This window comes from Ipomoea nil, unplaced genomic scaffold (assembly GCF_001879475.1).
Source record: "Ipomoea nil cultivar Tokyo-kokei standard unplaced genomic scaffold, Asagao_1.1 scaffold2833, whole genome shotgun sequence".
NCBI classification, from domain to species: domain Eukaryota; kingdom Viridiplantae; phylum Streptophyta; class Magnoliopsida; order Solanales; family Convolvulaceae; genus Ipomoea; species Ipomoea nil.
The window spans coordinates 2,263,156-2,335,244 of NW_017619261.1; the positions used below are offsets into that span (position 1 = coordinate 2,263,156).

The 72,089-nt window shown below is 37.2% G+C and overlaps 1 pseudogene; it reads left to right on the forward strand.

Moving 5' to 3' along the window:
- Window positions 1–19,992: 19,992 nt before the first annotated feature.
- LOC109159555 lies at window positions 19,993–46,591 on the forward strand (annotated as a pseudogene).
- Window positions 46,592–72,089: the final 25,498 nt, after the last annotated feature.

Here is a 72,089-nt window from a genome sequence, read left to right on the forward strand (position 1 = left end):
TAATTCGATGTATATAATAACAATGCTTTTCAACATTCATATTTAATTGGCGGCCCGGGGGATGCCGGGCGTCCCACATTCGCATACCCCAAAAGCACAATAAGGGTCTTTGCTTCCACAAAAGCCCACACAGTCTTTCCAACTCTTGCAAGCAAGATCAACATTGATTGACTCAGTTCCAAGATTGCCTTCCTTCACAACATTCAAACGGGAAGCTTCACAACTTAAAATACCTATGGATTAAAAAGATATGGTTATATTTATATCTCATATACATAAAAATTTGAGAAAAAAATTTATTTACAATCTTCGATTATATCATTCTAGTCATTTTCGGGATAAGGGAAATCCAAAGCCACTATCCAAAGGTGTCCACCGGTAAACTCTGTCTTCTGACCCTAACCGGCAAAGGATTGAGATTTGAGAATCACGATTTTGTTGTTTGAAAGACCAAATGACAACTTTTGTGTAAAGATGAAAGTGTATTTGGCAATTTTTAAAAGATGACCGATTAAAACTATATGATTAAGAAGTTAGAAAACTTTTTTCATAAAAAATTTACAAGAAATACGGAATTTGAATTACAACATAATTATTTAAAAAAAAAAAAAGAATTACAACATAATTAAGGGGAAAGAAGAAATAGAATCTCACTTGAACAAATGAGGAGGATGATAATACCGAAAAAAACATTCTTTTGTGTTTTTTCCATCTTTTTCTAAACAATGTCTAGAGCTTGCATTTGATTTGTGATTTTCCTTGGATTATATATAATAATAAAAAGTGATTGCAATAAATGTTTACCATATAAGTCTATATAATAAATATTTTATACTAAAAATGCATGATTTATATCTTTTACGAGTTTACCGAAATGAGTTAATTTCATTTTTGGTTCTAGATTTATAGGTGACAAATCACTTTTAGCCTTTTTTTTTTTTTTTGTATTATTAGAACATATTCTTTTGATCCTAGTATTATTGTGACATGACCCATTTTGGTCCTTTATAAAAAAAAATCGTTGAAATTTCGTTAAATACAAATGCATTTTGCTCTTCAATTATGATTTTTTACAAAAATAAAAAAATAAACATAAAAAATATAACGGGTCAACACATTTTGTATTAAAAATATCAAAATATCTTTTTATTTAACAAAATTTCAGCGACTTTAATTTGTTGGTAGATGACCAAAATTGATCATGTCACAATAATACTAGGTCCAAAAGGGGATGTTTTGATTTAAAAAAAAAAAAAAAAAAAAAAAAAAAAAAAAAAAGAAGACTAAACGTGAACTGTCGCCTATAAATCTAGGATAAGAAATATAATTAACTCTTCGAATTATTAATTGATTAATTTATTTTCCATATAATAGTGATTTCCGTTTAATATGGAATGCCAGAATGAAAATTAAAATATGTGGTCCTTATCTAAGTCTATATAATACAGCTTTTTATACCAAAATTGCATGATTATAACTTTTATTACTAGTTTAATTTACTGAAATTATTAATTGATTAATTTATTTTCCATATAATAGTGATTTCCTTTTTATATTCCACTATACCAGAATGAAAATTAAAATATATGATCTGTTATAAATATATCATAAGTGGACATTATTTCTATAACGGATGTAACGGTCATTATTAATACCATCATTATGGCTTTTGTATTATATATGTATTATCATATATTGTATGCTTGAAGCAGAAAACAGATGAATGAAATGATCCTGACCTTTCCCCTCTTCACCCTGTCTTTCTCTGTTTAACATGATCCATATTTTAGATTGATATATAATTATTTAAATTAGAACATCAAATATATAAGTGCAATTGAAGATATGATTTTTATCGTTTATGTGTTTTTATGTTATCATTGATTGAATTTGAGTAAATAATTGTTCAAATTAATAGCTAATGTGTAGATGTAAGCATGCAGTGCTGTAACTTTTGAGATTTTATTTATCCTTGTATAGTATTTTTTTTTTTTATAAATTAGGCAAATGCCCTCGTTTTCTAGCTACTCAGATATAGGAATGAATTGCTATCTTAATTCATTTGTATGGAAGATATATATATTTTTGTCTAGATATATAGAAATTTTGTCATTTAAAAAATAATAATATCAACGATTGTATTTACACATTATTGAGACCTATTTGTAGACGACATTGATAGTAGTAACACAATCTTGTACATTATCGTCTATAGCTAACACCTTTAGTCCATCACGATGGTTGACTCGGGTTAAAATATATAATGATAGAGTATTAGTCAATTAGCGATCCTTTTATATTTTAAGTCAATTAGTAATATCAAATTCATTTTTAGTCAATTTTTTTTTTTTAATTTTAGTCCACTAGAATATCATGTGCAGTGATATTTTTACTTAATATCCGTTCTATTTTTAATTGATGATGTATAATATTATTATTGAAATATTTCCTTTTTATTTTTAATTTACTTTTAATATTATTTAAAATATGCATTTACTATTTATGGTGTAGAATATTATTATTCAAATATTTCCGCCCAATTTTAGTTTTCGTTCCATTTTTAATTAAAATGCAATGATCTAACCATTTATTTTTTCATATTAGTCAAGTATGGATCATTTTTTATTTGCAGTCAACTATTTATATTAATTTCTTTTTATATTTTCAGTCAATTAGTATTATTATATTCATTTTCAGCCAATTATTTACATAACCTCACCAAAATAAAAAAATAAAAAATCAGCCAATTATTCTCTTTTATTTTCAATCAATTAGTCAATTAAAATATCAGATGCAATGATATTTTAATCCAAATTTTGTTCCATTTTTAATTAATGATGTAGAATATTATTACTGAAATATTTCTGTTTCATTTTTAATTTTCATTGCATTTCTAGTTTAACTTTAGTATTTTTTAAATTATTCATTTACTATTGATGATGTAGAAAATTATTATTGAAATATTTCAATTTCCTTTTTTAATTTACCTTTGCTTGATGATGTAGAATATTATTATTGAAATATTCCAATTTTATTTTTAATTTATGTTTCATTATTTAAAATTCTGAAAGATTTATGACATAATTGAGATTTGATGTATTATACTGTGTAATATTATTGTGAAAATTTAAAATGCAATGATCTGACCATTTCCTTTTCCATTTTAGTCAATTATGGATCATTTTTTATTTTCAGTCAATTATTAATATTCATTTTCTTTTCTAATTAACCAAATTGTTCTCTCTTTTTTTTTTCATTTTATAATTTTCAGTCAATTATTAATATTCATTTCTTTTTCCAATTTACCTAATTTCCATTGCATTTTAATTAATGATGTAGAACGTTATTGTGATATATTCATGGTTCTTTTTTTTTTATTCCTTTTTTAATTTACCTTTACTGTTTAGTATTTACTATTGTTTGGACGGGAAATCAAGTAAATAGGATTTTGTTTTTATTATAGTATATACTAGATGAGATCATGAGATCTCATGAAATCCATTGATTCATTTTTCATGAATGGTTGAGATTATAAGAGATTGTGAAAGTAATTAAGGATATATTGAAATCAAAATGATTAAATAGTAATTGTAGATATATGTTTAATTATAGATATAATTCAATTGGAATCTTAAACATTATATTATGGAGATTATGAATGAAAATTGATATTTTATAATTATTAGGGACCCTATCAATGGTAATAATTAATTATATTTTGTACATTTGAAATTTTAAATTTTAAATTTTGGGGAATTTTACGGTGGTGTGTGCGTGGGTTTGGAATGGTGTGTGCGTTTTAAAGTTTGCCATGGTGTACACCTCCTGTTACAAAAAACCGCACACGCCATTCCACACTGGCGCACACACCATCGTAAAATTCCCCACAATTTAAACACAAAACAAAAAAACACAACTAGCCCAATACTATATCTACTACGCACTGATTATCTACTCGGAATTCAAACGCCGATACCCAAATTAGATTCGTATATTTTTGTTTTCTTTTGGATAAGTTTCGCACACACCCGAACTAGTAACACACAAACCAAAATGTACATGCATGTATCCCGAAACGCACATACCAAAACGCATAATTTTATGAAAAAAAAAAAACCAGAACGACAGGGTGTACGAGCCCTGTTAAAGTAAAACGCACACACCATTCCACGCACACACCACTGTAAAATTCCCCCATAATTTAAAATTACAAATGTACAAAATATAATTAAATATCCACGGCTCACATGCCAAAAGTCTAACTAAAACAATCATAAGGAGCTACACTAACTAACGAACTGCTAGCGCGCTCTCCAAGATGCTACTCAAAACCTGTAAAGCAGCATAAAGATAGGGGATGACACCCTGCCAGCGAACATTGCTGGTAACCCATCAATACACGTTAAGTATCATAATATACATAGATATAATCAAAACCATTTGAGACTGGGAATACAGTATATATCATTTCAAAAGCCATAGAGAGAAGTCAACTTCAAAGACTCATTCACACTCTCAAAGGAAAAGGAAAATCAACATCCCCACAACAACAACAAGACAAGAATACCAATAGTAAACAATACCACTCGAGATGTATTCTACTTATCCCAAAGTATAATACATCAAGACATGCTCATTAGCAAAGATCACACATTCACACATTGGCAACTACATGTCATAGTGACAACTACATGTCACAAGTTTCACAATTCCAACCTTATGCCCTATTCCAACCTTATGGCTACCCCCGGCCTTATTTCAGTTCAAACCATTACCTCTGAGTGCCACCCTGTACTTCTAAGTCCAACCTTTTGCCTCCGAGGGCCGTCGCCTCCCCGCCGACACCGCCAACATTTCCACCGATCTCTCAGTACACGAGGGTACCATTCAATATCATAACACAAAACCGCCAATATCATGAGCAAAGCTCAAATAACAAACCACCAATCTCAATCATGGCCACACGAGGACCGCATCAGTACCAAGAAGACTAAGGCCCCATAAACCTTAATCATGCATCAAGGTACAACGATTACATACATTCACATCATAGGAATCAATCAATAGATCACAACAAAGATATGAAACCATACTCAACAACGAAGGATCACAATCCGATACGCAGCGATGGTCAACACAAGTTGCCAATCTCAATAGGTAGGAACAAACCGCACACACTAGCATTTCAACGTCAAACTAGCATGCTTATCAAACGGGTAAACCAAAAGTAGTTCCATAGAATATACAAGACTCAACATTAATCCAACGAATCACAAAGTTGGACCACAAGCACGATTCAAGACACCAAATCTTACATGGATTCCTAACATACTGGTCTAGACGTACGAAACATCAAGAAGACTCACAAATAGCCCAATAAAACAACATCGGGAGGTCAAAACATCAATACCGAGTCAAAAGAATCACGGGGAACAAACCCCCGCACAACCCTTACATGTTACCCGCGGGTGGGGCCACGGGTGGACAACCGCCCGCGGGTACGTCAACCCACAAGCCTTGTTCCCTGCGGGTGGGGCGGCGGGTAGGCCTCTGCCCGCGGGTACACCTGTACTCCAAAAATAATCCCTTCGGGGATTTTCAACAACAAGTCCAAATTCAAGTCGAAAACACCCAAAATCTCACACAAAACAACAATAGGACTTGAACCCAAGAAATAGCCAAGCAATGGCATACAAGAACCCTAAGAACAAGCTCTAAACATGCATTACCAAAAGACAATGCATCAAATCTCACATTTCAACACAAGAATCACAAGTAGAAACCAAGAAATCATCATATAAGTAAGAACATAGGTTTTGTAAAGAAAGGGTTACCTTTGTAGCCTAACACTTCACTTTCTCCCCCTAAGAAGCTTCTCCTAAAGCTCTTCTTCTACACCAACTTCATAAACATACCAAAAGACAACAAAGATTCTATTTTTAGAAAAAGACATCTAAAAGGATGCTAAAAACACCAAGAGATCAAGGATCTTACCCTCCCCTATGCTCAAGATTAGGAAAGTATGAATCTTGGAAGACAACTTGTAGGATTTCGGATGCCTAAATTTTAGCTTGGAGAAGAAGCTACCAAATTCTTAGAGAGAAGGTAGAGGTTTTGTGTTTAGAGTGTTGGTGGATGAAATGAAGAGGTGTTGCTAGGTTAGCTTGAAGCACAAACTTTAGGTAGAAAGTCACCTTTGCCCTTACTAAACTTAGAAGAATAAGGGAACAAGGGAACAACCCACTAAGCATAAGGTACAACCTTTTGACCTTGGTTGACTAGTCAAATTCTAGTCCTCTGACTATTGAATTTTTAGGATTTTAGGAATAAATTAACAAGAAGACTAGGATTAGTTCTCTAATTAATCCTTAACTAGAGTTTGGATATAAGGGGTGTCACATACACTGCACCAGTGCATACAACATCAGAAAATCCGACAGCTTCGTCTTCCCCTTCCCCAGCTCTCTGTTCTCCAGCACCACCGCCTCTTTACAGATCCAATGTGTGTGCGGCTTTAAAATTGTGAAATTGAACTTGTTCCGTAGTCAATTTTTGAGAAATATTAGTAGTTCTCAATTCTCTGTTAGTGACAGCGTGATTTTGAGATGTCTAAAGTTTGAGGATATGCATTGAGATTTGATGAGGATATGCACTGAGGTTTCCGTAGTCAATTAATGAGATTTGCCAACAATAGTTCTAAATATCTTTCGAAAGATAGCAATTGTAAAGTGGATCGGTGAATTTAACCGGCAGTCGACCGATCGTTGCAGCGAAGGAGGAAGGAGAATGAAGAGTTTGAAATGACCGTTTTGCCCTCATTAATAAACAATTTAAAAACATTTACATTTTTCCGACAACATTTGACCGGTGATTTGAAAAGAGTACCAAATGTGTTAAAAATTGCATAGTCACAGGACTACATTGTTATACTCAAATCCAACCTATTTGACACAACCAAATAATCTAAGATGGAAACTCTGCCCTATTCAGATTAATATATATATATATATATATATATATATATATATATATATTTGACACTACTTAGAGTGACGGAGATAAGTGAGCATGATATAGGAATCTAGAAAATGTTTTACACATAAAAATTTCAGAATACATTTTTTGCCAAAAAGAATTTTTTCCCTTTGACAAATATTTTTCAATTGACTTACCTTTTTTCTAAATTATTAAATATTTAAAAATCTATATATATATATATATATATATATATATATATATATATATAAAATCATTTTTTTTGTCTTTTCAAAGTTAGCTTAGTTGAATGAGTAAAAAAAAAAAAAAAAATTAATTATCAACTTTATCATAGATTAGTCAAAATTGTTGGAAGGAATTATTTGAGAATATGTCATGCCATTACTCTGTAGGTTACGTTTAATGAGTGAATAATTTATACTATTTTATATTTTTATATGACACTTTGTAGGACATATTATTATCTTTGCGGATTATTCTACCATGCTATTCATGCGTTTGCAACTATTAAAATTATTCCACAATTGCAGATAAACATTAATAACGTTGCATTGCATTTTTTTTAAAAGAATTTTATTAAAGCTTCAATAACCAGTCAAAGATAATTAAAATGCATAAACTAATTCGATGTATATAATAACAATGCTTTTCAACATTCATATTTAATTGGCGGCCCGGGGGATGCCGGGGGTCCCACATTCGCATACCCCAAAAGCACAATAAGGGTCTTTGCTTCCACAAAAGCCCACACAGTCTTTCCAACTCTTGCAAGCAAGATCAACATTGATTGACTCAGTTCCAAGATTGCCTTCCTTCACAACATTCAAACGGGAAGCTTCACAACTTAAAATACCTATGGATTAAAAAGATAGGGTTATATTTATATCTCATATATATAAAAATTTGAGAAAAAAATTTATTTACAATCTTCAATTATATCATTCTAGTCATTTTCGGGATAAGGGAAATCCAAAGCCACTATCCAAAGGTGTCCACCGGTAAACTCTACCTTCTGACCTAACCGGCAAAGGATTGAGATTTGAGAATCACGATTTTGTTGTTTGAACGACCAAATGACAACTTTTGTGTAAAGATGAAAGTGTATTTGGCAATTTTTAAAAGATGACCGATTAAAACTATATGATTAAGAAGTTAGAAAACTTTTTTCATAAAGAATTTACAAGAAATACGGAATTTGAATTACAACATAATTATTTAAAAAAAAAAAAGAATTACAACATAATTAAGGGGAAAGAAGAAATAGAATCTCACATGAACAAATGAGGAGGATGATAATACCGAAAAGAACATTCTTTTGTGTTTTTTCCATCTTTTTCTAAACAATGTCTAGAGCTTGCATTTGATTTGTGATTTTCCTTGGACTATATATAATAATAAAAAGTGATTGCAATAAATGTTTACCATATAAGTCTATATAACAAATATTTTATACTAAAAATGCATGATTTATATCTTTTACGAGTTTACCGAAATGAGTTAATTTCATTTTTGGTTCTAGATTTATAGGTGACAAATCACTTTTAGTCTTTTTTTTTTTTTTTTTTTTTTTTTTTTTTTTTTTTTTTTGTATTATTAGAACATATTCTTTTGATCCTAGTATTATTGTGACATGACCCATTTTGGTCCTTTATAAAAAAAAATCGTTGAAATTTCGTTAAATACAAATGCATTTTGCTCTTCAATTATGATTTTTTACAAAAATAAAAAATAAACATAAAAACTATAACGGACAACACATTTTGTATTAAAATATTAAATATCTTTTTATTTAACAAAATTTCAGCAACTTTAATTTGTTGGTAGATGACCAAAATTGATCATGTCACAATAATATTAGGACCAAAAGGAGATGTTTTGATAAAAAAAAAAAAAAAAAAAAAAAAAAAAAAAGACTAAACGTGAACTATCGCCTATAAATCTAGAATAAGAAATATAATTAACTCTTACCGGAATTATTAATTGATTAATTTTTTTTTTTGAAAGTATTAATTGATTGATTAATTTATTTTCCATATAATAGTGATTTCCGTTTAATATGGAATGCCAGGACTGAAATTAAAATATGTGGTCCATATCCAAGTCTATATAATACAGCTTTTTATACCAAAAATGCATGATTATAACTTTTATTACTAGTTTAATTTACTGAAATTATTAATTGATTAATTTATTTTCCATATAATAGTGATTTCCTTTTTATATTCCACTATACCTTATTAAGATTCATTTTCAGTCAATTTTTTTTTATTAATTTTAGTCAATTAGAATATCATATGCAGTGATATTTTTACTTAATTTTCATTCTATTTTTAATTGATGATGTATAATATTATTATTGAAATATTTCCTTTTCCTTTTTAATTTACTTTTAATATTATTTAAAATATGCATTTACTATTTATGCTGTGGAATATTATTATTCAAATATTTCTGCCCAATTGTAGTTTCCGTTCCATTTTTAATTAAAATGCAATGATCTAACCATTTATTTTTTCAGATTAGTCAAGTATGGATCATTTTTTATTTGCAGTCAACTATTTATATTAATTTTCTTTTATATTTTCAGTCAATTAGTACTATTATATTCTTTTTCAGCCAATTATTTACATAATCTCACCAAAAAAAAAAAAAATCAGCCAATTATTCTCTTTTATTTTCAATCAATTAGTGAATTAAAATAACAGATGCAGTGATATTTTAATCCAAATTTTGTTCCATTTTTAATTGATGATGTAGAATATTATTACTGAAATAATTCTGTTTCAATTTTAATTTTCATTGCATTTCTAATTTACCTTTAGTATTTTTTAAATTATTCATTTTCTATTGATGATGTAGAATATTATTATTGAAATATTTCCATTTTTTTTAATTTACCTTTGCTTCATGATGTAGAATATTATTATTGAAATATTCCCGTTTTATTTTTAATTTATGTTCCATTGTTTAAAATTGTGAAAGATTTATGACATAATTGTGATTTGATGTATTATACTGTGTAATATTATTGTGAAAAATTAAAATGCAATGTCTGATCATTTCCTTTTCCATTTTAGTCAATTATGGATCATTTTTTATTTTCAGTCAATTATTAATATTCATTTTCTTTTCCAATTAACCAAATTGTTCTTCTTTTTTTTTTTCATTTTTAATTTTCAGTCAATTATTAATATTCATATCTTTTACCAATTTACCTAACTTCCATTGCATTTTTAATTAATGATGTAGAACATTATTGTAAAATATTCATGTCCCTTTTTTTCATTCCTTTTTTAATTTACCTTTATTGTTTAGTATTTGCTATTGTTTGGACGGGAAATCAAGTAAATAGTATTTTGTTTTTATTATTGTATAGATTATATATATATATATATATATATATATATATATATATATATATATATATATATATATATATATATATATATATATATTGGCTTCGAATCTTGTGCAGTCGGCCGGTCGCTGCAACGAAGGAGGAAGGAGAATGAAGAGTTTGAAATGACCGCTTTGCCAACATTAATAAACAATTTAAAAACATTTACATTTTTCCGGCAACATTTGACCGGTGATTTGGCCAGAGGACCAAATGTGTTAAAAATTGCATAGTTACAGGACTAAATTTTTAGATATTTACCAGGACTATGAGGTCTAATGGTACCCGGGTTGGACTTTCATTTGGAAGATTATGAGTTTGAGCCTCAGTGGAGGCGTTATTGGTTCTATGTGTTTCAGTAGGTTGAGAAAGTATATGAACAGATACTACAATGTAATAAAGCCAGTAACTTTCAAAAAATTGTTACAGCACCCCAATAGTCACAGGACTAAAAGTATAATTTTCTCATATAAATATTATCCGAATAGAATTATTTATATATTATTACATATTTTACTAAAAACATATATATATATATATATATATATATATATATATATATATATATATATATATATATATATATATTATATATATATATATATATATATATATATATATATATATATATTTGACACTACTTAGAGTGAGGGAGATAAGTGAGCATGATATAGGAATCTAAAAAATGTTTTACACATAAAAAGCTCAGAATACATTTTTTGCCAAAAAGATTTTTTTCCCTTTAACAAATATTTTTCAATTGACTTACCTTTTTTCTAAATTGTTAAATATTAAAAAATCTATATATATATATATATATATATATATATATATATATATATATAATTAATTAATAATCATTTTTTTGACTTTTCAAAGTTAGCTTAGTTGAATGAGTAAAAAAAAAATAATTTAATTATCAACTTTATCATAGATTAGTCAAAATTGTTGGAAGGAATTATTTGAGAATATGTCATGCTATTACTCTGTAGGTTACGTTTAATGAGTGAATAATTTATACTATTTTATATTTTTATATGATACTTTGTAGGACATATTCTTATCTTTACGGATTATTCTACCATGCTATTCGTGCGTTTGCAACTATTAAAATTATTCCACAATTGCAGATAAACATTAATAACGTTGTGTTGCATTTTTTTTAAAAGAATTTTATTAAAGCTTCAATAACCGGTCAAAGATAATTAAAATGCATAAACTAATTTGATGTATATAATAACAATGCTTTTCAACATTCATATTTAATTGGCGGCCCGGGGGATGCCGGGGGTCCCACATTCGCATACCCCAAAAGCACAATAAGGGTCTTTGCTTCCACAAAAGCCCACACAGTCTTTCCAACTCTTGCAAGCAAGATCAACATTGATTGACTCAGTTCCAAGATTGCCTTCCTTCACAACATTCAAACGGGAAGCTTCACAACTTAAAATACCTGTGGATTAAAAAGATAGGGTTATATTTATATCTCATATACATAAAAATTTGAGAAAAAATTTATTTACAATCTTCAATTATATCATTCTAGTCATTTTCGGGATAAGGGAAATCCAAAGCCACTACCCAAAGGTGTCCACCGGTAAACTCTGCCTTCTGACCTTAGCCGACAAAGGATTGAGATTTGAGAATCACGATTTTGTTGTTTGAAAGACCAAATGACAACTTTTGTGTAAAGATGAAAGTGTATTTGGCAATTTTTAAAAGATGACCGATTAAAACTATATGATTAAGAAGTTAGAAAACTTTTTTCATAAAAAGTTTACAAGAAATACGGAATTTGAATTACAACCTAATTATTAAAAAAAAAAAAAGAATTACAACATAATTAAGGGGAAAGAAGAAATAGAATCTCACCTGAACAAATGAGGAGGATGATAATACCGAAAAGAACATTCTTTTGTGCTTTTTCCATCTTTTTCTAAACAATGTCTAGAGCTTGCATTTGATTTGTGATTTTCCTTGGACTATATATAATAATAAAAAGTGATTGCAATAAATGTTTACCATATAAGTCTATATAATAAATATTTTATACTAAAAATGCATGATTATATCTTTTACGAGTTTACCGAAATGAGTTAATTTCATTTTTGTTTCTAGATTTATAGGTGACAAATCACTTTTAGTCTTTTTTTTTAATTTTATTATTATTATTAGAACATACCCTTTTGATACTAGTATTATTGTGACATGACCCTTTTTGGTCCTTTATAAAAAAATCGTTGAAATTTCGTTAAATACAAATGCATTTTGCTCTTCAATTATGATTTTTTACAAAAATAAAAACTAAACATAAAAAATATAACGGTCAACATATTTTGTATTAAAAATATCAAAATATCTTTTTATTTAACAAAATTTCAACGACTTTAATTTGTTTGTAGATGACCAAAATTGATCAAGTCACAATAATATTAGGACCAAAAGGAGATGTTTTGATAAAAAAAAAAAAAGGGAAAATGACACTTTTTTCCCCTGAGTTATATACCTATAGCATTTTTTCCCCTAAATTATTGAAGTGGCTGTTTTTTCCCCTGAAATTTTAAATGGACATATTTACCCTTAAACTAAATATTTAATTTATTTTTTTTTCCAACAAATTATGACCATAATTTGGTTCAAACAAAACAAACACTATAGCAACCAAACCGAAATATTCCTATTACAATTTAGAATCGAAATTCGATATTTAGAGTTTATTAAAATCGTGAACCGGAACGGACGGTTCATGTTCCGAACTGAAAAAATAAAATACATTTATTGTTGAATTTAGACTATTTTAAAATAAAAAATAAAATTTTAAAATAAAGACGGTTCAAAATCGCGAATTAGATCCGGAACCGCCGGTTCACGGTTCAAGATTCAATTTTTTTGATACATAATTTTAATAAATTGACATTTAAATATTGAGTTCTAGATCTGAATTATAAGCGTAAACTATTAATTCGATTGCTTTAGTATCCGGTTCAATTCAAACCGAACCGTGGTCATCCCTACGTATACGCAATAATTTGTTGGAGTAATAAAATAAATAAAATGTTTACTTTAAGAGTATAAATGTCAATTTAATATATTAGGGGGAAAAGGCACCACTTTTAGAATAATTGAGGGGGCTAATGTGCTTACCTAAATAATTGAGGGGGAAAAAGTGCTATAAGTATATAACTCAGGGGTAAAAAGTGTCATTTTCCCAAAAAAAAAAAAGACTAAACGTGAACTGTTGCCTATAAATCTAGGATAAGAAATATAATTAACTCTTACCGGAATTATTAATTGATTAATTTATTTTCCATACAATAGTGATTTCCGTTTAATATGGAATGCCAGAATGGAAATTAAAATATGTGGTCCATATCTAAGTCTATATAATACAGCTTTTTATACCAAAAATGCATGATTATAACTTTTATTACTAGTTTGATTTACTGAATTATTAATTGATTAATTTATTTTCCATATAATAGTGATTTCCTTTTTATATTCCACTATGCCAGAATGGAAATTAAAATATATGATCCATATTATACTAGATTACTGAAATTATTATTTGATTAATTAGTATTTTCGCCCGTGCGATGCACAGAATGGATTTATTGTAATACATTAAGAATATTTAGATCGATATATAATTATTTAAATTAGAACATCAAATATATAAGTGCAATTGAAGATATGATTTTTATCGTTTATGTGTTTTTCTATTATCATTGATTGAATTTGAGCAAATAATTGCTCAAATTAATAGCTAATGTGTAGATGTACGCATGTGGTGCTGTAACTTTGGAGATTTTATTTATCATTGTTTAGTATTTTTTTTTTTTTTATAAATTAGGCAAATGCGTTCGTTCTCTAGCAAGTCAGTTATAGGAATGAATTGCTATCCTAATTCATTTGTATGAAAGATATATATATATATATATATATATATATATATATATATATATATATATATATATATATATATATATATATATATATATATATATATATATTTGTCTAGATATATAGAAATTCTGTCAATATCAATGATTGTATTTACACATTATTGAGACCTACCCTATTTGTAGACGACATTGATAGTAGCAACACAATCTTGTACATTATCATCTAGAGCTAACACCTTTAGCCCATCACGATGGTTGACTCGGCTGAAAATATATAATGATAGAGTATTAGTCAATTAGCGATCCTTTTATATTTTAAGTCAATTAGTAATATCAGATTCATTTTCACTCAAATTTTTTTATTTATTTTAGTCAATTAAAATATCATATGCAGTAATATTTTTACTTAATTTCCGGTCTATTTTTAATTGATGATGTATAATATTATTGTTGAAATATTTCCTTTTCATTTTTAATTTACTTTTAATATTATTTAAAATATGCATTTACTATTTATGCTGTATAATATTATTATTCAAATATTTCCGCCCAATTTTAATTTCCGTTCCATTTTTAATTAAAATACAATGATCTAACCATTTATTTTTTCATATTAGTCAAGTATGGATCATTTTTTATTTGCAGTCAACTATTTATATTAATTTCCTTTTATATTTTCTATCAATTAGTACTATTATATTCATTTTCAGCCAATTATTTACATAATCTCACCAAAAAAATAAAAAATACGGCAATTATTCTCTTTTATTTTCAATCAATTAGGCAATTAAAATATCAGATGTAGTGATATTTTAATCCAAATTTTTTTCCATTTTTAATTGATGATGTAGAATATTATTACTGAAATATTTCTGTTTCATTTTTAATTTTCATTGCATTTCTAATTTACCTTTAGTATTTTTTAAATTATTCATTTACTATTGATGATGTAGAATATTATTATTGAATTATTTCCATTTCCTTTTTTAATTTACCTTTTTAAAATTATTCATTTACTATTGATGATGTAGAATATTATTATTGAAATATTCCCGTTTTATTTTTAATGTATGTTCCATTGTGATTTGATGTATTATACTGTGTAATATTATTGTGAAAAATTAAAATGCAATGATCTGACCATTTCCTTTTACATTTTAGTCAATTATGGATCATTTTTTATTTTCAGTCAATTATTAATATTCATTTTCTTTTCCAATTAATCAAATTGTTCTTTTTTTCATTTTTAATTTTCAGTGAATTATTAATATTCATTTCTTTTTCCAATTTACCTAATTTCCATTGCATTTTTAATTGATGGTGTAGAATATTATTTACTATTTTTAATTCCTTTTTTAATTCCTTTTTTTTAATTTACCTTTACTGTTTAGTATATATATATATATATATATATATATATACACACACACACACACACACACACACACACACACACACATCAATATATATGTAAAAGAAGTCAAATATAATACAATAATTATTTCTAACCTCAACATAAGATTTTTTTAATTCAGATGCAGATTTCTCAAATAACTCAGTGCATTCACGACCCCATAACAGTAACGGTGTAAAAGAAGTTTAATATAGTACAATAATTATTTCTAACTTCCACATAAGATTTTTTAAATTTAAATGCAGATTTCCCAAATAACTCAGTGCATTCACGATCCCATTATGGTAATTTTATGTTTAAAGGTACCATTGGCCCAATACGTATTGCAATTTTCAATAGCCACAATCTTGGTTAACTCTCAAAAGTTTCTGACCTATATGTTTACAATTTCAAATAATTAAATAGTAATGGGAGAAGAAATATTGATGATTTAAAATTACATTTGTGTTGACAATTCTAGTATAGAATAGCCTATTAAAATTACATTTGTGTTGAATTCGTAACATTATTTTAAGCAATCAAAATATTTTAGTTCACGATATTTGAAAATGAGATTTCGCAAATTATCTCAATATTTTTCATATAAATGATTTTTTAAATATTTTCTTATTCTATTCATATAATTTGAATCTGTAATCTTATTTTAAGAAATTAATATTCTTCTCCCAAAAGGTTTGAATCCCAAAAAATTAATATTCTAATTCACATATTTGAACATGAGATATCGTGAATTTTCTCAATATTTGCAGCTATAAATGAAAAATTCTAACCTTGTTTGAAGGAATCAATATTCTAATTCACGATATTTGCAGATGAGATTATGCAAATTTTGTACTAAAAGTATTACTTTGAATTTATAAGTAAGTTATAATATTGTTAAACTGAAATAATAAAAACTAATGTGTCAAAATAAAGATTTTATAATTAACTATTATTAAATCGAAATTATTTAAAATATATAGATTCACATTAAGAAAAATCTTATTAATTTTGGGGATATTAAAACTATATATTTATACTTCAAATAAAATTATACATTTATATTAAAGGAGAAGTTATAAATAATTAAGTTTCAATAAGTGTAGTGCTAGTTTAGTGGTAAGGTGAGTGGTTGTTTTCCTTTAAAAAAAAGTTCCAATAAGTTTAGTTATTTCCTAAGTTATCTATGGTTAATAATGAATATTTTCCTATGTTAGATTATGCTTTTATATATATATATATATATATATATATATATATATATATATATATATATATGGCTTACCCATATTAACCATCACTATATTAGATTATTATATAATTCTTTTAATATAATATTATTATTAAATATAATCACATGGTTAATATTTATTCAATATTAATACAAAAGTATTACAATTATAAATTTACAATTATAAAGCTTCTTCTTTTTTTGAGTACTACTGACTCAGTTAGAATTATAGCTTTGTATATGAAAATCATAAAAACTTGAATAGCTTAAATCAAAATTATTAAAAATAATATGTCTACAGTACAAAATAAATTATACTTGCTTTAATAATTAATTATTAATATAATTGACAAATATAAGTTTACAATTATTAATAATTATTTATGATAATTATTAGGCATTAAAAAATACAAATAAAAAGAAGAGGAAAACAGAAGAGGAAAGCATATATAGCTGTCGTACAATATCTTACATAAGGCAAATTGATATAAAATTTAATAATTACTTTGAAATCAAATACAAGAAATATTGTACAAAACATTGCGATATTACAATTAAAAAAAACATACTATTACTTTATTGATTTCTAAAAACATTGCCGGCCAAATCACTCATTTCTTCAGGTTGGCGGTGGCGGCGTCCTCTTCAAAGGCAAAAACGGGATAGGAGCGAGAGAGTCCAGCCACAGTCGAGAAGGTGATTTTATCGGTGTCCGAATTAAGAATAGAAATATGGGTGAGCGTGACCCAAAGGACCAACTACTTACTTTTGACGTCGGTGACGTGCTTCAGCCGGTGGTCCTTCACGATAGCGGTGACCTCGTGCATATTACATGTCAATTATAAAGTTGTAATATGATTTTTTAACAAGCAGTGGAAGAAAGAAATGAGAGAGTCACCTAAAAGGGAAAAGAGGGATGCAATGTAAAATGAAGACTTATAATTTTTTTAGTCATCAACTCATTGTATTTATAGGTGAAAAATATGAGAACTATAAATTTTTAAGATTTTTCAAAAAGGAAAGTGTATTTATTTATTTTAGGTATTGCCCTAATCATTTTTTTTTTTTAAAGTTACTGGCTCTGTTACATTGTAGTATCTGTTCATATACTTATGCTCGAATTCATAATCTTCCAAATGAAAGTCCAACTTGGGTACCATTAGACCACATAGTCCTGGTTGATATTCCTAATCAATTTATTATATTAATAGTCCTAATTAATGTTATTCCTAATTAATTCATAATATTGATATTACTAATTTTCCATTTGCTTACCAAATAAGCTTTATTAATTATTTGACCAATAAAATATAAAATATTTAATTAATTTGACTACAAAAGTTTGAGCGGGAAAATGAAATAGGAGGATTTTACTTTATATATATATATATATATATATATATATATATATATATATATATATATATATATATATATATATATATATATATATAGATATAGATATAGATATAGATTTATTTCCTAAGTTACAGTGATTTCCATTTTTATAATCATGTTATACAAACTCTAAAAAAGAAAATCCACTACGAAAAGATGAAGAGATGGAACTAGGAGATTCAATTCAAGCACATTCCAAGGGAGCAGAACAAGGTTGCGGACTTGTTATCCAACCAGGCGCTTGTAGGTTCTTCTGATTATTAGGACACTATGTATTTGAGTTTGATTATGATTCCCTATCCCAGTCTCGCTGAGACTTCCTTCTTATATATACCTGTAATCTGTACATTGTATTATAATATGAATACACAACTCTATTAGCTCTCATCTGGTATCAGCTAAGCTAGGGTTTTTTCTTTCCAATGGCTGACGGATCTGTTAATTCCTATGAACGGACCGTCTCTAATGCTCCTATCTCTTTCGCTGCATCGGTGATTAATTCTTTATCCACCGCTCACCACTTCATAAGCATTAAGTTGAACTACAAAAACTACCTGTTTTGGAGAGCTCAGGCTGTTCTGTTTCTTGATGGTTACGATCTTCTTGGATTCGTAGATGGAACGAATCCATGTCCTCTGGTCACCCTAACCGGCCCGCGCGGCTCAGTCCAGCGCATCGTGCATGGGTCCGGTAGGACCGAGCCATATTTAGATGAGCACAAGGCATTGATTAAAGAGCAAAATCCAAGAAAGACAGACATGTGGATTTTGAGCGAACATAATCGTACTTTTATTAGTTGGTTCAAGAATAAAGTTCTGAGTGCTGATAACTATTCTGAAACAGTACAATGGTTAGCTCATGGTCCTTGTATGCAAGTCATATGTTATACTCCATATGATATAAATGGATTTTCTTTTTATACAAAAAAACAAGATGAAAAGAGCACAATGCAAAACAGTGGAGTTTCTTTGGTTGCAAATTCAGTGCACTTCAGTAGTTCGAAAGATAAAAATCCGGTGATTGCAGAGTTGTCATATTATGGTGTGATTGAAGAAATATGGGAGGTTGATTATGTTCAGTTTAGAGTGCCGATGTTCCGATGTAAATGGGTAGATAGTAAACACGATGTTAAAGCTGATGAGTTAGGGTTTACACTTGTCGATTTGAACAGGGAAGGTCGAAAAAATGAGCAATTCATAATGACATCTCAAGCAAAACAAGTATTTTATGTTACTGATCCTAGTGATAAAAAATGGTCTGTTCGTCATGGAACGAGACAAATTACTGGTGAAGGGAATGAAGATGTTAGTTATGAGATTGAGGAAATACCACATTTTTCTTCAAGTTTATTGCCAGTTATTATAGATAATGAGATAGATGAAGTGCATGCATCACGGGATGATCATCATGAAGGGCTATGGGAGAATTGATTATTATTTGTAATGCTTTAACTTCTTCTTGTGTTTACTATATCTAAATATTTGCAGTTATATTTATGTATATTATTCTTTTGTCATTCACTAATAATTTCTTTTCTAAACAGGCATATGGATTCATCAAATGACCCCTTATTGATAGTACCACCCAAACTAAAGGTACTAATACCAAAGCTAAGAAGAGGGGTGGCACCATTATGACAAAATTAATTTTTGGGCGTAGTGACACAAACAAGTAGATGGTGGTTGAATTTGATAGTAAACACGATCCTTTTGGAGCAGGGAGCGCCCAATTCAGGAGTTATGTTGCGCTGATTGCACGAAGCAAAGTTCCTATCACATATAAAAATTGGAAAGTGATCCCAGAAGAGAGTAAAGCGTTGGTGTGGGATGATATCGTGGTATGCAACTTATTTATAAAACTTTTGAATTAATTGTATTTAATTTGTTTCTAATAAATAATCTTGTCTTGCAGAGCGTTTATGATATTCCCACTGATCCAAATCTGAAGGAGTCTTTGATGAAATATGCGGGTGAACGGTGGAGAGACTTTAAAGGTAGATTGAACAGAGACTTTATATTCAATAATGAAGACCCAATAAACAATACTCCATGTAAAAAATACACATACGTTGATCAAAATACATGGAAAAAGTACGTGGAGCTTCGTAAAACTGTAAAGTTTGAGGTATATATTATTATTTTTCTATGAATTATTTATTAACTCAAATATATTAAAGATATATTATTACTTAATGTTTTCTTTTTGTGTAGGAATCAAGAAAGAAACATCAAGAGATAAAGAGTAAGAATGTCCATCCACATCATTTAGCCCGAGGAGGCTATAAGAAATTGGAGAAGATTATGATAGATGAGAAGATGAAAGAACAAGAAGAAGCTGCAAGTTCAGATCCAATATCAATAGTTTCTCCTCCATCTCCTCCAGCTAGACATGAAAAGTGGAAGAGGGCAAGAACGGACAAATCAGGAAATATTAACAACGAAGCGACTAGAATTGTCGTGGAAAAGATTGTAAGTAATATGTTATAATTTTCTACATTATTAAGATAGATAGTAATCATTATTAAATATTTTTTTATATGTTAGGATTTGCTATCATTGCAAGCTTCTCAAGGAGAATTTGTTGAGTCCGGTAGACAAGATATATTGTCTAATGCCATAGGTACAGATGAGCATTGCGGATGTGTTAGAGCCGTGGGTACAGCACATGGCTTAAAAAGCTACTTTGGTAATGCAAAATGTCGTCAAAGCCAGATGCCTACACCAGAAGTAAAAGATATGATTAAGACTATCTCAGGATATGTGTATGTATCCTGGGAAGGTAGGAGTTGTGACACCCCATAAGTTTAAATGCTAATTGGGATTAATTAAGGAATTAATCCTAGCCTTCCATGGTAACTTCTTCCTAAAATCCTGAAATTTCATAGTCGAAGGACTAGAAATTGACTAGTCTTTTTAGTGTACCTTGTGCTTTGGGTGTTGTACCTCAATCCCTTATTCATCCAAACCTTAGTAAGGGTAACTTGGTCTTTTCACTAGTGAGAGGTGCTCATGTTGCCCTAGCAAGACCTCTTGTCTTCATTCCATGCTAGCCAAAGTTCTAAAAACTCTCCAACCTCTCTCTAAGCCGAAAAGGGAACTTCCAAGCTTTGCATAGTTTTCCACCAAGATTCCAACTTTCCAACACTACAAGGCTAGGAATGGTAAGATCTATCCTTCCCTACCGTTTCCTTACAAGATTCTATCTTGTGGGTTTTGGGAGTTTGTAGAAGATCTAGTGGTGGGTGAAGTGCTAGGTTGATCTAGAGGAGCTTTGGTCTTGCTTTAAGGTTGAAGAAGGTGTTCTTGGTCTACAAGAGGTAACCCATTCTTCACAAAACCTATTTTCACTTGATAATAATGATTATTGGCTTCTATGTGACATTCTTGATGTGTTTGAGTGATTGATGCATTGTCTTGTGGTGATGCATTTTTAGAGCTTGTATTTTAGGGTTCTTGAATGCTATTTTATGAGTTATTCATAGGCTCAAGTCATATCTTTGTTGTGTGGAAGATTTGGGGTCATTTGGACTTGAACTTGGCCTAAAAAGTGATTTTTGGCGAATGCTGATTTTTGGGTGCAGGGTGTACCCGCGGGTGGAACCGCAGGTGGAGCCCTACCCGTAGTTCCCCCCGCGGGGAACATGTTTGAGAAATGGTTTGGGGTTGTTTTCCCACCCTTTCGCCCATTCGTGTGTGATTCTTTGGCCCCCTTTTGATTGGATTGTTGAGCTTTTGTGTGTCTCCTTGTTGTTACGTATTTCTAGAGCGATGTCTTAAGTATCCATGTTAGGATTTGGTGTCTTGAATCGTGCTAATGATCCAACCTTGTGATTCGTTGGATTGATGTTGAGTCTTTGTCGTTCATTGGAACTATTTTGGTTTACCCGTTTGATATGCATGCTAGTTTGATGTTGTAATGCTAGTGTGTGTGGTTTGTTCTTTCCTATTGAGGTTGGCAACTTGTGTTGACCATCGTTGGTGTCGGATTGTAATCCTTCCTTGTTGAGTATGGTTTCATATCTTTGTTGTGATCCATTGATTGATTCCTGTGATGAAAACATGGTTATTGGTTGTACCTTGATTGCACGATTAAGGGTATAGGACCTTAATCTCCAAGGTACAGATGTGGTATCCGTTGTTGTACACACTTTGTGTGGAATCTAGGTGTTGTTGTATCTCCATATTCCGTGTGTTTTGACTCTTGTTGAGATGATGGATTGATGTGATGAGATGTTTGAGCTGGTAAAGTGGACAGTGTGGGGACTTATGTGTGAACGGACCGGTAGTGTAGCTCCGGATGGCCGTTGGATACTTTACTTGTGGGCTACATGGGAAACTTATCCCCGTTGCCAGAGATGGTAACTAACCCGTTGAGCTTGGAATCTCAATAGGGGGTGTATACACTTAACGTTGCTAGCTCTGTTTCCATTGGGCTGCGGTCCTTGTCATTGCGATGACACTTGCATGTGATCCGGGTCGTTGCGATGACCACGTGAAGCATGATTGTTGATGTTTTGGAGCCCTCCACACTGATCCACTATGAATCGAGCCGTGGTGCTGACTCTACGGTATATGACTTGGTGTGATGGGTCCTATGTGGACTTAGAACTCGTTATGGTGTGAATCTGGCCTTCCATTGCTTAAGAAAATGTCTATTGTGAGTCCTTCGTTGTGTATCGTATGTTGTACCTTGTTGTTGAGCTTGTTGCTTGTGGTTCTGTTATCTTGTTGAGTACGTTGGTCTTTGACCTTTGTTGTGAGTGATTGATGAGTCTATTGATGTTTCCTCTCTTGGCTTTAAATGATATATACTGTATCCAGTTCCAAATGGTTTTGATTATATGTATGTATATTATGATACTTAACGCGTGTTGGTGGGTTACCAGCATTATTCGCTGACCGGGCGTCGTCCCATTTCTTATTGTTGCTTTACAGGTTGGGTAGCTTTGGAGAGCGCGCTTGTGGCCTGTAGATAGATTAGATCTCTTCCTTTAATAGTTGTTGAGGCCTAAGAGCCTAAATAGTTGATTTGTTAGAATGCTGTAGTTGTAGTACATGCCTGTGCACCTATGTTTGATATAGGTGTGGCATAGCATCTCCCGGATTTATGTAGTAGCTTCCGCTGTAGAATTAGGGGGCGTTACAGGAGTGGTAACAGGGAGGTCATGCGAGGGGGAAAAGTAGAATTAGGGCTATCTCAGGATATGTGTATGTATACATATAAGAGTGATGTAATTGGTGCGGAATGATATTTCAGGGTTAGGATATGCGAAGGGCAACCTCATAGATGTATATAAGATTATCGTAACTAGGGTACATGTGTATGGTTCGGGGCTGGGGATATTATTGTATATAATATGACTGTAACAATTTATATGAATAAATATGAATAAGGGAGGATGTTCTATAGGCTCACAGGTTTATACATACATACATACATACATACATACATACATACATACATACATACATACATACATACATATATATATATATATATATATATATATATATATATATATATATATATATATAAATAAGCATATAGGGACGTACCGTATATGACGCAACCATTTTTAAGATCAGGCGATTAGGGTTAGAGTGTAACAATAATGAAAATAATAATAATAATAATAATAATAATAATAATAATAATAATAATAATAATAATAATAATAATAATAATAATTTGGTGTAAGGGTAGCATATGAATGTAATTGGGGTTTACTACATACTTTAGATATATATAGGATTTTTAGGGGAATATATTTAGAATAGTAGCGATATATTTATTTATGTATAAATGTTTGTTTTTAGGGGGGGGTCCTTATCTTAGTGGTAAAGGGTTCTAAACAAGGTGTGGGAAACTTGTGGTTTATCATGCAACATGGACCAAAGTCTAAAGGGATAGTTTTAAGATAGTTTAGGGACACAATATATTTTTCCAAGGATAATTTCTAGATGATCACTTGGTTTAGGTTCCTCTGTTTTCTACCGGTCTCACTCAGATTGACTTTCGGGTCAAAACTTAATATGCAATGTATTCGAGGTTTTAGATTTTCTAGAAATAGAATTAGTCCCTATAATTTCTATGTAACTTATAAACAAATCAATTAGGAAGATAATTCGACTTTCATGTTCAAGCATTAGATTGTTATTTACATGTTAAACACATAAGAAGTATCAAGGGATCACATTATTATGATACTAACAAGGAACACGGGAAACTTCAACTAGATATCATAAGGATCACCAACTGTAACACCCCGAAATTTTGAAACTTTTAAAACTTATATAATAAAGGTGAATTCTCATTAAATCCCAAAATCAACATAAGAGTGCGGGGTGCTATGCCACATCTGAGCTGGAAAACTCATATGCACAGGCTAAACTAACTAAACAACCTCAAGCAATGTCAATACATAATCATGGCACGCAGGCCGAAAGGAAAACTAACTAATCTACGCTCCGGATCACTAGCGTGCTCCGGTGTCTACTCATCTGTGCCTGAAAGCCAAATATATCTGTTCAGCGAATGATGCTAGTAACCCACTCCAACGCGTTGAAATACAATATAGGTATATACATACATATATATATATATATATATATATATATATATATATATATATATATATATATATATATATATATATATATATATATATATATATATATATATATATATATATATATATATATATATATATATATATATACGAAAACCATTTTGAAGCAGGAAGATATATACTTAGGGGACTCTAGCTTTAAAATCAGGGATAGACTCGGCAAGTAGGGACAAACACATTCAACAATGACAAACAGTTATATAGAGACAACATCATAAATAATATGTATCTAAGGTCACAGTTCACTTTCAAATCATTCACATCATCATTCAATCATCATTCCAGTCACACAAGCACACCTTGGTCGCGCCATGGGACCAATCACATGCCCCTAACATGAGGGTTAGCGTGTATAGCACTAATACGACCCTGCAGCACCTTACCTCATACCGCAGCATGAAGGGGTTGATCGCAACCAACTGTACAGACCGCCGATAGTTCGACGGCGGATCACAGCCCTACACACCGCTGACGCGCTCAGTCGGTGGACTGCGATCCTCTTTTGGGGACTACGACCCTTCACACCGTTGACGAGCACAGTCGGTGGATCGTAGCGAATCAAGCCCTACACACCGCTGAGGGACTCAGTCGGTGGGCGAAGATCCTCGGAGACTATGACGCTACACACCGTTGGCCCTTCACTTGGTGGACCGTAGCCGACCATAGCCCTACACACCGCCTGATCACTCATTCGGTGGGCTATGGCCTTCCTCAGGCTGGTGGCCTTACACACCGCTGGCGCGTCCAGTCGGTGGTCCATCCGCACACGAGGCCCGTGGGCTGTAGCCCAAGAAGTGAATCACTGACCGCAGCCAGGAAAATGAACCGCAGCTCATAAGTAATCAATTTGACCGCAGCCAACTTCTGAACTGCAGCACAGGAATAACCAATTTGATCGCAACCAAATTGGGGAATCATGCATCACATAACACATTGTAGCACATATTAGCACATTGGGAAGGGGGAGACGCATAAATAAGCTTACGTGTGATCATTCACATACTAAGAATAGTCCTAAGGGGTTCATACAACTTCCACCTAGGTCAACGGGTTACCAATTCAACTAGCATGCAATTCCTAAGACTCTTCTACCCTACGAATGGTTCCCGAAACATCAAACTAGACTCAAGCACGACAAACGGGGTCCGTTGGGACACCAGGGGGGATGGGGAACATCAAACGGGGAAGCCGATGACCCGGGGTGGGTAACAGACCAGCGGGTGGGGGTCACCCGCCGGCTGTCTGCCGGTGATGATCTTCCGGGCAGCGGGTGGCCGGCCGGCAGACGTCTGCCCAGTGGCTGCCCGCTGCCTGGCGGTGATTCTCGGGCAGCGGGTAGGTGGCGGGTTCCCCTACCCCCACCTATCCCCCACTGACTCTTTCATCAATAACGCATCCCGCGATCCCTTGTGGAACCCGAAACCATGCTTAGACACTTTTAAACGTAAATAACGACACCACATAGGCAATTAACGGATCAAAAGCAAGAATCATATTGAACCTATCCTAACATGACTTCTAAACATAACAACACCCGAACATGTGAATTCCCACCCAAATATAGATCAAGAACATCACAATACAAATTCCCAATCCAACCTAGGGCTCTAATTCCCATCCCGATTATCAAGATCATATCTTATCTCTAACATCAAGAAACATCAAGATTATCAAAAATCATCACATAAACATCAAGAATCTCTTTTTAACATCAAGATCATCAAGATCACACATAAAATCATCACATCAACCAAATAAGATTATAATACGATTATAAGCTATTTAAAATCTTTAAACATGTAGATAACAGGGCAAAACAACATACACAGCGGAAGACTAAAAGATAACTGGATAAACATAAATCCAAGTCATGGGGTGTTATGCCACGTTCACCAACAAGGATGAACGCTACGGCAATATCTGCATTGTTTACAAATAATCCATAGTCTCAAAAGTCTACAACTACACCAGCACACATGCCATAAAACAAGCGGGAGAAGCTACGCTAACAGGCACTAGACTGCGCACTCGCCTAGACATCACCTAAAAGAACACAATAAAACATGGGACGACGCCTGGTCAGCGAATAATGCTGGTAACCCACCAATACATGTGAAATATCATACATAGATAAGATATAAGTTGTAAAGCCATTTTCGAAACGGAATACATAAGTATATAAGTAAAAAAAAAAAGAGGAATAGTCAACACAAGACTTAACACTCTCAACAAGGATACGGGAACACATCCCAAACCACAAAGGATAACCACAACACAAAGGATAAAGACAAGACCGATGGCAACACATGCCTCGGCAACACATGCCCTTGTGACTACAAACGTCACAAGAAGAGAACTCACAAACAACGGCTACACAAGCCCTCGTGACATCACCCATCATGAGTTGATATGCCTTCCTTATGCCCGGTTCCAACCTTATGGCTACCCCCAACCTTGTATCTTTTTCCCTCCTGGGACCGTCGTCCTCCACCAACAAACCACCAACAAGACCACATATTTCATAGTACACGAGGGTACCGTACACACACATGGCAACACATGCCACCCAAGAATCACGTGAACCTTACACAAAGGTCACAATTCCATAATCACGTCACGGCCACCATGAGGACCGCTGCAATACCTTGGTGACTAGTGTCCCATACCACTAATCGTGCAATCCAGGTAAAGCCACGCACACATCTCACCACAACAGGAACCAATCAACGGATCACAACGAAGATATGAAACCATACTCAATCAAGGAATGGGTCACAGCCCAACAACAACAACGATGACTAACACAAGTTATCATCAACCAATAGGAAGGTACAAACAACACACATGCTAGCATTTAAACACCAATCTAGCATGCTTATCAAACGGGTAAACCAAAGGTAGTTCTGAAGAACACACGAGACTCATCACGGTTCAACGAATCACAAGGTTGAACACTTAGCACGATTCAAGATACCAAAACCTACATGGAATCCTACCATATAGTTCTAGGCATACGAAACATCAAGAAGACACTCAAATAGTTCCGCAAAAGAACATCGGGAAGTCAAAAGATCGAATACCGAGTCAAAAGAATCACGGGGAATAAATCCCACAACAATAACAGCACACGTACCCGCGGGTAGGCCCACGGGTAGGCCTCTACCCGCGGGTACAAGCTCCTTCTCAATGTGTACCCCGCGGGTGGGCGGCGGGTTAGACCCCTACCCGTCGTTCTGCTCGCGGGTACACCCCTGTACCACAATACAACACTTCGCGGTTTTTCATCTCCAAACTCAAATTCAAGTCCAAAACATGCCAAATCTCACCAAATACAACAAAATGACTTGAATCAAAGGAAATTCCAAGCAATGACACAAATGAACCCTAAACACAAGCTCTAGATATGCATTTTCACAAGATCATGCATCAACACTCACATTTCATAGCAAAACACATGTAGAATCCAAGAAATCACATATAGGTAAGCAAAATAGGTTTTGTAGAGCATGGGTTACCTCTTGTAGACTAAAGACTTCACATTACACGTCAAAAAGCTCCTCACTAGGCTCACCTTCCAAACCCACTTCAAGAACACACCAAAAGATCATAAAGATCCTATCTTTAAGAAAAGACACCTTAGATAAAACCAAAAACACAAGATGAACTTAGATCTTACCCTCCTAGATGCCCAAATATAAGAAAGGTTGAATCTTGGAAGCAACTCTTGAAGTTTTGGCAAGGTTCCAACTTGGCTTGGAAGAAAAGCTACTCACCTTTTAGAGAGAGGGTGGAGCTAGATTTTTAGAAAAATGTAAGGAGAGAATGAAGTTCGTCTACTAGGTTAGGTTACATTACCAACAACAAGTGAAAGGTCAAGGTTACCCTTACTAACATAAGGAAGTGTAAGGAACAAGGGAACTCTTTACAAAGCTCAATGTACAACTTTGACTTTGGGGTTGACTAGTCAATTACTAGTCCCCAAGTATTAAATTTTCAGGATTTTAGGAATTAATTCACCAATTGAAATAGGATTAATTACTCAATTAATCCATTAATTGAATTTGGATTTCGGGGTGCCACATCCTCTCCCCCTTCAAAGAAGCTTCGTCCCCGAAGCTTGGGTATGACGAATTAAAGGCAAACGGTGAAAAGAAACAACATTGTGACAAGAGGTTCGAGAACAAACTCTTTTGATCAAAGGCTCCAAAAGAATTCACAAAATTCCAAGGCAATGAAGTATTCAAAGCAAGAAAGTAGGCACTTCAAATCAAGGGTTGGCAAGAGTTAAACAAACGGATAAATTAAGCATCAAGAACTCTAGCCCAACACAAACACCAACTTCTAGACCACAACTAAGAACTAGACAACCAACACCAACTACTAAGTTAAACAAACAACAAAGCAGCAAGCAAAACAAGCACAAAAGGCGAACACGGACAACCACAACACAAGCTAGAACTCCTCACTCTCCGACTCCTCGGCCTCCTCAGATTCTTCATCATCTTCTCCTTGGTGGCTTGAACTAGCTTCAAACTGGTCTAGCCTTTGGTGCACTGCAACAAACTGCGCCTTCATGAACGCGAAGCCCTCTGCGATCATACTGTTCTGTTGGCAAAGCAAGGTGACAACGCGCTCCTCATGCGCCATGGCATCATGCTCCCTCTTGGTGCGAGCTTCTCTTCTTCGCTGGTTCTCTTCACTTTCCGAGTCACTTTCTTCGGCTTCGGCAGCTTCCGGTGCTTCCACTTCTTCTTCTTGGCCTGCTTCCTCCTCACCCTCTTCGTCACCACCCAAACTCTAGACTGCGAGGCTCAACTTCCCGGCATGAATCCCAAGCTCCGTTGCCAACTCGGCCCTTTCTCCTGGTGCTTTCCTTGCCACCTCTTCCAACGTGATGTAATCACCATCTTCCAACCGAAACAAATTGCAACTCCAAAGATTGGTGGCATCCAACACCAACTTTCCCACGGCCTTTGGAAGACAACCATCCATGCTTACACCCTTTCGAACCAAAATCCAGCTCAACACCATCCCGTACAGTAGACTTTTTCGGTTATGATCTCGACAGAAAACCATATGCGGCAACATTAAAGCTGGCAATTTGAACTTAACCATGTTCTTGAGGCAGAAGGCAAAAGTGCACTCCAACTTTCCCAACAACTTGCGTTTGTTGTTATTAAGCAACAAACAACCTGATACCAACATAACCAAAATCCGTTGCTCCGCGGACAACCACTTTTTCTCCGGCCTGGAAGCTTGAGTGAAACCACTCGTACGACCCAACAGATAACTCAAATAGTCCCGGTACCCCATGGTATCCGTACTAATCCAAGAATGACCACTGTACTGAGCAACTCCTGAAGTAGTCAAACTCAAAAGCTGAGTCAGCCTCTTTTCAGATAACACAACCTTCACACCTCTCACTTTAGAAGTGATCTCAAGCTTATCACCCTCCTTTGTCACAACCATGTGACGATAAAATTCCTTAACCAAACTCGGGTAAGTCTTGGCCCTTATGGCGAGAAACCCATCCAACAAGCCTTGGAATCTAAGCATATCCAACAAAGAATCAGGAAAAGATTCCGGATCAAAAGCTTTACCTTCAAGAACGAGGTAATGGGTATCCACCCATTCCGCTTTCCTAGCCAAAATTGACCTTCTAGGCATGGTAGGAGATGACCCAAAGCTCAACAAAAGAAGCCCACAACTCCTCCTTCTTTCCTCTTCACTCTAGCTGCCTCTCCCTCTCTCGCTGCTCCCTCTCAGCATCGCGGCACGCAGCAGGTCGACGGCGAGGCTCCGGTGGATGGCGGCTGTGGTGGACATCGACGGTGCGTCGGCGGTGCGTCGGCGGGTAGGTGGTGGTGGCGGGTTGCAGGTAAGGCGACGGGTGGGGGTTGGGTTTCGGCTGCTCACGGGTAGGGAAGAAGATAGAAGAATATTTGGGAATTTAGGGATTTTAGGGAAAAATTGGGGAAAAGATGATTTAATTTGGGGATTTGGGTGAAGTGGAAATTTATGATTTAGATGGGATTAAAATGAGTAGGTTTTAAGAAAGATAATTAGCTCAAGTGGTTTAGGGGTTGGGTTGGCAAAGAATAGGTTCGGGTTTGAAACTCAAGGGTTAAAATTTAAACAATTTGCTTGACTTTTAAGCAACACAAGAAAAGGATTTTTGGTATGGATTTGCTAGTTCCAATTTCAAAGAATACTTGGAAAATTTAGAGGGTTCACAAAGGAAAGGTTGCAAGGACAACTAAGTGTAAGGATTGTAGGATTAACCCCAACACGATTCGTTCCAAAGATGGATGGCTAACTTCACAACGAAACTTATTCGCAAACTAAGGAAGTCACTTAACAAGAAGAGTTTACACCTAACCCCAAAGGAATCATTACCAAAGAAAAACATGCCAAGGATTGCCAAGTAATTCATATAGACAACAATGAAACACAAGATAACACTTCAAGACAACAAGGGACACGATATTTGCGAAAAACAAGGATAGGCTAGGATAGGATTACCTGCAGACTCCTCCTCCACCAAACCCTCAGACTCTGCCTGCGAACGCCCCATTACGAAGACCCTCCCTGGTGGCCTAGCTCCAACTGCTCCACGACCCGAACTACCTCCCTTGGCTCCTCCGACTCCCGGGGGTGGTGGCAACGCTGTGACACCCCGAAATCCAAATTCAATTAAGGGATTAATTGAGTAATTAATCCTATTTCAATTTGTAATTTAAGTCTTTAAATTCCTGAAATTTAATAGTTGGGGACTAGTAATTGACTAGTCAACCTAAAAGTCAAAGTTGTACATTGAGCTTTGTAAGGAGTTCCCTTGTTCCTTACACTTCCTTATGTTAGTAAGGGCATTCTTGACCTTTCACTTGTTATTGGTAATGTAACCTAACCTAGTAGACCACCTTCATTCTATCCTTACACTTTTCTAAAAATCTAGCTCCACCCTCTCTCTAAAAGGTGTGTAGCTTTTCTTCCAAGCCAAGTTGGAACCTTGCCAAAACTTCAAGAGTTGCTTCCAAGATTCAACCTTTCTTATATTTGGGCATCTAGGAGGGTAAGATCTAAGTTCATCTTGTGTTTTTTGTTCTATCTAAGGTGTCTTTTCTTAAAGTTAGGATCTTTATGATCTTTTGGTTTGTTCTTGAAGTGGGTTTGGAAGCTGAGCCTAGTGAGGAGCTTGTTGAGGTGTAAAGTGAAGTCTTTAGTCTACAAGAGGTAACCTATGCTCTACAAAATCTATTTTGCTTACCTATATGTGATTTCTTGGATTCTACATGTGTTTTGCTATGAAATGTGAGTGTTTATGCATTGTCTTGTGAAAATGCATATCTAGAGCTTGTGTTTAGGGTTCATTTGTGCCATTGCTTGGCATTTCCTTTGATTCAAGTCACTTTGTTGTATTTGGTGAGGTTTGGCATGTTTTGGACTTCAATTTGAGTTTGGAGAGAAAAATCCCCGAAGGGATTATTTTGTACAGGTATATGTACTCGCGGGCGGAACGACGGGTAGAGCTCCAACCCGCCGCCCACCCGCGGGAAGCGTAAGCCGGTGGGTAGTGTACCCGTGGGCGGAGCCACGGGTGGGAGCCTACCTGTGGGTCCACCCGCGGGGAACACTTTGGTGTTGGATCGGGATTTGTTCCCCGTGATTCTTTTGACTCGGTATTTGGTCTTTGGACTTCCCGATGTTCTTTTGTGGAAATATTTGAGTGTCTTCTTGATATTTCATATGTGTAGAACTATATGGTTGGATTCCATGTAGGTTTTGGTGTCTTGAATCGTGCTAAGTGTTCAACATTGCGTTTCGTTGAACCGTGATGAGTCTTGTGTGTTCTTCGGAACTATCTTTGGTTTACCCGTTTGATGAGCATGCTAGTTTGGTGTTTAAATGCTAGCATGTGTGTTGTTTGTACCTTCCTATTGGTTGATGATAACTTGTGTTATTCATCGTTGTTGTTGTTGGACTGTGATCCATTCCTTGATTGAGTATGGTTTCATATCTTCGTTGTTATCCGTTGATTGATTCCTGTTGTGGTGTGATACGTGTGTGGCTTTACCTGGATTGCACGATTAGTGGTCTGGGACACTAGTCACCAAGTTATTGCAGCTATCCTCGTGGTGGCCGTGACGTGATTATGGAGTTGTGACCTTTGTGTAAGGTTCACGTGATTCTTGGGTGGCATGTGTTGCTGTGTGTGTGATCGGTATCCTCGTGTACTATGAAATCGGTGGTTATGTTGGAGATCTGTTGGAGAGAGGACGATGGTCCTCGGAGGGAAAAGGTTGGACTTGGTGTATAGGGCTCCTGGAGGTAAAGGTTGGAAATAGACATAAGGTTGGGGGTAGCCATAAGGTTGGAACCGGGCATAAGGAAGGAATATCAACTCGTGATGAGTGATGTCACGAGGGCTTGCATAGTCGATGTGGTGAGTTCTCTTCTTCTGACGTGTGTAGTCACAAAGGCATGTGTTGCCATCGGTCTTGTCTTTATCCTTGTTGTGGTTATCCTTTGTGGTTGGGATGTGTTCCCGTATCCTTATTGAGAGTGTTGAGTCTTGTGTTGACTATTGCTCTTGGTTTTGTACTTATATACTTATGTATTCCGTTTCGAAAATGGCTTTACAACTTATATCTATCTATGTATGATATTTCACATGTATTGGTGGGTTAGCAGCATTATTCACCGACCGGGCGTCGTCCCGTGTTTTATTGTGTTCTTTCAGGTGATGTCTAGGCGAGTGCGCAGTCTAGTGCCTGTTAGCATAGCTTCTCCCGTTGGTTTTATGGCCTATGTGCCGATCAAGTTGTAGACTTTTAGACTTTGGATAGTTGTAAACAATGCAGTTATTGCCGTAGCGTTCATCCTTGTTGGTGAACGTGGCATAACACCCCATGACTTGGATTTTTGTTTATCCAGTTATCTTCTAGTCTTCCGCTGTGTTTGTTGTTTAGTTGTGTTATCTGCATGTTTTCAGGCTTTTAAATAGCTTGTTTTTTGGGGGTGTTACAGTTGGTATCAGAGCCTAGGTTTGAGCCTAGGAAGGAGTTTAGTCTAGACTTTCTAAGTGGCTAAGTGTGGTGTGAGACCTTTAAGCGACCTTAAGAATCTATGTGTTAGGCTTATGATTCTAGGTTGCGCGGTGAGTTGAGTGTTGTTTTTTGTTCTTTGCTTGCTTGCTATCTTTTGGTAACCGTGTTGTTGTTGTAGAAGTTTGCAATGCCTCCTCATCCCCGAGCTCGCACCCTGGAGACCCCAACAAACGAGCAGCTCGCTCAGAATCTCCACCAGTTGACGCAGACCATGCAGACGCTCAGTGAAGCCTTGCTGAACAACAATCACGCTGTGCCGCCTCCTCAACCTGCTAGGCACCGCGATATAGGTCACTTGGTGTCGGGTCATCTGCCGCCCACCTTTGGGGGTGAAGAAGACTCGGTGGTCTTGGAAGAATGGTTAAGGGTGTTCGACAAGATCTTCACATTTGTGGGCTACCCCGAAGAGAGAAGAGTGGAACTGGCAACGTTCTACTTTTGCCATGAGGCGGATCTATGGTGGGTCCACGAGGGTCCGGCCTTCCTTGAACAGCCCGAGTTCGACAGGTCCGCGCTTAAGGACAGGATGCGCGAAAGGTTTTACCCAGCGCATGTGCGAGCCGCCATGTTTGATGAGTTCCTTCACCTGCAGCAAGGATCCCTGTCTGTGGTCGAGTACCACAAGAAGTTTTTGGAGTTGGCGCGCTTTGCTCGGGTGCTTGTGCCTACGGAGCTTGCTAAGGTCGAGAGATTCGTTGCCGGTTTGAATTATGAGGCACGAAAAGCGTTGACGGTGAGTAGGCCAAGTTCCATTAAGGATGCGTATCTGAGTGCCGCGGATTTGTATCGCGTTCAGCACCTTCAGAAAGGATCTTACGAGCTAGCCAGGAAGAGGGTGAAGAGCGGAGGTTCTTCTACCTTCAAGAAGCCACGACCGAGTTTTCAAGCCAAGAACGTGTCATCCTCATCTCAAGGACCTAATCGGATGGAGCTAAGGGATCAAGCTAAGTTGTTTCCGTGCCCAAGATGTGGGAAGGAGCACGCTAGCCAAAACTGCAGCGGCTTCGCGTTGTGATGTTTTCGTTGTGGAGATCGTGGTCACAAGGTCACGGATTGTCCCCAGCAAGCCGGTCAGAGAGCGTTGCCACCACCCCCGAGAGTTGGAGGAGCCCAGGGAGGTAGTTCGGGTCGTGGAGCAGTTGGAGCTAGGCCACCAGGGAGGGTCTTCGTGATGGGGCGTCCGCAGGCAGAATCTGAGGGTTTGGTGGAGGAGGAGTTGGCAGGTAATCCTATCCTAGCCTGTAACACCCCCAAATTTAATTCTCAACACATACCATAAATAAACTAATAAAACAGAACTGCCATGAATAGAATTCCTGAAGTACGCATACCACCGTTTAGAAACTAAGTAATAATTCGACTTACAAAATAACTTTAAGTCCTTAATAACAAACGAGGGTGAAACCGCCATATCTAATCTAACACTGACTAGATGTAAGGCTCTAAACCATAACATTCAACCACAGCTTAATCCAAAAACTAAAGAAATACAATATGAATCAATAACTCCAAAACATCATAAACAAGATAGCTACTAAGTTCTAACGCGCGCTCTCAGCCAACAACTTATTCATTCACCTGCACAAATCACAAACAAGAGAAACATGAAACAATAAAATTAGCAAAACATTGCTAAGTAAGGTTTACTCCACCTTGTAAAACGGATTTAATACAGTATATATATTCACATTCCAAAACAATTAGCCACAAGGCTTAGCAATCCTCAACTCGCACATAACACTTACTTCACATCACACTCCACATAGAGATTTAGTTTTCTCAACTTAAGATTTCAAATCAACTCTTTTCCAAATTACACGTTTCCAAAAGAAATCATTTTTAGGAAGTATAGATGAATATCAAACCAAATAATGGGCAGGGTCTTAATTACTTAAGCCCTAGTGAACAGTGATCACTCCACTGAACACTACGCAAAAATCCCATTTAAACCAACCAAATAATGGGCAGGGTCTTATTTGATAAGCCCTAGCGAACAGTACTCACTCTACTGAACACTACACAAAAATCCCATTTAAGTGGAACAAAACTAATACCTTAAGTGTGCACACCCCCAATGGGTTTCCAAGCTCAATGGGTAGTAACTAGTCCTAGTAGCCAGGATACGTTTCTACTGACTACTACTCAACAGGGTAAATACCCTAGTGGTAGACTCCGCTAACCACTCCTCAAAACAACAGGACTAAAAGTCCTAGTGAGACATGATATGTTTCTACTGCTCACTCCTCAATTAACAGAGAGTTTTTAGGCTCCCTAGTGAATCAGTATATTTCAACTGTTCACTCCTCAACAAATTGGGTAAATCCAGAATTCATAGTTGAATACTATACGAGTCAACAAAACCTTTTTATTCTCCACATTTATAAAAATGATAAGAGTAATGATATTTCACAAGCAAGCAACTTCTCAATATCTCAAATAAGAAACTGTAAAAAATTTTCAGAAACTATGACCTGAATTGCAGAATTTACTAAGAAATATCGGTAACACATTTTCATATGAAATTTTCCAGATAAGTAGTACAAAGAGTCTAGAATAAACACAAAAAGTTTCAAGCCAATCCAAGGCCTAGAAGTATTTTTACCGAAATTCTTCTCAACACAGCACCAGGCTGTAATTTAACTGGCAGAACACTGCCTAAACTTTACGAAATTATTCTGGAAAAACGGAGACATATTTTTAACCAAAACTTTTTAGAAAAATCAAATATAACAAGTCTAGGTTCTCCATAAAAAAATTCAACCAACAAAAAGTTTAGGAAACAATTTTCACGAATTTTTCTTTCCAGCTGCGCCAGTCAGAATTTTCTCAGGCAATGATCAAATTGTGTAAAAGTTATCCTTTTTAATCACCACAAAATACCATATCACATATGCCTACAAAATCACGAAATATATATATATATATATATATATATATATATATATATATATATATATATATATATATATATATATATATTTTTTTTTTTTTTTACAAAGTAAAGGTAATTTTTGATAGACATAAGCACTTACCTGGATACGTAAAACACATCACACACTTGACCCGAGTCCTATGTTTGCTCCTACATATATATACTAGAGCCGTACAGGAGAATCACACACACACACACACACACACACACACACACATATATATATATATATATATATATATATATATATATATATATATATATATATACTATAACTTAAGTTAAGTTTATTTAATATAATATAACCATATTAGTTTTAGGATTTAAAAATTAGCTTATTAATATCATATAAGTGTTATGGGTTTAGGAATAGTAATAACCATAAAATATGATATGCATATTTTACGCTTATATTTTAGATACATCTTTATAATAATTTTACATTCATTAGTTAATATTATTTAATAATTAGTTCTTTTTGGAGTTTAACAACTAATGAGCTAAATATAGTACTAAATATATATAAATACATACTAATATACATATTTATTACGTACTCCTATTAATATTTAATATATAATATAGAATGGACTAATATATATACTATGCACGTACATATATATATATTATAATGTCAAATGTAGTTTGGTCCAACGGAGATGCATGCAAAATGATGTTAAATATTGTTTTGGAAGAAACATTCAATTCATGCGAAGCGAATGGTCAAAGCTGACTTCGGACGTGCGGAGGATGCGGAATACGGCACAAAAATAGGAAAAGTGGATGGTTGAGGTTCATTGAGCCTATTTTTAGAATGCTATAAATAGTAGAAGTTTCCTATTTTAAAGATGTTCATTCTTCCCCTCTCGATTATTCTGTAAAGCTGTTATCAATGTCCATTCGTGGCTAATTTCTTTAGCTTGGTTTAGTGAATTGAAGCCGCGGAATTAATTATGCTGTAAGATTATTTATTTATTTTGTTATATAATTTTTATGCATTTGGGTATTAAATATTCTTCTAAGTTATTTGATATAATTATTTGCTATATTAGATAATGTTGTGCTACAAATTATTCTAATATTCAGTAGCAACTGAGGTTAATTATTGACGTCTTAGTGATAATTGATTTCAGGAAGAATATTTTCCTAAATTAAATGCAACCGCTTGTGCTTGTGTTATTTAGTTTGTTGGTTTTCCTAGTTCCTATTGCTGCTATTAAATTAAATCTAAAGCGCTTGTCTTAGGTTATTTAATAGTTAGGGGTAATTAAACCGCGTGTGCTTTAGTTACCTACAACTAAGGGAAAACGGAAATGAAATAATTTCACGACAAATATTCAATTGCATATCAATTACCTTTTTGAGTCAATGATCAGTGTTAAATTCCGGTGGTGGATCTTTGCTAACCAAGGTTTTCTATTCTGAGTGTTTTCAATATATTGTTTTCATTGCTTTATTCGTTTATTTTCTTTGATTATCACCTTCATACCAAACCCCCCTTTACTTTAATTTGAGCACATACATTAAACTAGTTACTCCTCGTGGGATCGATCCTTATTCCCGCTACTACGTTTGTAAGGTTTTAATATGGGAGCCTACGACAGCTCACCAAATTTTGGCGCCGTTGCCAGGGAGATTTTCTAGCTTATTTTGTGTTTATTTAATTATTTCTTTATTTGTTTATTTGTTTTTCATTTGTCCCGAAAAAAATGAATTTTTTAAAAAAATCTTTTCTTTCGTTACTTTTGCATAAATGCTGCAATATATTTTCTTTTCTTTTTTTATGCCTATAACTCGATCTGCTAATACAAAAATCTTGCCATACTATCCGAAAATTGAAAGAACTATACGCAGGTGGAAGAACAAGCTTTGAGAAAATTGGAGTTTAGTGATCTGGCTACCAGTTGTACCAATTCTGATTTAGAAGAGGAACCCATGGCTCAAAATCAGACTTTAAAAGAGCTTGGAGCTCCAAATTTAGATCAGCAACCTTTATGCATCAATTTTCCCGCTCTAGATGCTAGCATACAATTTGAATTAAAATCTGGATTACTTCATCTTTTGCCTTCTTTTCATGGACTTGCAGGTGAAGATCCTCACAAACACTTAAAGGAATTCCATGTGGTGTGTTCAAGCATGAAACCCACTGGGGTTACTGAGGAACAAATCAAGTTGAGAGCCTTCCCCTTTTCGTTGAAAGATTCAGCGAAGGATTGGCTATACTATCTACCTTCTGGGAGCATCACCACATGGAATAACCTGAAGACAGCGTTTCTTGAAAAATATTTTCCAGCTTCAAGGGCGGCCAATATTAGAAAGGAAATCTGTGGTATAAGGCAAAACAATGGAGAGTTATTGTATGAATATTGGGAGCGTTTCCAAAAGCTTTGTGCAAGCTGCCCACACCATCAAATTAGTGATCAATTACTCATTCAATACTTTTATGAAAGACTTTTTTCAATGGATAGAAGCATGATTGGTGCCGCAAGCGGTGGTGCTTTAGTTGACAAGACACCAGACGCTACAAGAACTCTAATTGCGAATATGGCTGCAAATTCTCAATAGTTTGGCAATAGAATAGCCCAACTGTCTAAGCAAGTGAATGAGGTAAATATTTCTGCTCTTGAACAACAAATTTCTGGTTTAACTGCTCTTGTCCGTCAATTAGCAGTAGGCAATATGCAAACTGTAAAAGCATGTGGAATTTGCTCGGTAGTTGGGCATCAAACTGATGCCTGCCCAACTCTTCAAGAAGAACCTATTGAACAAGTTAACATGGCTGGAGGTTTTCCTGGGCAACCTCAAGGTAAGTATGATCCATTTTCCAATACATATAATCCTGGATAGAGGGATCACCCAAACCTTAGCTATGGGAACTCACAAGGGAACCAGTTTGTTCAGAACCGTTCTAATTTTCAGCAGTATAGACAACCATTTCCTTCAAGACAACGACCAACGCAAGGCTCTAGCTCAAGTATGAATCTAGAAGATATTGTTAAATCTCTTGCTACTAACACTTTGCAGTTTCAACAAGAAACACAACTATTCCAACAAGGGACAAGAGCTAGTATTCAAGAAACAAATGCTAGTATTCAAAACTTGGAAAGACAAAATGGGCCAACTAGCAACTACGGTTAGTCGGTTGGAAGCACAGAGTTCTGGCAAACTACCCTCTCAAACAGTGGTTAATCCAAGAGAAAATGCAAGTGCAATTGTGTTGAGGAGTGGTAAGGAAATTGAAGGCCCTGCGATTACTACCCCATCAGTGAGCCAAGAAAAAGAGGGAACTAGCAACAATGAAAATTCTCAAGGTAAGTCTCCCAATCTTCCGAATTATGAACCAGTTCCCCCATTCCCTCAAGCTTTGTCAGAATCTATAAAAGGAACGAAAGATGAAGAGTTATATGAAACTTTCAAAAATTGTGAAGTGAATATTCCATTACTTGATGCAATAAAACAAGTTCCTAGATATGCTAAATTCTTAAAGGAATTGTGTACAACAAAAAGGACACAAAAGTTAAAAAAAAGGTGAGAAAGTGCTAATGGGTAAGAATGTTTCTGCTGTGATTCAAAGCAAGCTTCCTGAAAAATGCAAGGATCCAGGTATGTTTACTATTCCTTGTATGATAGGCGATACTAAACTTGAGAAAGCCATGCTAGACTTAGGAGCATCTATTAATGTTATGCCATATTCTGTGTATGCTTCTTTAAAACTTGGACCTTTGAATGAAACTTGTGTAGTTATCCAGTTGGCTGATAGGTCTAATGCATACCCCAAGGGTGTAATTGAAGATGTATTGTTGCAAGTTAATAATTTAATCTTCCCTACTGATTTCTATGTGCTAGATATGGAAAATAATGATCATTCTGCACCTATTCTGTTAGGAAGACCATTTTTAAAAACTGCAAAAACAAAAATTGATATTCACAGTGGTACACTTACTATGGAATTTGATGGTAATGTTGTTACATTCAATATTTATGATGCTATGAAATACCCTGGGGGCGATAACTCTGCTTATTCTGTTGATATTATTGATTCATTGGTTGAAGAAGTTTTTGAATTTAATGGTGAAGATAAATTAGAAGTTGTTATTTGTGAACACCTTGAAAAAGGAAATAATGAGTTTTCTCTGAGTGCCAATTTACATGAAGTTATTGCATCATTGAATCATTGTCCTAAATTGCACCAACAAAATAATGTTTCTTATATGGCTTTACCTGTCTCTATAAAAAAATTGTTACCATCTGTCGTGCAGGCACCTATCCCTGAGTTGAAGCCTCATCCCAACCATCTTAAATATGCTTTCTTAGGAGAAAATAAAACATTTCCAGTCATAATTTCAACTAAACTCTCTGCAATAGAAGAGGAAAAACATGTCCAAGTGCTAAAAGAACACAAAACTGCCATTGGGTGGACAATTGCAGATATCAAAGGGATAAGTCCATCCACTTGCATGCACCGAATTCTTCTAGAGGAAGGAGCAAAACCATCTCGTCAACCACAAAGAAGGCTAAACCCGCCCATGATGGAAGTAGTCAAGGAAGAGGTCCTCAAACTCCTTGGAGCTGGGATAATCTATCCTATTTCAGACAGCAAATGGGTTAGCCCAACTCAAGTGGTTCCTAAGAAAACAGGGATTACAGTTGTCAGAAATCAAAATAATGAACTTGTCCCCACTCGTATTTGTTAGGAATAAAGTGTAATGGTTTTGATATGTCAAATTTGTATTTGTAGATCCCCCAAATTTTATTTATAGGTCTAGTAGAGTCTTAGACCGTGATCGGGAAATTATTTAATTATGAAAAGAGAAAAACAGAGGAAAATGGATGAAAATAGAAGAAGAAGATATAAAGCCGAAAATCAAGAATTTGTTTGGAGAAAATGACAAATTGAAGAAGAAGATGAATGATACAATATTCACGTCGCTACTACTCAAAGAAGTTATCCCAGAAGAATTTTCGTGAAGAAAATTAATATTGGAAGTATGCATGAAATTGACTTGGAGATCAAGCATCTATGGAAAGAAAGAAGTACATCAAATGTGATTGGAGATTTAATCAAAAGCTGTATGGACGAAGTGGATGATGTTTGATATATTATTTGAAATGGCTCAAGTTCGAAACTCACCATCAACAATTTTACAAGGTAAAATTTGAGAAGTCAAATTAAATTAATCACTTGGGTGGCAATTGAGATGCAATTGCACTTGGGAGCCAATTCAAAGGAATTGAGAGCCGATTTCATAGAAATTGAAATTGGGAGCTAGTTCAGAAATTGAAATTGGGAGCAAGTTTCACATGGGAATCCATTCAAGTTGGGAGCCAATGTAGAATTGAAATTGGGAGCCAATTCAAGTTGTAGTAGAATTGAAATTGGGAGCCAATTCAAGTTGTAGTAGAATTGAAATTGGGAGCCAATTCAAGTTGTAGTATGGGATGCAATTGAGATTGGGGACCAATTAAAAGAAGACATTGAGGAGCAATTGAATTGAGATGAAATTCAAAGAGAAGTCCAATTTCAAAGTCAACATTGAGAAGTAATTGGAGCACCAGGAGATGTTGGGAGCCAATTGCAAGTCAAAGTCAATTGGGAGCCAATTACAAAGGAGAAATTCAATTTGGGTGCCAATTACAAGCCAATTGAAATTGGGTGTCAATTACAAAGGAGAAATTCAAATTGGGAAATTCAATTTGGGTGCCAATTACAAGCCAATTGAAATTGGGTGTCAATTACAAAGGAGAAATTCAAATTGGGTGGAAGTTCAAAGCCAGTTTGAAGTCTGAGAACACCCAGGCGTGAGAATGAAGAAGATGAACTTACAGTGAAAATATTCTCACAAGGAAAATACTAGTCTAACTAGTATGGGATTAAAATAAAGATTATTTTTGAATCCCAAAGATACAAGGACCACTTCAGAGCTAATCAGAGAAGCCATTCTACACCAAAACTGAGACCCAGATATTTCCACTCAACGTAAAACCAGAGGAATATCAGATGAAGTTTGGGAGCTCATTTACATGGAGATGAAACTCCATCAACGGCTAGCTTATCTCTTTCTGACATTTTTGCAGAAGATAAGATAAGATCTCTGACAAAAGATACAAGATTTCAAAAATGAGAGCGTCTCTTTCCAACGGACGGATTCTCATTACAAGCTATAAAATGATGAAGATATGAAGACTTGAAGAGCAGCAGTGAATAAGAGCGTGAAAAGCAGTAGAGCAGTTGAGAAAATTCGAATCCATCAAAGGATCGAATAGAGCAATTAAGCTTAAAAGAGCAGAGAGCTAAAATTCTAAGAGCTAAAATCTTCAAGTGTGAGAAAAAGAACTCAGAGAGCTTCAAGAGAAAAATATTCTGAGAGTTCTTAAACAGAGCAAAGCAGAGCAAAAATATCAAGTGCTTTACTTGATATATTCAAAGAGAGAAAACACTCAGAGCTATCAAGAGAAATCATTCCAGAGTGTTTATCTTCATCAAAGAGACCTGCGCATCATTGAAGATCATCTACAGAGTCTCACAAGTTGGAAGCAAGACAACACTTGTTTTGGAGCAAAACAAGAGAAGGGAGGAAAGTAGCACGGAGCTGTGAAATCCTGGATTGTCACACGGAGCTGTGAGATCCGAAGCAGCAGTGTCGGAGGCACTGGGCGTGATTGGTGTGGGCTTGGTGATCAAAGAACCAGATCATGGGATACGTTTCTACCGGAGTGTGGAAGACGGGGGGAAAGTAACGCGGAGTCGTGAAATCCTGGGATAGTAGCGCGGCGACGTGAAACCCGAAGCACCAGTGTTGTGTCACTGGGCGTGATTAGTGCGGGCTTTGTGATCAAAGCACTAGATCACGGAATTCATTGTATCTTGGAACGAAGGAGTGGTGGATATAGTGAATTGGCTCTTGGAGAAAAGAGCAAGTGGAGTAGGAGGATTACACCACCTCGCGAACCACTATAATTGTCTTGTGTTCTTTACTGCTTTCTTTACTTATCGCTCTTTACATATTCGCTCTCACGAAGATATACTGCTCACACAATCTCACACACACTTTATGTTTAATTATTTCCGCTGTGCACCATACTCTAACAATCTAGTTAAGAGTTTTGGTTTATCTCTGGCTTAGCAATTGTTGTGCTGTACGAAAAAGTTTGAAAGTCTATTCACCCCCCCCCCCCCCCCCCCTCTAGACTTTCACCTTACCTCTTTTGGGACCAACAATATTCAAAATGGGGTGGCGAGTTTGTATAGACTATAGGAAGTTGAATGCTGTTACAAGAAAAGATTACTTCCCTTTACCGTTTATTGACCAAATGCTAGAAAGGTTGGCCGGTCGCTCTTATTTTTGTTTTCTTGATGGTTATTCAGGTTATTTCCAGATTGCAATCGCTTCGGAAGACCAGGAAAAGACGACTTTTACATGTCCCTTCGGCACTTTTGCATATCGACGCATGCCGTTTGGCCTCTGTAATGCCCCGGGTACCTTTCAGAGGTGTATGGTTAGCATATTTTCTGATTATGTTGGGCATATGATTGAAGTTTTCATGGATGATTTTACAGTTTATGGCGACTCTTTTGACTCCTGCTTACATAACCTTTCACTTATTTTGAAAAGATGCTTAGAGAGTAATCTTTTGTTAAATTCTGAAAAATGTCATTTTATGGTTAATCAAGGTAACGTTTTGGGGCATGTTATTTCATCTAGTGGGATTGAGGTTGATAAAGCCAAAGTTGATATTATAGAGTCTCTGCCGTATCCTACTACTGTGCGGGAAGTCCACTCTTTTCTTAGACATGCAGGTTTTTACCGAAGGTTTATCAAAGACTTCTCGAAAATAACACTACCTTTATGCAAATTGTTGCAGAAAGAGACATCCTTTGAGTTTGACAAAAAGTGTAAGGGAACATTTGACGAAGGAGTTGTTGACATCTGCGCTGATCATTCAGCCACCTAACTGGAACTACCCATTTGAGATTATGTGTGATGCAAGTGATCACGCAGTAGGGGCTGTGTTGGGCCAAAAGATCGGGAAATCGTCCCATGTTATTTATTATGCTTCTAGGACTTTAAATGATGCTCAGAAAAACTATTCTACTACAGAAAAAGAACTTTTAGCCATTGTTTTTGCTTTAGAAAAATTTAGGTCCTATTTGCTGGGCACCAAAGTTATCGTTTATTCTGACCATGCAGCTCTTCGCTACTTGATGAAAAAGCAGGAAGCCAAACCAAGATTGATAAGATGGATACTCCTCTTAAGTGAGTTTGATGTGGAGATCAAAGATAAGAAGGGGTCAGAGAATCTTGTGGCCGATCATTTGAGTCGGTTGGTACACATTGAACCTGAGCCTCCGCTACAAGAAGCATTCCCTGATGAGCACTTATTGGCTGCGACTGTGGTTTTACCTTGGTATGCTAACGTAGTCAACTTTTTGGTTGCCAACAAGTTTCCTCATAATTCATCTAAAGCCCAAAAAGATAAAATCAGGAGTAACGCCAAGTACTATGTATGGGATGAACCGTACCTCTGGAAACATTGTGTTGACCAAGTGGTAAGGCGGTGTGTACCTGATAGCGAAATTGCCTCAATCCTTGCCTTTTGTCATTCTTATGCTTGTGGCGGCCACTTTGGTGCTAAGAGAACAACAAGGAAAGTGTTGGAGTCTGGGTTTTATTGGCCAACTTTATTTAAAGATTCATACTCATTTTGCAAGTGTTGTGATGCTTGCCAAAAGTCAGGTAATTTATCCCGGAGAAATGAAATGCCACAAACTCCGATCCTATTTTGTGAGGTTTTTGATGTTTGGGGTATTGATTTTATGGGCCCATTTCCTGCCTATTTTGGTTTTGTCTATATTTTACTTGCTGTTGATTATGTTTCGAAGTGGGTAGAAGCTAGAGCTACCAGGACTGATGACTCTAAAGCTGTTACAGATTTTATCAAATCTAACATCTTTTCCAGGTTTGGCATTCCAAGAGCTATAATAAGTGATCAGGGTACTCACTTTTGTAATCGCACCATCGAAGCATTGCTTAAGAAGTACCATGTCACCCATAAGGTGTCAACTGCCTACCACCCACAGACTAATGGGCAGGCAGAGGTGTCCATCCGAGAGGTGAAGTCAATCCTTGAGAAAACAGTCAACCCAAACAGAAATGATTGGAGTTTGCGATTAGATGATGCATTGTGGGCATATAGAACCGCATACAAAACACCTATTGGTATGTCCCCTTATCGCATTGTGTTTGGGAAAGCTTGTCACCTTCCCGTTGAGTTGGAGCACAAAGCCTATTGGGCTGTCAAGAGCTTTAATATGAACATTGATGAAAGTGGCTTACACCGGAAGTTGCAACTTTCTGAGTTGGAGGAGATTCACAATGAGGCCTACGAGAATTCAAGAATCTACAAAGAAAAGACAAAAGCATTCCATGACAAGATGCTTTTGAGAAAGGAATTTTCAATTGGACAAAAAGTCCTCCTCTTCCAGTCACGTCTTCGGTTATTCCCAGGTAAGTTACGTTCTCGTTGGGTTGGTCCATTTATTATCACTAATATTTTTTCTCATGGGGCGATAGAGATTCAAAGTTTACAGACTTCAAAGATATTCTAGGTTAATGGCCATCGGCTTAAACCTTACCATGAAGGGGCTCAAGTTGAATATATTGCCGACATACTTCTTGAAGATCCCAGCTATTTTGAATAATATGAACAACTAGAAGGGGAGTTTGTTTTATTATTATTATTTTTTTCTTTTCTTAATCTTTATGTTACATTTAATAACCTTTTTCTGTGTTTTTTTATTCAACATTGGGGACAATGTTGGTAATTAGTGTGGGGGAGGGGATTTACGTTTATTATTAATTGTTTGCTTATGTCAAAATTTTCAAAAATTTTCACAAATATTTTACTAGTATTTTATGCAAAATAAGTATTATTTTGAAAAAAAAAATTATATTTTCCTTTCCTGAAATTCATAATGTAATTGAATAAATAGTTTGGCAAAATGTGATTAGTTTGTTAGTATTTCTTGTCTGATATGTACTGGCTATATTAAGTAAGCAATAAACATGTGAGTGTTTTGAGCCATTGACTGATACTTCGGTCTTATTTTCTTTCTATTGTGCGATTTCTTCCATAATTTTGTTTCTCTAGAACTTGCCTTGATTCTCTTTTAAAGCTAATTAGACCATGCATGATTCAAGTGTGATTAAGGCGATTATTTGTTCTTGAGCCTCACTAGCCAAATAACCGATTTATCCTATGATTTATTTCCCCTTGTTAACCATTTTGAGCTTTATGGCCATTCTTTTCTTTATTTTGAACCACATTACAAGCCTTTTATATCTAAAAATAATGTCCTCACCCAACTGAATAACTAGTGGAGCAAATTTTGAATTATTCGTGTAATCTACGTGAGGTTGTGAGGAATAAGTGTGGGGGAGGTCACTTTCTTGTGTTAATATGATGGAGAATGAGGTGGGTTGTATCTTCATTGCCGATTTGTCACTGGTCTTCTATGAAAAAGAAAACGAAGACAATTCATGATTCCAAAAAAATATGGAAATTGAAAAAATGAAAAAATGGAGAATATATGTTTGAAAAAGAAAAATATTGCTGAAAATTTATGAGAAAATGAGAAAGAATCAGCAATTGATTTTGAGTTGAAGTTACTTCTAAATAAATGAAGTAAGGGGAAATTCTGGTGATACTGAGGAAGCATTCTATACTTGGTGTTGAGCAAGTATCTTGGATTATTTGTATTTATTTACTCCTGTAGTTTGAAAGCTTTTGTTTAAGCTACTTTCCTAAATATTCCCTACCTTAACCCTAGCCCCATTACAACCAGTGGAAAGTCCTTATGATTTGTGTCATGCATGACTCTTGTAGTGGTGATTGAGAAGATATGCAAGCCTATGGTAGAGCAATTTTATAGGAATGAACTTGAGTGAAATTTATACCCATCAAACACTTGAGTGATGAGTGATATTCCTGTGAGGACTTACTTATTTAGTTTTCTCAATTTTGACAGGGGTGCTACCTTATTAATTGCAGGGTGCTTCAGATTGTTGTTCATGATATGTTATGAGTTTTAGGAATTTCATTTCAATTTACTTCGCAAATAATACTTTTTGCTTGAGGACAAGCAAACGTTTTAGTGTGGGGGAATTTGATATGCATATTTTACGCTCATATTTTAGATACATCTTTATAATAATTTTACATTCATTAGTTAATATTATTTAATAATTAGTTCTTTTTGGAGGTTAACAACTAATGAGCTAAATATAGTACTAAATATATATAAATACATACTAATATACATATTTATTACGTACTCCTATTAATATTTAATATATAATATAGAATGCACTAATATATATACTACGCACGTACATATATATATTATAATGTCAAATGTAGTTTGGTCCAACGGAGATGCATGCAAAATGATGTTAAATATTGTTTTGGAAGAAACATTCAATTCATGCGAAGCGAATGGTCAAAGCTGACTTCGGACGTGCGGAGGATGCGGAATACGGCACAAAAATAGGAAAAGTGGATGGTTGAGGTTCATTGAGCCTATTTTTAGAATGCTATAAATAGTAGAAGTTTCCTATTTTAAAGATGTTCATTCTTCCCCTCTCGATTATTCTGTAAAGCTGTTATCAATGTCCATTCGTGGCTAATTTCTTTAGCTTGGTTTAGTGAATTGAAGCCGCGGAATTAATTATGCTGTAAGATTATTTATTTATTTTATTATATAATTTTTATGCATTTGGGTATTAAATATTCTTCTAAGTTATTTGATATAATTATTTGCTATATTAGATAATGTTGTGCTACAAATTATTCTAATATTCAGTAGCAACTAAGGTTAATTATTGACGGCTTAGTGATAATTGATTTCAGGAAGAATATTTTCCTAAATTAAATGCAACCGCTTGTGCTTGTGTTATTTAGTTTGTTGGTTTTCCTAGTTCCTATTGCTGCTATTAAATTAAATCTATAGCGCTTGCCTTAGGTTATTTAATAGTTAGGGGTAATTAAACCGTGTGTGCTTTAGTTACCTACAACTAAGGGAAAACGGAAATGAAATAATTTCACGACAAATATTCAATTGCATATCAATTACCTTTCTGAGTCAATGATCACTGTTAAATTCCGGTGGTGGATCTTTGCTAACCAAGGTTTTCTATTCTGAGTGTTTTCAATATATTGTTTTCATTGCTTTATTCATTTATTTTCTTTGATTATCACCTTCATACCAAACCCCCCTTTACTTTAATTTGAGCACATACATTAAACTAGTTACTCCTCGTGGGATCGATCCTTACTCCCGCTACTACGTTTGTAAGGTTTTGATTTGGGAGCCTACGACAGCTCACCAAAGGGTGTAAGCGTTGTTGGTTGTCTTCCTAAGGCCGTGGGAAAGTTGGTGTTGGATGCCGCAAATCTTCGGAGTTGCAATTTGTTTCGGTTGGAGGATGGTGATTACATAACGTTGGAAGAAGTGGCCAGGAAAGCACCGGGAGAAAGGGCCGAGTTGGAAACGGATCTTGGGAATCATGCCGGGAAGTTGAGCCTTGCAGTTCAGAGTTTGGGAGGCGATGAAGATGTTGAAGATCGCGAGGTTGAAGTGGAAGCACCGAAAGCGGTTGAGGCCGAGGAAAGTGACCCGGAAAGTGAAGAGAACCAACGAAGAAGGGAAGCCCACACCAAGAGGGAGCACAACTCCATGACGCATGAGGAGCGTGTTGTCACCTTGCTTCGTCAGCAGAACCGCATGATCGAGGAGGGTTTCGCCTACATGAAGGCATAGTTTGTCGCAGTGAACTGGAGGCTAGACCAGATCGAAGCCAGTTCAAGCCGCAAAGGAGAAGATGATGAAGAATCCTAGGAGGCCGATGAGTCGGAGAGTGAGGAGTTCTAGCTTGTGTTGTGGTTGTCCGTGTTCGCCTTTGTGCTTGCTTTGCTTGTTGTTTTGTTGTTTGTTTAGTTTGGTAGTTGGTGTTGGTTGTCTAGTTCTTAGTTGTTGTCTAGAAGTCGGCGTTGTGTTGAGGCTAGAGTTCTTGATGCTCAATTCATCCGTTTGTTAAACTCTTGCCAACCCTTGATTTAATATGCCTTCTTTCTTACCTTGAATACTTCGTTAAAATGGAATTTTGTGGAATCTTTTGGAGTCTTTGACCAAAAGAGTTGTTCTTATACCTCTTGTCACAATGTTGTTTCCTATAATCGTTTGTCATTAATTCGTCGTACCCAAGCTTTGGGGACGAAGCTTCTTTGAAGGTGGAGAGGATGTGACACCCCGAAATCCAAATTCAATTAAGGGATTAATTGAGTAATTAATCCTATTTCAATTTGTAATTTAATTCCTTAAATTCCTGAAATTTAATAGTTGGGGACTAGTAATTGACTAGTCAACCCCAAAGTCAAAGTTGTACATTGAGCTTTGTAAGGAGTTCCCTTGTTCCTTACACTTCCTTATGTTAGTATGGGCATTCTTGACCTTTCACTTGTTGTTGGTAATGTAACCTAACCTAGTAGACCACCTTCATTCTATCCTTACACTTTTCTAAAAATCTAGCTCCACACTCTCTCTAAAAGGTGAGTAGCTTTTCTTCCAAGCCAAGTTGGAACCTTGCCAAAACATCAAGAGTTGCTTCCAAGATTCAACCTTTCTTATATTTGGGCATCTAGGAGGCGTAAGATCTAAGTTCATCTTGTGTTTTTGGTTCTATCTAAGGTGTCTTTTCTTAAAGTTAGGATCTTTATGATCTTTTGGTTTGTTCTTGAAGTGGGTTTGGAAGGTGAGCCTAGTGAGGAGCTTGTTGAGGTGTAAAGTGAAGTCTTTAGTCTACAAGAGGTAACCCATGCTCTACAAAATCTATTTTGCTTACCTATATGTGATTTCTTGGATTCTACATGTGTTTTGCTATGAAATGTGAGTGTTTATGCATTGTCTTGTGAAAATGCATATCTAGAGCTTGTGTTTAGGGTTCATTTGTGCCATTGCTTGGCATTTCCTTTGATTCAAGTCACTTTGTTGTATTTGGTGAGGTTTGGCATGTTTTGGACTTCAATTTGAGTTTGGAGAGAAAAATCCCCGAAGGGATTATTTTGTACAGGTATATGTACTCGCGGGCGGAACGACGGGTAGAGCTCCAACCCGCCGCCCACCCGCGGGAGCGTAAGCCGGTGGGTAGTGTACCCGTGGGCGGAGCCACGGGTGGGAGCCTACCCGTGGGTCCACCCGCGGGGAACACTTTGGTGTTGGATCGGGATTTGTTCCCTGTGATTCTTTTGACTCGGTATTTGGTCTTTGGACTTCCCGATGTTCTTTTGTGGAACTATATGAGTGTCTTCTTGATGTTTCGTATGTCTAGAACTATATGGTAGGATTCCATGTTGGTTTTGGTGTCTTGAATCGTGCTAAGTGTTCAACATTGCGTTTCGTTGAACCTTGGTGAGTCTTGTGTGTTCTTCGGAACTATCTTTGGTTTACCCGTTTGATGAGCATGCTAGTTTGGTGTTTAAATGCTCGCATGTGTGTTGTTTGTACCTTCCTATTGGTTGATGATAATGTAACACCCCGAAATTTTGGAACTTTTAAAACTTATATAATAAAGATAATTCCTCATTAAATCCCGAAATATAACATAAGGGTATGGGGTGCTATGCCACACCTGAACTAGAGAACCCAGGTGCACAGGCTAACTATCTAGAATCCTCAAAGATGTCTATACATAAGTATGGCACGCAGGCCGAAAGGGAAACTCGCAACTCAACGCTCTAAATCTCTAGGCACTCCAGAGTCTACTCATCTGTGCCTGAAAGCCAAATATATCTGTTCAGCGAGAGATGCTGGTAACCCACTCCAACGCGTTGAAATACAATATAGGTATATGTATAGATATAGATATAGGAAAACCATTTTGAAGCAAGAAGATATATACTTAGGAGACTCTAGCTTTTAAAACCGGGAACAGACTCAACAAATAGGGATAAGCACATCAAACAGTAATAGATAGTTAAATAGAGATAACACCATAGGGAATACACATCAAAGGTCTCCGTTCACTTTTCAATTCCGTCACATCACCATTCAATCATCATTCATAGCACATAATCGTTGATGGCGCCACGGGACCAATCGCATGCCCCGAACATGAGGGTTAATGCTTATAGCATTAACACGGCCCCGCAGCACCCTACCTCAGTACTGTGGTATGAGGGGAGTTGATCGCAACCAACCCTTTGAGAACCGCTGACGAACTCAACGTCGGACCACGATCCGACACACCGCTGACGCACCTAGTCGGTGGACCGCGATCCCCTTTACAAGGGGGGACTTACGACCCTACACACCATTGATGCGTACATCCGGTGGACCATAGCGGTTCAAGCCCGACACACCGCTAAGCTATACTCAGTCGGTGGGCGAAGATCCCCGGAGAGTATGGCCCTACACACCGCCGTCCCATCACCCGGTGGATCGCAGCCAGCCGAAGCCCTACACACCGCCTGATTACTCAGATCGGTGGACTACAGCCTTCCTCGGCTTATTGGCCCTACACACCGCCCTGGCGTGTTCAGGTCGGTGGGTCATAACACCGAGGCCCATGTGGACCGCAGCCCAAGAAGTGAATCACTGACCGCAGCCAGGAGAATGAACCGCAATTCATAAGTAACCAATTTGACCGCAGCCAACTTCTGAACCGCAGCTTAGGAACACCCAATTTGTTCGCAACCAGTATTGGGGAATCATGCATCACATAACACTAGCACGTAGTAGCACATTGGGAAGGGAAATACATATATATAAACTTACGTGTGATCATACACATACTAAGAATAGTCCTAAGGGTTCATACAACTTCCACCTAGTTCAACGGGTTACCAATTCAACTAGCATGCAATCCCTAGGACTCAACCTACGAACGGTAACCGAAATATCAAACTAGACTTGAGCACGACATACGGGGTCCGTTGGGACATCATGGGGAGTGGGGAACATCAAACGGGGAAGCCAAAGACTCGGGGTGGGGTACGGATCAGCGGGTAGCTGGTGGGTGGGGGTCACCCGCCGGCTACCCGCCGGGGATCACGGTTCCGGCAGCGGGTTGTCGGCGGGCAGGCGGCTGCCCGGCGGCTACCCGCTGCCCGGCGGTGATTTCTAGGCAGCGGGTAGGTGGCGGGTTCCCCTACCCCCACCTACCCCCCACTGATTCTTTTACCATAATTTTATCCCGGGATCCGTTGTGGAACCTGAAACCATGCTTAGACACTTTTAAACGCAAATAACGACACCACATACACAATTAACGGATCAAAAGCAATAATCATGTAGGACTTGTCCTATCACAACTTCTAAATATAAATAACACCCGAACATGCGGATTCCCACGCAAATATAAATCAAGAACGTCACAATACAAATTCCCAATCAATCCTAGGGGTCTAATCCCACCCAAATCATCAAGAACATATTTTATCTTTAACATCAAGAAATATCAAGATTCGTCAAGAATCATCACATCAAAATCAAGAACTTCCTTTCAACAACAAGATCATCAAGATCATCAAGAAAGCATATAAATCACCTTATCGATCATCAAGAACATAACACAATTATTGTAGAAGAATTTATCAACACGCGAGAATATAGAGGGAGGCCAGGGAAGGAGATCATAGCGAAGAAAATAAGTTTTGTTGAGACATGGGTTACCTTTTATCCTTAATTAATTTCCTTGGCTATGAAGGGTCTTTCTTTAAGCTTTCTTCTTTCTTGATTTCTCCTAAGGGGATTCTCGGAACTTCTTGTGTGGTGAGAGATTATTGTGGTGTAAGATCTAGGTGCCTCCTATGACCCTATATATATATATATATATATATATATATATATATATATATATATATATATATATTCAATCCTAAGAGTTCTAATTGGGGTCTAAATGGTATGGGTTAGTTACTCCTATTTCCTATAGAATTAGGGGGTTGGCTCTGGGGATAGGGTTCATAGCTTATGGTGTGCCTTTCTCATTTAATTATTCAAATTTAATTCTTTCGTTTTGGGTAATTGATTTAAATAATTAGGGGTCGTAACACGGGGTGTTACACACTCCCCCCCTTAACGGGAAGCTTTGTCCCCGAAGCTTTGGTTCCGTTGAGTTGACTTCTTTCCTCATCTCATGATTTCGTATTGGTTACCTTGCGTGAAGAGCTCGGGGTAGTGTTCCCTTATCGTGTCTTTGAGTTCCCATGTGGCCTCCTCGGCCCCGTGGTTGGTCCAGAGGACTTTCACCATTTCTATGGTTCGTCGACGAGTGATCCTGGCCTTGGTGTACAAGATCCTTACTGGCCTTTCTTCGTAAGTTAGGGTGTCGTCCAGGTCCACAGCCTCGGGTTGTAGTACGTGGCTTGGATCATGTATATATTTCTTTAGTTGTGATATGTGGAATACGTTGTGTACTCGTTCTAGTTCAATGGGTAAGGCGAGGCGGTAAGCCAGGTTCCCGACTCTTTCCGTGATTTCGTAGGGGATGATGAATCGGGGCTGAGCTTCCCTTTTCTTCCGAACCTCATCACCCCTCGTGTGGGTGAGATTCTTAGCCAGACTTTTTCTCCCGTGGAGAATTCGGCTTGTTTTCTTCCTAGGTCGGCGTAAGATTTCTGACGGTCTTGGGCGGCCTTCATTTTCTCTTTTATGTGCTTGACCTTGGTTATGGTGTCTTGTAAGTATTGAGGTCCAAGTGTCACTGGACTGACCATGTCTTCCTAACATAAAGGGGTTCTGCATTTTTGTCCGTACAGCGCTTCGTAGGGTGCCATGTGGATGCTTGCGTGATAGCTGTTGTTGTACGAGAACTCGATGAGGTCTAAGTGTTCTTCCCAGGTCCCTTGGAAATCCAACATGCAGGCTCTTAGCATGTCTTCGAGTGTCTAGATGGTTCTCTCCGTCTGCCCGTAGGTGGTGGGGTGGAAGGCCGTGCTTAGGCTCAGCCGCGTTCCTAAGGTTGTTTGGAGAGATTTCCTGAATTGTGAGAGGAATCTGGAATTCCTATCGGACACGATGTTTCGGGGTATCCTGTGGTATTTTACTACTTGGTTTATGTATGCTTTGGCTAGCTGCGTCATTGTCCATGATTCCTTCATGGCAATGAACCGTGCAGTTTTGGTTAGCCGGTCTACTATTACCCAGATTTTATCTTTGCCTGTTGGTGTCGTGGGTAATCCTCCCACGAAATCCATGGATATGGAGTCCCATTTTCCTTTTGGTATCTCGAGGGGTTGTGTGAGCCCTTTAGGCTTGCACCGTTCGGCCTTCACTCTTTGGCAGTTTAGGCATTTGGTCACGAAGTCCGTGGTTTCCTTTTTCATGTTGGGCCACCAAAACATCTTTTTCACGTCTTGGTACAATTTATCGCCTTCGGGGTGTACCGAGTATGGTGAATTGTGCCCTTCTTCCAAGATTCGTTGTTTTAGGTGGGGGTGTGTTGTGGGTATGCACCACCTTCCTTGGTAGCGGAGGCTATCATCTTCCCCTATTTTGAAAGGTCCGTCCTCTCCTGGAGTTAGGTCGAGTCGTATTTTCTCTAGATCCGGGTCTTGTCGTTGCCCGAGCTTGATTTCCTCGAGTAGGGTGGGTATGATTCTGACATTGAATAGATGGATCTCAGAATCCGTCTGTCCTTGTTTCACCACCTCCAAATTCAGCTTTTGGAAGTCCTTACATATCTCGTCTGATAGGATCCAAGTGGTGTTGAGAGAGTGGTTGGTCTTCCGGCTTAGGGCGTCTGCCACCACGTTAGCCTTCCCTTCGTGGTATTGGATGTCCAGGTCATAATCCTTAATAAGTTCCAACCATCTTCGTTGTCGCATGTTGAGGTCCTTTTGGGTGAAAATGTATTTCAGACTTTTATGATCCGTATAAATTTTGCATTGTACTCCGTATAGATAGTGTCTCCAGATTTTCAGGGCGAACACAATGGCTGCTAGCTCGAGGTCGTGGGTGGGGTAGTTTTCTTTGTGGGTTTTGAGTTGTCTGGATGCATATGCTATCACTTTGCCCTTTTGCATTAGTATGCAACCTAGTCCTTTCTTGGAGGCATCGCTGAAAACCTCGAATCCTTCCACCCCAGAGGGAAGGGCTAGGACGGGTGTTGTGGTTAGTTTTTCTTTCAGTCCTTGAAAGGCGGTGGTGCAGTTGTTGTCCCAATGAAAGGGGGCTTCCTTTTTCGTGAGCCTGGTGAGGGGTTGAGCTATCTTGGAAAAATCGGGTACGAACCTTCGATAATAACCTGCTAACCCTAGGAAGCTCCTGACTTCTGAGAGTGACTTTGGTGTGGCCCATTCCTTGACAGTGTGGATTTTGGTTGGGTCCACCTTGATTCCGTCTTTGGTGATTACATGACCTAGGAATGTCACGTTGTCGTTCCAAAACTCACATTTGGAGAATTTGGCATATAGTTGGTGTTCCCTCAGAGTTCGCAAGGTTGTGCGGAGGTGTTTTTCGTGTTCTTCTTTGTTTTGGGAGTAGACTAGAATGTCGTCGATGAACACGATGACGAAGTCATCGAGGTAGGGCCGGGCATTACTGTGAACTCGTAATGGCCGTAGCGAGTACGAAATGCTGTTTTCTGAATGTCTGGGTCGGCTACCTTTATTTGATGGTACCCGGACCTTAGATCGATTTTTGAGAACATCCCTGCTCCTTTGAGTTGGTCGAACAAATCATCGATTCGAGGAAGAGGGTACTTATTCTTTATTGTGACTTGGTTTAATTCTCTGTAGTCGATGCATAGTCGCATGCATCTGTCCTTTTTCTTGACGAATAGCACCAGTGCTCTTCACGGGGAGGTGCTGGGGCGTATGTATCCCTTATCTAGTAATTCCTGGGGTTGTGTTTTTTGTTCCTTCATTTCCTTCGGTGGCAGTATGTAGGGTGGCTTTGAAATGGGAGCGGCGCCCGGCATAAGATCTATCGTGAATTCGACTTCTCTGGTTGGGAGCGCCCCGGGGATCTCGTTTGGGAAGACTTCGGTGAATTCGTTCACCACTGGAATGGTTTGAGGCTCGGCTACTTTGGTATTGAGATCTTCGACTGAGCACAGGAAGGCCTCGTGTCAATGCGTGAGATATCTCTTCATTTTCATCATGTTTACTACTTTGACGTCCGGGTTCTTGTGGGTCCCATGGTAGGATACCCGCTTGCCGTGGGGCCCTCGTAAGACCACTTTTTGTTCGCCGCACAGGATTTGTGCTTGGAATTTCTTTAACCAATCCATTCCCAAGATTACTTGTATTCCATCTAGTCTGAATTGTATTAGGTTGCTAGGGAATTCCACTCCTTCGATGGTGATCATTACGTCTTTGTACATGCGGTCACATTTTATAATTTCGCCGGATGCCACCTAGACTTGAAGCTGTACTTTTGTGCTGGTGTTTAAACCGAGTTGCGTGGCGAATTCGGCTGCTATAAAAGAGTTGGTGGCTCCGGAGTAGAATAGTGTGGTGGCTGGAGTGGCGTGTATGTTGAAGGTTCCGGAGACTATGTTGCTATCTCCGATTCTAGCTCTGCTTATGGTAAGGATCCTTTCGTGTGTGATTTTCACTTCCTTTGAAGGGACTGGTGTTATGGCTTTGTGGGGAGGGGTGGTCCTGGCGATTTTTGATTTTCGAAGGGGGTGCGCGTGACTTCCTTCGATCCCCCTTTTGTGCCCCAGGTGCGTTTCCTGTGGCTTGCTTGGTATTTGTTGTAGCTGGGAAGCCTTGGCATAGGCCGATGTTACTTTGCATCCTTACCTCGATGCTATGAGTGGAGGGGGGGGGGGTGGTTCTTTAAATTAGATGCGAATTAGTGTAAGGGGAGGTTGTGTGTGTAGGTTTCACGATCTCACTGCGCGTCCTATGATTCTTGAGTCCTATGTTCCTAAATTCCTAGAGTTCAGGCCTAATGTCCTAAAGTCCGGTCTTAAGAGTCTTACCCTAGGTTCAAACTTAGGCTCTGATACCAACTGTAACACCCCGAAATTTTGGAACTTTTAAAACTTGTATAATAAAGATAATTCCTCATTAAATCCCGAAATATAACATAAAGGTATGGGGTGCTATGCCTCACCTGAGCTAGAGAACCCAGGTGCATAGGCTAACTATCTAGAATCCTCAAAGATGTCAATACATAAGTATGGCACGCAGGCCGAAAGGGAAACTAGCTACTCTACGCTCCAAATCTCTTGCGCGCTCCAGTGTCTACTCATCTGTGCCTGAAAGCCAAATATATCTGTTCAACGAGAGATGCTGGTAACCCACTCCAACACGTTGAAATACAATATAGGTATATGTATAGATATAGATATAGGAAAACCATTTTGAAGCAAGTAGATATATACTTAGGAGACTCTAGCTTTTAAAACCGGGAACAGACTCAACAAGTAGGGATAAGCACATCAAACAGTAAAAGATAGTTAAGTAGAGATAACACCATAGGGAATACGCATCAAAGGTCAGTGTTAACTTTTCAATTCCGTCACATCACCATTCAATCATCATTCATAGCACATAATTGTTGATGGCGCCACGGGACCAATCGCATGCCCCGAACGTGAGGGTTAATGCTTGTAGCATTAACACGGCCCCGCAGCACCCTACCTCAGTACCGTGGTATGAGGGGAGTTGATCGCAACCAACCCTTTGAGAACCGCTGACGAACTCAACGTCGGACGACGATCCGACACACCGCTGACGCACCCAGTCGGTGGACCGCGATCCCCTTTACAAGGGGGGACTTACGACCCTACACACCGTTGATGCGTACATCCGGTGGACCATAGCGGATCAAGCCGGACACACCGTTGAGCTATACTCAGTCGGTGGGCGAAGATCCTCGGAGACTATGGCCCTACACACCGCCGTCCCATCACCCGGTGGATCGCAGCCAGCCGTAGCCCTACACACCACTTGATTACTCAGATCGGTGGACTACAACCTTCCTCGGCTTATGGGCCCCCACACACCGCCCTGGCACGTTCAGGTCGGTGGGTCATAGCACCGATGCCCATGTGGACCGCAGCCCAAGAAGTGAATCACTGACCGCAGCCAGGAGAATGAACCACAGCTCACAAGTAACCAATTTGACCGCAGCCAACTTCTGAACCGCAGCTCAGGAACACCCAATTTGATCGCAACCAGTATTGGGGAATCATTTATCACATAACACATAGTAGTACGTAGTAACACATTGGGAATGGAAATACATATAAATAAACTTACGTGTGATCATACACATACTAAGAATAGTCCTAAGGGTTCATACAACTTCCACCTAGGTCAACGGGTTACCAATTCAACTAGCATGCAATCCCTAGGACTCATTTAACCTACGAACGGTAACCGAAATATCAAACTAGACTTGAACACGAAATACGGGGTCCGTTGGGACACCATGGGGAGTGGGGAACATCAAACGGGGAAGCCAAAGACCCGGGGTGGGGTACGGACCAGCGGGTAGCCGGTGGGTGGGGTTCACCCGCCGGCTGCTCGCCGGAGATCACTGTCCCGGCAGCGGGTTGCCGACGGGCAGGCGGCTGCCCGGCGGTGATTTCTGGGCAGCGGGTAGGTGGAGGGTTCCCCTACCCCCACCTACCCCCCACTGATTCTTTTACCATAATTTCGTCCCGGGATCCGTTGTGGAACCCGAAACCATGCTTAGACACTTTTAAACGCAAATAACGACACAACGTACGCAATTAACGGATCAAAACCAAGAATCATGTAGGATTTTTCATATCACAACTTCTAAATATAAATAACACCCGAACATGCGGATTCCCACCCAAATATAAATCAAGAACGTCACAATACAAATTCCCAATCCATCCTAGTGCTCTAATCCCACCCAAATCATCAAGAACATGTTTTATCTTAAACATCAAGAAATATCAAGATTCGTCAAGAATCATCACATCAAAATCAAGAACTTCCTTTCAACAACAAGATCATCAAGATCATCAAGAAAGCATATAAATCACATTATCGATCATCAAGAACGTAACACAATTATTGTAGAAGAATTTATCAAGACGCGAGAATATAGAGGGAAGCCAATGAAGGAGATCATAGCGAAGAAAATAGGTTTTGTTGAGACATGGGTTACCTTTTAGCCTTAATTAATTTCCTTGGCTATGAAGGGTCTTTCTTTAAGCTTTCTTCTTTCTTGATTTCTCCTAAGGGGATTCTTGGAACTTCTTGTGTGGTGAGAGATTATTGTGGTGTAAGATCTAGGTGCCTCCTATGACCCTATATATATATATATATATATATATATATATATATATATATATATATATATATATATATATATATATATATATACACATTCCTAAAAGTCCTAATTGGGGTCTAAATGGTATGGGTTAGTTACTCCTATTTCCTATAGAATTAGGGGGTTGGCTCTGGGGATAGGGTTCATAGCTTATGATGTGCCTTTCTCATTAAATTATTCAAATTTAATTTTTTCTTTTAGGGTAATTGATTTAAATAATTAGGGGTCGTAACACGGGGTGTTACAGATAAATTGTGTTATTCATCGTTGTTGTTATTGGACTGTGATCCATTCCTTGATTGAGTATGGTTTCATATCTTCGTTGTGATCCGTTGATTGATTCCTGTTGTGGTGTGATGCGTGTGTGGCTTTACCTGGATTGCACGATTAGTGGTTTGGGACACTAGTCACCAAGGTATTGCAGCGGTCCTCGTGGTGGCCGTGATGTGATTATGGAGTTGTGACCTTTGTGTAAGGTTCACGTGATTCTTGGGTGGCATGTGTTGCCGTGTGTGTGATCGGTACCCTCGTGTACTATGAAATCGGTGGTTATGTTGGAGATCTGTTGGAGAGGGGACGACGGTCCTCGGAGGGAAAAAGGTTGGACTTGGTGTACAGGGGTCCTGGAGGTAAAGGTTGGAACTAGACATAAGGTTGGGGGTATCCATAAGGTTGGAACCGGGCATAAGGAAGGCATATCAACTCGTGATGAGTGATGTCACGAGGGCTTGTGTAGCCGATGTGGTGAGTTCTCTTCTTGTGATGTGTGTAGTCACAAAGGCATGTGTTGCCTAGGCATGTGTTGCCATTGGTCTTGTCTTTATCCTTTGTGTTGTGGTTATCCTTTGTGGTTGGGATGTGTTCCTGTATCCTTATTGAGAGTGTTGAGTCTTGTGTTGACTATTGCTCTTGGTTTTGTACTTATATACTTATGTATTCCGTTTCGAAAATGGCTTTACAACTTATATCTATCTATGTATGATATTTCACATGTATTGGTGGGTTACCAGCATTATTCGCTGACCGAACGTCATCCCATGTTTTATTGTGTTCTTTCAGGTGATGTCTAGGCGAGTGCGCAGTCTAGTGCCTGTTAGCATAACTTCTCCTGTTGGTTTTATGGCCTGTGTACCGATTTAGTTGTAGACTTTTGAGACTTTGGATAATTGTAAACAATGCAGTTATTGCCGTAGCGTTCATCCTTGTTGGTGAACGTGGCATAACACCCCATGACTTGGATTTATGTTTATCTAGTCATCTTCTAGTCTTCTGCTGTGTTTGTTGTTTAGTTGTGTTATCTGAATGTTTTAAGGCTTTTAAATAGCTTCTTTTTAGGGGGTGTTACAAACGCTCTCTGACCGGCTTGCTGGGGACACTCCGCGACTTTGTGACCACGATCTTGGCCCGCGTGCACCTTCCCACATCTTCGGCATGTAAACAACTTAGCTTGATCCCTTAGCTCCATCCGATTAGGTCCTTGAGATGAGGATGACACGTTCTTGGCTTGATAACCCGGTCGTGGCTTCTTGAAGGTAGAATAACCTCCGCTCTCAACTCTCTTCCTGGCTAGCTCGTAAGATCCTTTCTAAAGCTGTTGAACGCGATACAGATCCGCGGCACTCAGATACGCATCCTTAAGGGAACTTGGCCTACTCACCGTCAACGCTTTTCATGCCTCATAATTCAGACCGGCAACGAATCTTTCAACCTTAGCAAGCTCCGTAGGCACAAGCACCCGAGTAAAGCGCGTCAACTCCAAGAACTTCTTGTGGTACTCGACCACAGTCAGGGATCCTTCCTGCAGGTGAAGGAACTCATCAAACATGGCGGCTCGCACATGTAACACCCCCATTTTCCAAAACCAAATTAATTTATTAAAAGGCATTTATTTGATTAAAATTTCATTATTTAATTGCGGAAGCTAAACAAAACAAGGAAAAAAGGGATGCTACCGCCACGTTTAGATAACCTATATCCAAACGCACAGGCTAAAACAACACTATTGAAAACAATCCATAATTTATTCTAGACCACTAACTAAAAAATACAATTGTCAAAAACAACTTCTAAATTTTCTCACAAAATAAAACTCCAAAGCTCTAAAAGATGAATCGCTCTCATGCTCCAAATGTCATACAAGATGTACCTGCAAAATAACTAAAGGGGGAACAAATTCAGCATACAACAGCTGGTAAGACTTACTCCACCCTGTAAAACATTTTTCACATAACACATAACACCTTGGAGCACATAATTCCACATTAACCCCTTACTCATATTATGTTTGCAATATTCCTTCATACCACTTCTTCACATTTAATTACCAATTATCGATTCAACCACATAATAAATCTAATTTATTATTTCACATAACATTTCAGAATTTACCATAACATCAATTAATTTAACATAAAATACCATAACTTCCACGTTTGACCGCTTTTGTCAATATTAGGATTCAATCCGTTATGAACCACCAAGTTAATGAGGAGGAAAAATACAAGGCAAGAGCCATTACTTCGGCCCCAGTGACCAAAACCAACCAACCAGAGACCAACCCAGTTGGCACGAGATCAATCCCTTAAGTATGCATACCCCCATTGAGAGACCAACCCCAATGGGTAGAACGAACTCGATTGTGAGAGACCAACCCCACAAGGTATATAATAATAATTCAGAACCAATGTGAGAGACCAACCCCACAAGATCCATAACCAAATGTGAGAGACCAACCCCACACTGGTTCCATAATCAAAGGTTAGAGACCAACCTCACAATAAAAATCCAATTACAAGTCCTCCATGACCAAAGTTAATTAAATGTAAGTTTTATACCAAATAATTTGTACTCTTCACCATAATCATATATATATAAATATATGTATAACAATACACCGATTACACCATTTATCATCCCATCCACGAAGTACTCATACCATGTACTAATGTATTACTAATATATATAATCTACGCACAACCTAATTGATATGCTTGAAATGTACATATAAACAAGTAATATATGTATTCATACAGTACACCAAACACAAATACATAATCACGTACTTAAACATCGTACAGATCAAACATATATGCACATCATAATCAAACTTTTAAAGCTAAACTATAATGCTTGAAGTTGAAATATATATATAAAATCGAACATGGAATTAATCGAATAGCCTTACAGCATACGATGCACTAATATTACATATACATACGAATTAACATATATGGATTATTAAACATATACTCACGAATTACGATCATATCATATGTACCCAAACAAACAGATTAAAAGTTCGTTCTGACATCTATATTATTTATTCAAACAATTTACATAACAAACACATTTTTATGAAGATCGTGAGTCACATAACAATTATTCGCAAATAATAACTAAATTGATTTTTGGGAGATTAAAAATATTTTGCACATAAACATTTAGTAAAATCAGTTTTTGATTTGGGGTAAAAGGAATTTGAGTAGACATAAATTTTACCTTAGAAGTCAAAATCTCTATTGTGTACACCCAAATAAAATACCAAGAGTTGATGATCCTCGTCTACTAACTTTTGACTCAATGATGAGAAGGGAGGAGACTTAACTGATGATGAAGGAGCGTAGACAACCTTTTATTTTTACTTTTGTTTCCTACTTCTTGGCGTCAAACGAAGAATATGGATGGGGAAGACATTTAGGATGGAAAAACGTGAAAATGAGGTTAGGATTCTAATAAGCTTAGGATTCTAAAGTTAGGCAATTAACTATGTATATAAATTATGTATGCCGTGTATATATGTATATCCTTATTAGGATTATAAAATAATAATAATAATAATAATAATAATAATAATAATAATAATAATAATAATAATAATAATAATAACTTTGTGTTCCGTACAGTAACTACACATATATAATTATATATATAGAAATTGCATTTGGCTTGTGTATTTATAATTAGTAGATAGATAGTAATGCTGTAATGGTTTGTTACGTACATATATATGAAATTAAGAAAGTATTAGGATCAAACAATAATATTCCTACAATAATATGGACTAGGAGACTCTAAATAATTTAATCACGTATGGTCCAGTGCCCAGAAAATATGGGGTATCACAGCACATGCGCTGGGTAAAACCTCTCGCGCATCCAATCTGTAATTTTGCATTTCCTCTTTTTAATCAGATTAACTGGATTAATCAACTGATGAAATGGACTGACTGATTCAGCGATGAAGTCAGTCAGTGATAACAGATCATAGAGATATTTAAAGAAAAGATAACAGCACAAAGCAAAAGACACAAGATATTTACCCAGTTCGATACAGTTATTATCTACATCTGGGGGACGATCACATAGGCGTCCAATCCACTAAATCATAATCCAATGTACAAAGGTAGATAAACAATAATCTCACCCAAGTGCCCCACACAAGTTACATACCCAGTCTACACAGGTTTAGTGGATTGTTGAAGATGGAGAGTCATGCATACAGAAGTCCAACGAAATCCCTTCACTTGGAGAGCCAATTCTGATGTAGTCCACTTCAATGACGCTCTTTACAGTTGTTCCCACAACAGTGTGATCACAGTGTCCTTTCGTTTAAGCAGCAGTGATTATTCTCAAGTTCGTCATCTTAATCACCACGAACATGTTGTATTGAGAAGAGGCATGATAATCAAAGATCTGATCTCATAAAACTGATGTGAAGTGTTTCTTCCCTCTAAAGGCGTAACCCTAATTCACTTTGAATGAGGATACTTATAGATCCGTCGATAGAACACTCCTTCCATAGATGTCTTTGATTGTAGATGGTAGGACAATATTTGAAGAATGTAATCTTAAAGATTCGGTCCATACCTTTCCAAAGCAGATACGCTGATCTTCTTTCCAAAACTATCTTCTGTAAAACCGAGTACAGCTTTTAAGAAAACAGCTTCTTAAATCAGATCTTCAGTGTCAGTTCTTCTGTTGTTGCTTCTGATTGATCAGTCGTCTGTAGAGCTGAACGGACACTAAGCTAAACCTATCTTAGTATGCCATAATAATATTGCCAATTATAAGATGGGGTTTTTGAACAATTAAAACACTAACAAACTCCCCCTTTGGCTATTATTTGGCAAAACAACTCGACTATGTAGAAAGACATAAACATAAAGAACTAAGATAAGTTATCATAAAGAAAACAGCCCATAAGTCAGAACTGATTACATAGCAGAACAAAAACAAAAACACATCATACATGTCATGCTGGATCAAAACACAGTCAAGGAGCATTCTTCAAATAAGCAGTGGTGCCATAAAAAACAACGCCCAGCCAGGGCCAGAAGATACACAAAAACAACTCCCCCTGAGTTCATACTACTCCCCCTTTTTGCCAATGAGAGCCAATGTACAGTCAAGCATTGGAGGGAGTGTCACTGTCGGACTTTGCAGGTTCAGTAGCAGCAGCAGATTCAGATAGGCTTAAACGAAGAAGAACGGTTGCCAGCTCAGTACGGGCCCCTGTCAGTTCTTTAGCAATAATACCGTGAACTGTCTCAAGCTCAGAGACCCATGCCTTTAACTGAATGGAGAGTTGAAGATCCTTTGCATGGGGCGAGTCATCAGCCACAGTATCAAGTTTGGAATTGGAGGGGGTAGTCACCGGAATAACATCACGAATGTGATCTCCAATCAAAAGACGCTGATCAACAGTACAGAGCAGAGTTGGACTGGTCACTTCACTCGGCATAGGCTCAAGACCCTGAGTTGTATGAATTCCATAAATCATATTCGGTAAAGGTAGCCTTACCTTCTGCTCTCGTGGATGGTTCACGGTGAGGATATGGTAGTAAATCCAGTTTCCCAGATCAATCGGCATCTTTGTCCCAATTCGGAACAAGAAACCTGCCAGGTGCTTACCAACCGTATAGAAGTGAGCTGAAGGGAGCCAATTATGAAGTGCAAGACGATGCAGAATAACATATCTAGATGTAAGTTGAGAGCTCGGCAGATAATCCTTGTCACCAGTAGGCCACGTATCAAGCTGTCCACCCGTTAGAGTCTTGGCCACCAAGTTCCAATCTGTAATTACCTCTTCTTGCACAACAGTCAATCCATAGTATTCATTGATCTAGTCAGGCCCGAAGATGTACCACTTCCCTCGAATGAAAATCTGCATTGGTCGTGGCCCAGTTAAGATGTCAATCTCGTCATTGAGATTACAGTAGAATTCATAAGTGAGGAGCTTCGAGTATGGGCAGATGGCAGTGACAGTCTTCAGCAGCGCTACTTCATTCAGCAGAGGTAGAATATCACACACGGAATTCAGCTGGTTCTCATCAATAGATCGTTGAACAATAAGATATCTTCTGACCATAGTAGACCATTTGGCCTGAGCAGCAGCGGATACAAACTGAGGCTTGTAAACAAATGTGTCAAATCCTTCAACAGGTTGAGCTTCAGGAGTTAAGCTTCGACCTCTGGAACGTGTGGATGGTTTCCCCTTTCTGGCAGATGATGTAGGAACAACAGTAGGTTGAACAGCAGTAGGACCCTTTTGTTTAACAGAAGATCGTAGTGTCTTGAACACTTGTTGGATAAGAGGGTTTGCCTCAGATTTGATGGTTTCACTAGATTTCCTTCTCTTCTCAGGCTGATCCACATCAGCATTGTCATCACCGGTCTCAACAACAACTTTCACAGGAACATTCTTCCTTTTTTACCTTCTCGTTTCTTTTGTTGGGGATTGGACATGAGTCACAGAATGACTAGAATCAGAAACATTAGCAGACGAGCTTCCAAGAAGATTTGTAATCTCTCTTATTTTGGAGGTGGTGGAATCAGGATGAGCTGTGGCCTCAACTGTCGGAATCGTAGATGCATGAGCTTGCGTACCATAAACTTCAGTAAGGATCTTTTCATCTTCACTCGAGGATTCAGAAGGGTGAATCACTCTGTAGGGTTCTGGAATGGAGGCAGCAAGCAGACTAGCAAAGTGCCTAACATGTTCAAGACTCTCAGCCAAAGATGAGGAGGTGTAGACCGGAATGCCAATAATTTTCTTGGGTTCACGGGGGCTTGAGGGTTTCACATTCTCAATCGCAGCAGGCATAGCAGAGGGATTAACAGAGGAGGCGACTTCTTGTGGGACAACAACAACAACAGCAGGGGACAGAGCAATATTATCAGACTCAAAAACAACCAAACTTAGATTGTTGGGCTCATCAATCGGTTTGTCTTCCTCTACAGATGCTTTAAGAGACTCACTATTCAAGGGATCAGACTCCACAACAGGTAAGCAAGGAGGATCAACAGATACAGATGATTTCTCAGAGACTAAAGCAGACACATTCTCAGAATCAACAGGAACAATAGATGGGGCAGCATTAGACACTAGATCCTCAGGTTTATCAGGTGAAATTTCTATAGGGGAGTCAGAGGAATTTGACCTGTTTCGCAGAATCTCAATACGATGTCTAGCTTCATTCTCAGCAGCTTGAAGATACAGGGGTTGAGAAATTTCTCGACGACGGGAGATTTCTTCAGACTCAAGGGCTCTTTGAGCAAAGTAATGGAGGAACGCCCCAGCACGATTTCCATCTGAGGGCTCTGGAATAGACGCCGGATTAATGTCATCACTTGCTTCGGAGGCTAGCAGCAATAGTTCACTGGTGTCATTGTCGGACCAGTCAGCATAAAACTCTGGATAATCGGACAGTACAGTGACAATGATTTCATCTCGGAGAAGGGGATCAAGCTTCAATTTTTTCTTCATAGCCAACAGAAGCAAGGTTTTGACATGTTTGGTGGCGGTTTCTTGTGAATGAACCTTTCTTCTAAGCTTGATGATCATATTACGAACTGCATCCACCATTGATGAGAGATTCGAGAAGACGAAGAAGTAAACCCTAGATAGGAGATCAAGGAGAATACAGTCTGTGTGCAAAGATAGTCTCTTGTTTGTTCTCTTAAGTCTTACTCGTCACTCGATTATAAACCCAAGGGAGAAGAACCCCAATAAATGCAGCTAGTCAGAATACACGCAGAGATGATGTGATTGACGCAACGGTATGCCTCCTTTTTAGGCAAGAAACGGATGCTAGGCATATTTCAAATTTGAAAAAGCCTAATCAGTTTTATGGTAATATAGGTTAAGATATATTCTTAACAAAAATGAAGGGAGTTAAAAAGGAAGTCTGTGACACCCCAAAAATCCACATTTCAATCCATGAATTAATTGAGTAATTAATTCTATATCTTTTGAGGAATTGATTCCTATAATCCTGATTTTTAATACTCAAGGACTAGAATTTGACTAGCCAACCTTTAAGTTGTGTTGTACCTTGTGCTTTGAGGGGAGTTCCCTTGTTCCTTACACTTTCTAAGGGTTAGTAAGGGTATTCTTGTCTTTTCACCAAGAGTTAGTATTGTAACCTAACCTAGAAGACTTCTTCATTTCATTCCTTACAATTCCTAGAAAAATATCTCTACCCTCTCTCTAGAAAAGAAGTGTAGTTTATTCTCCAAGCCAAGTTGAGACCCTTGTCAAGATTCCAAGTTTTGCTTCCAAGATTCAACCTTTCACCTATTTGGGCATCTAGGAGGGTAAGATCAAAGTTCATCTTGTGTTTTTGGTTCCATCTTAGTTGTCTTTTTCTTAAAGGTAGGATCTTTATGATCTTTTGGTTTAATCTTGAAGTGGGTTTGGAAAGTGAGCCTTGTGGAGAGCTTGTTGTGGTGTAAAGTGAAGTCTTTTGGTCTTCAAGAGGTAACCCATGCTCTACAAAACCTATCTTGCTTACCTATATGTGATTTCTTGGATTCTACTTGTGTTTTGCTATGAATGTGAGGGTTTATTCATTTATCTTGTGATATTGCATATCTAGAGCTTGTGTTTAGGGTTCCTTTGTGACATTGCTTGGCATTTTCCATGGTTCAAGTCATTTTGTTGTGTTGGGTGAGATTTGGCATGTTTTGGACTTGAATTTGTGTTTGGAGAAGAAAATCCGCGAAGGGATTAGTTGTGGAACAGGAGTATTCCCGCGGGCGGAACGGCGGGCTGGGCACCACCCGCCGGCCTACCCGCGGGTACACAGCCTCGTGGGAAGTGTTCCCGCGGGCGGAACCACGGGTGGGGCACTACCTGTGGGTCCACCCGCGGGTACATGGTTGTGGTGATGATGGGATTTGTTCCCCGTGATTCGTTTGTCTCGGTATTTGATCTTTTGGCTTCCCGATGTTCTTTTGCGGAACTATTTGAGTGTCTTCTTGATGTTTCGTAGGTCTAGAACTATATAGTAGGTATCCATGTATGACTTTGGTGTCTTGAATCGTGATAAGTGTTCAACATTGTGTTTCGTTGGACCAAGAGGTGTCTTGTGTGTTCCTCGGAACTATCTTGAGTTTCCCCGTTGATAAGCATGCTAGTTTGTTGTCTTAATGCTAGCGTGTGAGTTGTTTGTACCTTCCGATGGGTTGATGATAACTTGTGTTATTCATCGTTGATGTTGTTGGGCTGTGACCCATTCCTTGATTGAGTATGTTTCATACCTTCGTTGCAATCCGTTGATTGATTCCTCTTGAGCTGTGGTGTGTGTGGCTTTACCTGGATTGCACGATTAGTGGTATGGGACACTAGTCACCAAGGTATTGCAGCGGTCCTCGTGGTGGCCGTGACGTGATTATGGAGTTGTGACCTGTGTGTCAGGTTCACGTATTTTCTTGGGAAGGCGTGTGTTGCCGTGTGTGTGTACGGTACCCTAGTGTACTATGAAATTGGTGGCTTTGTTGGTGGCTTGTTGGTGGGGGACGACGGTCCCGGAGGTAAAAGGTTGGACTAAGAAGTACAGGGGTCCTGGAGGTAATAGTTGGAAAGAAGATACAAGGTTGGGGGTAGCCATAAGGTTGGAACAGGGCATAAGGAAGGCATACCAACTCATGATGGGTGATGTTGCGAGGGCTTGTAAAGCTGGCGTTGTGTGATCTTCTCTCGTGACGTGTGTAGTCGAGGAGGCTTGTGTTGTTTTGGCATGTGTTGTCGTTGGGTGAGTCTTTATCCTTGCGTGTGGTTAACCTTTGTGCTTTGGGATGTGTTCCCGTGTTGTCTTTGAGAGTGATGAGTCTTGTGTTGACTGTTGATCTTGGTTTTGACTTATATATATATATATATATATGTATTCCGTTTCGAAAATGGTTTTTATGGCTTATATCTATCTATATATGATACTTAACGGTATTGGTGGGTTACCAGCATTATTCGCTGACCGGGCGTCGTCCCAATGTTTATCTTTGTATCTTTCAGATTATGTTTAGACGAGAGCGATGTTTAGAGCCTGGTAGCTTAGCACCTTTATCCTTGCTTTTGTGGCCTGTGCGCCAATGTAGCTAGTTTGATGTCTTTTTGGGTTAGATGTATACACTTGCAGATTGTTTGCCGTAGCGTTTACCGTGTTTGGTAAACGTGGCGTGACACCCCTTTGGATTTCTTTTATCCAGTTTCGTTTTATCTTCCGCTGTGCTAGTCCTGTTGTTTAATCTGCATGTGTTAAGGCTTTTATATAAATCTAGTTTGGGGGGTGTTACAAAGTCAAAACTGAAATTTGACCATTATACGTAAACCTTGCAGTCAATTCTGCAGATTCGTAGAGCAGATCAGAGAATCTCAAATCGGTTTGCGTCTAGGGCTTAGTCAGGATATCAGCCAACTGTTTCTCTGTTTGAATATATTCCAACTCGATCTCCTTTGATTCTACCAGGTCTCTGATGTAGTGATGCCTTATATCAATATGCTTCGTTCTGGAGTGTAGAACTGGATTCTTTGAGATATTAATAGCACTGACATTGTCACAATAGAGTGTCATAATTCCTTCAGTAAGACCATAGTATAATAGCATCTGTTTCATCCATACTAACTGAGTACAACATCCACCAGCAGCTATGTATTTTGCCTCTGCAATACTTAAGGAAATTGAGTTCTGTTTCTTACTCAGCCATGACACCAAGTTCTTACCAACAAAGAAGCATCCACCAGATGTACTCTTACGGTCATCAATGTTCCCTGCCCAGTCAGCATCACTGTATGTAATCAGACTCAGTTCACTGTCCTTGGAGTACCATAGACCATACTGAATCGTTCCTTTTATATATTTCAAAATTCGTTTAGAAGCTATGAGGTGCGATTCCTTTGGGTCAGATTGATACCTTGCACATATTCCAACACTAAACATTATGTCTGGTCGACTAGCCGTCAAGTACAGCAGACTTCCTATCAGGCTTCGGTAGACTGTGTTATCCACTGATACACCTGTATCGTCTTTGGATACTTTTGTGGAGGTGGAGATCGGTGTCCTGGATGGTTTACATGATTCCATATCAAACTTCTTGACTAAATTCTTAGCATACTTTTCTTGTGAGATAAAGTACCCTTCAGAACTTTGCTTAACTTGCAGACCTAGGAAGTATGTTAGTTGACCAACCATCGACATCTCAAATTCTTCCTTCATAACTTTTACTAACTCATCTGTGTATTTTCGTAGAGTTGATCCAAACACAATGTCATCAACATAGATCTGAACAATGGTGACATGACTTCCAGTAGTTTTTACGAACAGAGTTTTGTCAACACTTCCTCGTTTATAACCATGCTATAGCAGATACTGAGTCAGGCGTTCATACCATGCACGTGGGGCTTGTTTAAGACCATAGAGAGCCTTTCTAAGCTTGTAGACATATGATGGATGCTCTGGATCTTCAAATCCCTTAGGTTGAGCCACATAGATATCTTCATGAAGGTA